Here is a 72089-nt window from a genome sequence, read left to right on the forward strand (position 1 = left end):
AGGGGAGAGGACTACATAAAAGACTTGTTATGGGAATGCAGAGTTCATTGGAGGCCATCTTGGAAGACCAGCTACCAAGAAACAAATTCCTTTTTTTTTTTTTTTTTTGGTGGTACTAGGGGTAGAACCCAGAGGCTTTCTACTTCTGGGCTGTACTCCCAGACCAATTTTTAATATTTTATTTGGAAACAGGGTCTCACTAAGTTGCTGAGAGCCTCACTAAGTAGCTGAGGCTGGCTTCGAACCTGCGCGATCCTCCTGTCTCAGCCTCCCAAGCGCTGGGATTACAAGCATACACCACCATGCCCGGCACAAATTCCTTTTATACTTTAATATTTTAAATTTCTTCCCAATGTATTCTGCACCCCTGATACAGAAAAATCTCTTGAGAGATTTGTGGTGACAGTAGGTAATAGGGATACTATGCTTTGTGCATGCTTTCCCCATTGTGTGAAATATATCTGATCTTCTTATAGAGATGCAAACCTTCTCATTATACTTTCTGACAATTAAAATACTTACCTCATTTTCAGGCCTTCCTTAACTCCCATTGAGAATAACTCTTTTTACCATACCATTGTGATATATTTGCTATTACCATATAGCACTTACCAGTATGTTGGGACCATCTCTCATACTGGATTTGAGGCTCCCAAGAATACACCGGGAAAAAATTCACTCTGTATTTTCACTGTCTGACATCTAGATTTTAGCTTTGGTTTTCCTAACATCAGACCCTGAGACAAGGCTTTGAATGCAAGTAGGTTATTTGGAATGTGATTCCAATAAGCTCTGTGAGGGAATTGGAGGCCAGTCAGAGAAGGACAGGAAGACAATATACAGTGTAGTAATGAGCATGTTACTGTCATATGCAACTGGGACTCCCATCACCTGTAGAATTCTGGGAAAGTATATAGAACCATTATCAAACCTGTCCCACTCCAGAGTGAGAAAGCTGAGGTGTTTATCCATAGACTACCATCCTTCACCAATTGAGGGCTGTTCCTTGGGATATTAGCTCCTATCATTTGTGACTACCTGGCCTTCTATCTTACCCCAAGAACATCCTTATGTGAAAAATCAGGTGGCTGTGGAAGAAAGCCAGTGCCTTTTAATGAAGAATATGACCAGAGTAAAGGTTAGGGAAGGCAGGAATACCTAGAGCATCTGCTTTAGCCAGTGCCTAGAAAATAATAATCAATAAATTCTGATTTAATAACATCAGCTAATGAATGATGCTTGTAGGTTTCATTGTTTTTTGTTTTGGAAAATGTCCAAATTATGAAAAAAGGTCTTTTTTAAAGCATCTTGGGCCCTTGATAAATATTAGTTCATCCCAGTGAATCCTCATGCCCTTTATCAAAACTGTTCCATTGAACTCTTATCATGATTAACTACAAAGATTGTGTTATAAAGCATGTCCACTTAGGAGAGAATATTTGTGGTACCTATGAACATATTTAGTATTGCTCTATTATTTTATTTTCCTGAATACTTCCAGCTTTCCTGATTAAAATATCCCATACAACATTACAAAAATGTAATGCAAGGTCTGATAATGCAATGCTTTTGTACACACTTTACATGAAATGACATTCTATCATTCTCAAGGAAGAGGTCTTAGGAATTTGGCAGGTTGCATTTGATGAAAAAACATGTTAAAATGTTGACACAGGTTGAATTAATGCATTTACTGATTCTTCATTTTTGTATAATTTATAAATTATTATTATTTTTTATTTTTTATTGGTGCATTGAAGTCATATATCTTAATGGGATAAAAGATGGTGAAGACATACATGCACACATGACCCAATTAGCCCTTACCCAATTCTTTCTCCCATTCCCTCACCATCCCTCCTTCTCATGCTTGGCGTAGTAAATGACTTTGATATATTTGTTTAAGTACATCATGTGCTTTAGAGAGTTTCCCTCTTAAATTATTATTTCCTTTATAAATTTACTTCTGCCATTGAGAAACATCTGCAGAGTTTCTACTAGATTTTTTATCTTATTTATAATAATTTGTTTAAGGTCCCTTTTCTTTATAACCTGCAGAGTTACTTTAAAAATCAACAGAACAAAAATTCAGAATGTTAATTATATAGAGTGAAATAGCTTGAAAACAGTGATGTTGAGAAATGAACATATTTATCAATGTTTAGACAAGTACATTTCCCAGAATTTTTTAGCATAGTTGTGATGTGAGTTGACTTACAAATTAATCTGTGTAGTAAGGAGGTGTCTTTTAATAAAGTGTGGCTCCCAAACCTGGGTGAATATCAGAATTACTTAGAAACTTGTCACAAACATAGGTTTCTGGGATCCATGCTTCTGAAATACATATTTGGTTTGCAAAGCAGACCACTCTGAAGATCTTCTATATTCAAGAATTGCTATTACAAAGGTATGAAAATGACTTTGTAGCTGCCTGAATAAAATTTGTCCCACCTAGATTACTAACTCTTTGTGGTCTGGGGCCATGTTTTGTTTTCATTTGGCTTCCTTGACAGCACTCACACTCATACATAACAAATCATCACTAAATAATTTGTGATGACAACCGTCATTGGGCCAGTCTATTTACACTCTTCTTGACTAGTGGGGGAAAGGGAGTCCAGAAAAAAAAGAGAGCTTGGGTAAGTATAGAAAGTTTCTAGTTCTGTCTTGTTGGGTTTGCAATCTGGCATCTCAATGTAGTGTTGAATTGTTTACCTTGCTACTTAATATAACTCTTTGATTCATGCAGTCAAAGGTATTTGAAGGGAGATACCATATATCAAGTGTGTCCCATTGACAAATACTTTCTATAGGTTATCTAATTTAATTCTTAAAACAATTTTACAAGAAATCACTTGTTCTCATTCTGTAAATGAAGAGACAGTTTTAGAGTTTCAGTTGCCTAAAGTCATACAGCAAGTAAGTGACAGAGGTGAGGTTAGAGTTCAAGTCCACCCAATCCCAGTGTTAGTTTTCCTTTAAAGACACAAATATTCTTTTAAAGGTACCTTTCAAGCAACAAGCAAAGTCCAATTATAAAACAATGCTACATGGGGGAATGGAAAAGTGAGGAGGTAAAAGTTCTTTTGCCACATTTAATTTTGAGTTATGAGAAGCAATACATCTTGAATTTTTTGAAAACTAGAGATTAAAAAATGATTAGGATGACTAGCTGAGATGAGTGGGAGCTTGGGGTGGCTATGATAAATAAAATTCTTATGTTCAAAAGGGATTTAGGAAGGCTTTAGGAGGAGTATTCCAAGAGTTGACACAAGAAGAGGTCAAGGAATATATGGGGATTTCAGTTCTATTGGGGTTCAAGGTGAGAATATTTTCAAGTAGCATGAAAGGGAACGTGTAAAGTAGTCTTAGAGATAGGAGAAAGGTGCGAATTACTAGGCATGGATCATTCTAAGACTGCTAGATGGAGTGCCTTTGGGGAATAGGAGGAATTAGGACTGGTTACACTTAAATTCCATTCTGAAAATTGTCCTGAAACAGAGTAGGCTGTCAAAGTCAGGCAGGTCATCCGATAAGAGACCAAAGTATGTGCCAAAGAGTGTGCTTGAGTCATATGTTATCACAGCTAGAGCCACATCCTTAGTGACTGTTCATAGTGAGAAATCTAAGTGTAAAGTTAGCAAAGAAGCAAGTGAATTCTTGCTCAAAAGGGTGAGCAGAATGTCCAGAAACGAAACGTCAAAGGAATATTCCACTTCATATTACTGTGACTACTAGAATAGACATCACTTGCATTTAATGGCACAATCGGTCTCTTTTTACTTCTTTCTTTTTTCATACTCAGGATTTTTTTCTTTTTCTCTCACATAGGAGAAAAGCCATGTCTAATGACAAAGTTGCCTCCCAAAGGCTCATAATAGAATGTAACCTCAGAGAACCCAGGTAACATAGTTTCAGTATTTCTGCTTGGTGTTTATTAGCATAACGGATCATTAGACTTCTCTCATTGAGTCCACCCCTTCAATATAATGAAAATGTCACACTCATTCCACTCTCTGCCTAGCCCCATTTTCCATCCATGTGTCCTCTTTCGTTGGTGCCTGAGGAATTTTACATTTAAAAGGATATAGTTGTATTTTTTTCTTTTAAAAACACATCATTCTACCCCCTTCTTAGCCTCATGTAGAGAATCAATAAGGTCATTAGGTGGCAAGAGTCAATTAGGATAGATGTTTAAGGGATAAGAATTGGCTCCTGGAAACTTATATAGAAAGGGATTTGAAGGATATGCCAAAGACAGAAGAATTGTTATTCACCTGTTAATCACCCGAATAAACTATAAACTCCACGAAAGAAAAATTATTCACAGCAAAATCTTGGCACATAATAGGTGCCCAGTAATTACTTGATAAATTAATGAATGAATGAGTCAAACCTACTAGCCACCATTATAATCTTTGAGAACAATGTGGTATTCACCTCCCACTTGAAGTCTACTTCTCTACACATCACTCCCTTTCTTGGATTATTGGCTCACATACTTCTAATTTGCCCTATTTTAAGCATCTTAAAGGTCAGGGTCATAAAAAATATAATAATTAGATCTTGGTCCTTAGCATGGCAGGCTGTATGAAATAGGAAATTTAGTATATTTTATATATTAATTAGATAATTTTTATGATAACAATATGACTTTCAAGAATTTTTTTTGGTGATACTGGGGTTCCTGGAAACACTTCTACCTCTGGGCTACACTCCCAGACCGATTTTATAATTTTTATTTGGAAACAGGGTCTCCTAAGCCAGCGAGGCTGGCTTTGAACAGGCACGATCCTCCTGTCTCTGCCTCCCAAGTGCGGGGATTACAAGCATGCGCCACCACACCCGGCTCAAGAAAATTTTTAGGTAGCTGAAAGTGCAATCCTGAGTTATTTTTAGAATATAGTTTAGAAGATAAAATTGGCTTTTAATTATTAGCAGGAGCCAATAATGCTATTCTCCAGTAGGAATTAAAAATTCTAGCTGGATATTGATGACTAGTTCATTGACATCGTACTTGAACAAATGTAGGTTAAATTTGGAAAGGATATACTCTAGTAATAAAGTTGGCAAAAGATCAATTTTTGATGGTCTAAAGCTTCCACAGTTGGTAAAATATTCTTAATGGTATTGGAAATATATGGTAATTCATTTTCTTAAGAAAAGGATTTAACTCACATCTTTCTCTGCTGCAGACACAAACTGATGTTTCCAGTGGGATATATTAAGACCTACTGGGTACACAATGTTTTATGGTTATTTCTAACTTCTCTCTCTATATATATGTCTTATAAATGATTCCACAAAAGGAATGATACAAGTTAGGTTTATGTCAAACAACAGAAATAAAAATATATCACAGATCAATATACCAGTTTCCTGCTTGATTTAATGAGAAGTCAGGTATTGCAGATCACTAATAATGAATGAGACCTAGGGATTATTATGTTCATTAGTTAGCTTTGTGTTACCATAATAAAATATCTGAGGCAACCATATTATAAAGAAAAAAGGTTTGCCAGATGTGGTGTTGCATGCTTGTAATCCCAGCACTTGGAAGGCTGAGACAGGAGGATCACACAGGTTTGAAATCAGCCTCAGCTGTTCAGTGAGGCTCTCAGCAACTTAGTGAGAGCCTGTTTCCAAACAAATTATAAAATAGGTCTGGGAGTATAGCCCAGAGGTAGAAGGCCTCTGGGTTCCATCCCCAGTAGCAAAATAGCAAAATAATAATAATAATAATAATAATAATAATAATAATAATAAATGAAAAGTTTTATTTTGGTTTATGGGTCTAGAGGTTCCAGTGCAAGATCTGGTGAAGCCATTGCTTTGGATGTATGGTGAGGGCTGCACATAATCACTCACGCATATGGCAGAGCAAAATGCTTACATTATAAAAAGGAAGCAGAAGAGAGGAGAGAGAGAGAGAAAGAGAGAGAGAGAGAGAGAGAGAGAGAGAGAGAGAGAGAGAGAGGACTGGGGTCCCACAATCCCCTTCATGGGCATGCCAACAATGACTTAAGGACCTCCTACCCACCTCTTAAAGTGTCTACCACCTTCTGGTAGCACAACTCTGAAGACCAAGCCTTTTAACACGTGGGCCTTTGGAGGATACTATCTATTATCAAACCACAGCATTGTGTTAAGAGAAAGCTTGATGGTTAAAAGTGTTGATTTTGTAGTCAGACTTCTTAGATTTCTATCTCAAATCCACCATTTAATACCCATATGATATGTAACTTGAATCATTCAAGTTACATAAACACTTTCTGTCTCATTTTTCTTTTCTAAAAAAATAAATAATAATGGTCAATAGTCTTCATCTTATCAATATCATGAAGGACGTGTGAATTGGAGTATGCTTGTAATCCCAGCATTTGGGAGGCTGAGACAGGAGGATCTGGGTTCACGGACAGCCTCAGCTACTACTTAGTGAGGCCCTCTGCAACCCAGTGAGACCCTATTTCAAAATAAAGACTAAAAATAGGACTGGAGGTGTAGCTCAGAGGTAGAATGCTTCTGGTTCTATCTCCAGTACCAGAAAAAATATTTGTAAAACACTCAACTGGTTTCTGGCATCCAATATGGCCATATATGTGTTTTCTATTGTCATTAGCTTAATCCTGGACTTGGAAGAAATGGAAGAAACTGAGTTCAAAAGACATGGGTCATTGTATATATGGCCAACTGCAGGGTCTGAGCCAGAATCCACTTCTGCTCATTCCAAATCCAGGGTTGTTGTTATTCTGACATGATGTCTTGCCATGGAAATGAAATGATTTCAGAAACCTCAAGGAACTGGAAAATTTGAATGCAGTAGATAACAACCCAAACCAACCAGTGATAATTATGACTGGTATCAACAAGTATATATTAACCCTCCAACCTTAGATACTGTTGTAAATATGTTGGAGCCCTGTCCATATTCTTCTGCTCCCTGGAGCACATTGTATCTACATTCTTCTGGGAGTACTTGTGACTCTCTTCTTGTGGATATTTTTGGTCTTTGAGTGACAAAGCAGAACTATTCAGGACTTAATGTCCTGATAGAAACAGTTTCCTGAACAATGGTGGAAGGAATTTGAAGGATAAACACTCAAGCTTTTGGCCACTCAGATGGGATAACATTTAAGGTTATTCTACACTCCCTCTCAGAAGTCTCCAGCAGGATTAAGTAAGAGCCCAGGCTAGACACTTGCTCCCTGACATCACAATTGGCTACTGTATCTTCCCATCTCACTTTCCTGCTACTCTTGTTTCCTGCAATCACTTCTCAAACTTCTTGCACTCAGATCCTTGTCTCAGGTTTTGCTTGACATCAATGAATGAAAAAGAGAGATAGGCAAGACATCTAGGTAGTCTCTGGTTTGAGAACAGATACACTCAAATGCTTGGTATTCTAGAAGACTAAGAAAAAGCTGACTGTGAAGGTCCTCAGAAAAAAAATTGACGTTTATAGAGTATCTTCCTTTCCATATGTAACAAGCTGGGCCTACTTAGAAATATAAAGTTCTCTGAAACTTTTCAGCACTGAAGAAAACTGGAAATGTTTGAACAAATAAAAATACTTACATAGCTTATATAATTTTTAACACCCTTCACAGATCTAAAGTCACTTTGTTAATTTAGGAACATAAAAATGCATTATGTATAACTTGGTTGGCTCCTAAAAGTATCATGATATCTTGAGAGATGTGAAGGCCTGAAAATTTGAGGGCAAAAAGAATAATGTGAAAAGGAATCTTGATATGCCTTGACTAAATAAAATTCCAGGATTAGTCTATAAATTGTTCAAATAGAGGCTGCTTTTCCAGGTAGAGTCATCTTCCCCAACCTGAAATTGCTAGAAGTATGTGTTTGGTTTTTAGAATAATATTTGTGGCTGAATCTGTGCAACTGAGACACTGGATTTGTACAATGTGCTTACTTGCAGTTTTATTTGGGATATTTAGGGAGAGCACTGAGTTTTTCCATTGTGGAGCATTAACAAACCCAACAGATGGGTCCTTGGCACTTTCTATGAACTTTGGTATACCTCCAGGCACCCCCAGATTGATAAATCCATCTTTAATATAAGCACAGTATTGAGGGAAGAAAAGACACTATGTTGAAATGCAGATTTGGGGATTTCTGTAAGACCCATCCACTTGCTTAAAGACTCGGGTCCTCATACCAATATCAAAGAGGTATAGAAATATGACTACATTCTTTGGCAAAATTGTAGGATGGAATCAGTCAGAAAATGGTACTTTGCTAGCTACAGTGATTAGTTTGAATGAGATCTTTTTAGCTTACTGGTCCAGGCTTTTGTTGATTGGTTGAAGGAGGCTTTCTCTTAGATGTGAAGAAAGAAACATGTGGTTTGAGTTGCTACTTGAAATTATTATTTGAAGTCTTCCTGAAAAAGAGGACGAGCATGGCTAAGAAAATTGCCTGGGATTTAGAAGCAGAACTGGAGGCATGATTAAACTGTACCTAAAACTGGTGCTATCTATGTACTGTTCAGTGAACTAAGACAGCAAACCCTCTTTGGTGATTTAGTCTGTTGGGATGAGGACTTTTATTTCTCCTATTAGAAGATTTACTTCTGGGTCCACTTAGACATTATAAAAATTTGACTACTAGAACATTTTCTTTGAAAATAATTTAATAAAAATGTTGCCTTTACTACAATCACAATATGCTGTGTGCTCAGCCATTTTAACTTTTCCAAAGTCAATGTTAAGTATTCCTTATAAATCTGAGAACATTAAAAATTTAACAAAGGACAAAGTCCAGGGGTCTTTTCTAAAATTATTGTGCATATTTAAAATATACCACATAACATTATGAGATAAATATAGATAGTACTATGGTTACTAGAGTAGAGCAAACTAACGTAGTCATCATCTAACACATGACTATCCACTTTTATGGCAAGAGAAGCTCTAATGTTCTCATGTAGAAAAAATTCCCAATACCATAGGATGTTATGAACTATCCTTCTCATGTTGTATGGGTCTCCTCTGAAATAATAGTTTCGGTTTAAGTAGTAGGATTTTGTCTTACAATCAATGATAGTTTATTGTTTTGCAAGCACATTCCACAAAACTAACGGGCCACATGCCAATATGAAGAAGCAAATTATAATAAACAATTCCACCTGGCTTGAATACCTATTTTATTTGGGCAATTGGCTGTTCTCTTGGCATGTAGTAGTGAGCATTCAACAGCTGGTACCCTCCTACCCATGGGGCCTTTCTTTTCAGAAGATAATTACTTCAGAGATTGACAAAGAGCTAAGATCTGAGCTGGGATCATTCAGGACCAAGGAAGTACCAAAATCTTAGGTGAAAATAATGATGGGAACTGATCATATATGTCTTTTCTCTTTAGGGTACATTGTATTTCCCCTAAGCATAAGGAACATCATTTTAAAAGACCTTTTCCTTTTAAATATAAATTTAAGAGTTATTGAGTGTGACCTTGTGCCCATGATATAGAATTTTCTCTTGGCAATATGTCAGTAATTCATAGAAATACAAAACAAAATGAAACATGGTTTGGCTATATGCATTACTTCATTTTAACTTATTGACTGTTTTTCATTATATCTGGCTCTCTGTCTGGAACACTCACCATGCAATACACGCACGGCTAGCTTCTACTCATCCTCTGTCTTCCTCCAGGAAGTCTTCAAGCACTATTACTACCCACTCACCCATTAGAGCCTGTAGCATTCTGTACTTAACCATTATAGCATTTTCCATTTTACAAGTACCTCTTGCATTTATCTCCAACTCTAGCAGACAGTGACCTGTTATGTATGTATCAGCTTTCCCATCACTGTGATCCAAATACCTGATAAGAACAACTTAGGGGGAAAAAAGTTCACTGGGGACACAGTTCCAGAGGTTTAAGTCTATAAAGCTGGCTCTGAAGCATAAATGGTGATGGTGGTGGCAGGGTATATGGAAGGGTGCTGTTCTCACATCAAAGGGGCTGAAAGCAGAAAGAGAGAGGAGAGAGAGACAGAGAGGTGGGTTCCTGTGGATATGTATAGTCCCTATGATCCCAACCATAAATGGCCTGTCTCCTTCAGCTATGTCCTGCCTGTCTATATTATCACCCAATAAATCCACTCAAATGATTTATCCATCAATGGCTTTATCCACTGCTGAGATTAGAACTCTCCTCATGATACAATTTATTCATTTCTGAACATTTTTTTGCATTGCCAGTACATGAGTTTTCCAGGCAACATTCTACATCCAAACTGTAACATGTTCTAAACAATAGAATATGGTAAACACGATGGGCTGTTCTTCCATGATAAGTTATGTTATATAAAACTGTCCTGCTGCCAAGTTCACTCTAGAGACTCTTCCTAGTAGCTTTGAAGAAACCATTTTCCAGGAGTCCCATAGATACAAGGAAATGAATTCTGCCAGTGAGCTGAATGATATTGGAACTTTACCTTTTATCAGGTGAACATTTAACCCAGAATCCAGCCCTGGCTGATACCTTGACTATTGCCTTGTGACACCCTAAGCAAAAGATGCTTTTAAGCTGTACCTGGACTCCTGACATACAGAGACCATGAGAAAATAAATGAGTCTTGTTTTAGGCCACTGTACTAATGGTAATTTGTTATGTACCAGAGAAAAGTAATATACCAATGGATAAATAAAGTCATTGAGAATAGGGAAAATATCTGAGTTGTTTTGAGTTTTCATCTCCTAAGGCATACCACAGTGACTGAGGTGTTTTAGGTAAACATCTATTGAAAGATAAATATCTATTAAACACAAATTTCTTGTTCTAAAGCAAAATATGTCTTCTGCATTAGAGAGAAAGTCCCTTTTCTGTGTGGATTTGCCTCTTTGCTTTGGTATTAGACACTTTGGGGCTCACTTGATCCCAGTTTTTCTTCTTGTCAGGTCACACAGTTTCTAGAACTTCTAGGTATGATATGTGTTTAAATTAATTGATTAACTTATCTTCTTATCTAGTACAAGTTTATTTTTAATTAAATTTTTAGTTTCTTTTAAAAAGTATTAGGAATTGAACCTAATACCACAGGTATTAGAGGTCTTAGGGCAGTCTATCTTTAAGCTATACCCTGAGCCCTTTTTGAAACAGGGTTTTTCTGAGTTGCTGAGGGTCATGCTAAGTTATTGAGGCTGGCCTCAAACTTGCAATTCTCCATACTCAGGCTCCCAAGTACTGGGATTACAGGCATTTACCACTATGCTTGGCTTGGATATTTGACTTCTCTCATTTTTCTTCACTATCCCTTATATCTCAAATGCCAAAGGAGAGCTTAGTATAGGATAGTATAGGCTAAAGTAAAGAATTGCTTCTTTATGGGGAGAAAAGACATGAAGAAATATTTGGAGCAAAGGATGCTAGTGAACTCAATTGATTTGGAGAGGGGAAGTCTGTGATTGAGATCATAAATGTATTTGATGCTTCCCCAAAGGTTAGATGGGGGATATAGAAGTCTAGGGCAAGATGATAAAATATATGTTGAAAACCAAAATAACTTTTCCATTACCACATTCTGTCTTCAGATTTCCTGGCCTTTTATTGGTCCCAATTTCCTCTGGACATCTCTCAATCCCTGAATTTTCACAACATCACACATATTATTTATATGCCCTTCAACTAAACTGTGAACTCTGAGAGAGAAGTGTCTTGTGTTTAAAAAAATAATAATGTGAACATTCCATGAGCATTGTTTTTACTATAGGAACTGTACTAGATGTTTTATTTGTGTCATTTCACTTTACCTTTATCACAACCCCATGAGGTAGGTCCTATTATTGTTCCGAACACTTTATTTATAGTTGGGATTTTGAAGTCAGATAAGTTAAGTTTCTTACTTAAGTCCCACTATCAGCAATTGGAATCAGGACCTGTGGGGCATGTAATGCAGTGACTAACACAAAACAGGTATTAACAAGATGCTCCCTTTTTATACTTTTATATGGTGCAGTGTAGTTATATACCATAGTGAGAGATTCAAAGTGATACAAATATATATATACATTCACATAGCACTTGATGTGTTTTCCCTCTCCCACACATATTACTGATATTGGTAATGATACCTTCACATATGGATATAGCATTATTTGAACTGTTTCCTTCCTCAAGTCTCATTTTTGCTTTCCTCACCTCCCTCCCCAAATCCCCTTCCACTATTTTACTGGTTTCTCTCCTCATTTATCTAATTTCTTTTGTTTCCTATTTTCTCCTTAGCTTCTACATATGAGAGAAAACATACAACCCTTAAATCAGTGTGAGGCACTGCCACCTAAAGGGAGTGTCTCAACTTGAACACTGTTTTCTATACAAGTATATTAGATATGTACAGGCTCACAATAGAAAATGAGCCTAACTCTGGGTGTGTAGCATGGAGCTCCTTGCTTTGAGGTCCAGGGCTTTTATATTAGTACTTAACAATTGGAAATTATGAAAGAGAATGGCTTTAAAGTTCTCACCTGTAGGAAATATTTCTTTACTCAGTCTCAAGTTAAACATTCTCCTATTAATGCTCATTTTTCTCTAGGAGATAATCAGCTTATCTGGGTAGAAAGATTGTGCACTGTTCTCTGGTCCAGTGACCACATGGAGCTCTTCATAGTTAGCGTGGCAGTGTGATTGGAAATGAGAGGGACGGAAAGACAAGTGGGTGGTACACTTTGCAATTAGGCCTCGAGAGCTGTTACAGTGAATATTTATTCAGCCTTCATACTCTTTCCCAATTGTCTCTGTTCTTTAAAATCTAAGTATCTTTTTAAGTTACTGGATTCTGTGGAGTAATTTCACCCTTTAGAACTGTCTATTGATATGCTGCTTGAAAAAATTTTATGACTATTTTAAATGGAGTACTTAAAATGTTAAATTCCTTCTTCTGTTTCTTCTTTTTTCTTCCTTCTCTTTTTCTATTTTCCCCACTCCCTTCCTCTTCCCTTTCTCCTCTCTTCTTTTCATTCCTCCCTTCCTAAACATTTATTGAGTACCTAACAGGTACTGAGTTTAAATATCTCATATCTGATGTAGCATATTATAAAACATGTCTGGAGGAGGGTTTATATAAATGAACAGGAAAATAATAAACCAAATTATCTAGCTTTAAATATTATGATGAAGAGCAAAGATCATCATATGATAGAGAGGTATTTGTGGGTAAGTTCCTTAGATTGGATGAAAGAAAAAGACTTCTTTATGAGATTTTAAGTTACTATAAGAAAGAGCCAACCATACAAAGATCAGGTGAAAATGAAATATAGTCAGAGAGAACAGTCAATGTGAAGCTTGTGAAGTGGGAGTGATCTTGGTATGTTTGAAGGACAGCAACAAGGTCACTATGATTATGGTGGTTCAGGGCAAGAAGGGTGAGAGACACAGTTATAGACACAGGCAGGACTAGATCATGTAGAGTCTTGTCAACCATGGCAAAACTTGGTAATTTATTCTAAATGCATAGATAGTAATGGATGATTGTAAGTAGAAAGACAAGAAGGATCTGATTTATTATTATGAGTAAAGGGTTACTGGGCAGTAGGATCATATGTAATTATGTTATTTTTGTTTGTAGGTCTAAAATATTTCATATTTTAAAATTATCATGTGCAGACACACACTATAGAAATGATCCCTGAAAGTATAGTCCTATCAATAACCTAAAGAGGAAGCCTACAGAATGGGAAAGAATCTTTACCATCCGCCATTCTGATAGGGGGCTAATATCCAGAATATACAAAGAGCTCAAAAGACTCTACACTAGCAAAACAAACAACCCAATCAAGAAATGGGCAAATGAACTAAATAGACACTTCACAAAAGAAGAGATACAAAGGACCAATAGATACATGAAAAGATGTTCTTCATCACTGGCCATCAGGGAGATGCAAATCAAAACTACACTGAGATTCCATCTAACCCCAGTCAGAGTGGCAAGCATAAAGAAATCAAACAACAACAAATGCTGGCGAGGATGTGGGGAAAGAGGAACTCTTTTACACTGTTGGTGGGAATGCAAACTAGTTCAACCACTATGGAGATCTGTGTGGAGATTCCTAAGAAAGGTGGGAATAGATCCACCATATGATCCAGCTATACCACTCCTGGGTATCTTTCCAAAGGGGTTGAATTCAGAGAAATACAGCAACATATGCATACCTATGTTCATAGCAGCACAATTTGTAATAGCAAAAATATGGAACCAGCCCAGATCACCATCAACAGATGAATGGATAGCAAAACTGTGGGAAATACACACAATGAAATTCTATTCAGCCATAAAGAAGAACAAAATTATATCATTTGCAAGCAGATGGAAAGCCCTGGAGAACATTATGTTAAGTGAGATCAGCCAAGCACAGAAGGAGAAGATACATATGTTTCCTCTAATATGCCCAAACTAGGAAACACAAAGGATACCAGTGGGACTCCAGACATTAGAGGGGAAATACTAGCCAAGTTTGAATGGAAAGATAGGAGAGGAGGAAGGCCGATCTTGATTAATGAAGGTCTACATCTGAACATGTGTAAAATTATGAATAAGACATGCTTAACCTGGACAACCATTGGTGGGAGGGGGAAGGGAAAACGGGGACGGGGGGGAGAGGGCACCAAACATAGTTTAAATGTATACTATTTATGTTCAATAAAAAAATTGTTAAAAAATAAATTAAAAAAAAGAAAAGAAAATAATCAACAGTATGAAAGGAAACTTACAGAATGGGGGAAAAATTAAAAAAAAACAATAACATGATTGCTTTATATCTGTATAGCATTTAAAAGCTTATAAAGAATTTTTTTTTTTTTGGTACTGGGGTTCCTGGAAGCCCTTCTACCTCGGGGCTACACTCCCAGACCTATTTTTACATTTTCATTTTGGAAACAGGGTCTCCTAAGCCAGCGCACGGCTGGCTTCGAACCTGCGCGATCCTCCTGTCTCCGCCTCCCAAGCGCGGGGATTACAAGCATGCGCCACCATGCCCGGCAAGAATTTTTATAAAATGAAAAAAAATAAAAAAAATAAATAAATGTACTTTCATACAAAAAATAAAAAAATAAAATAAAATTATCATGTGCAAAATTAATTGTTATAAAGGCAAGAATGGAGGTAGAGTGATGATATAGGAAGGAGGCCATTGCATTTCAGGTGACAGAAAAGTTTGGTCACAAGTAGGGTGGCAAAAGATGGAAGGGAGGGAAGTAATCAGATTCAGTATCTGCTTTTAAAATTGAGTTAATAATACCCATTGACGGTTAATTAAGGAGCACATGAGTAAAACAGGAAGCAAAGATATGTTTTGCTTAACATTTGGTTAAAATATAGTGTCATTTCCTGAGCTGGAGAAAACTAGAGGGACCATAGATTTTGGTAGGTGGGGTGATAAAAATTCCCTTTTGACCACGTTAAGCACAAGATATCTATCAGATTTTTGAGTGGAGAAGTCAGGGTTAAACAAATAAGCTAGAGATGGAGCTTTGGAGTCATAAATTTATAGATGATATTTAAGACCATGGATGGAGTGAGTTTACCTAACTAGAATATAAAAGGAGAAGATAAAAACAGTCCCAGGAGTGAGTCATAGAAGACTCCAATATGGAAGTCAATGAGAAGAAGAGAGACAAGCCCAGGAGACTGATCAGTGAGACAGACAATAAAGAGTATAAGACTGATAACCAAGAGAAAAAATATTTCAAATAAGATGAAATAGTTAAATTTATATAGAGTATTATTTTTAAACTTTTTTTGCTTTGATATCTTTCAAACCTATGGGCCACTGTTCAGAAAAATGTTCTTAAATGCACAATGTAAAACACAATGATTACATCTGGATGCAATGGCACAGGCCTACAATACCAGTACTTGAGAGGCTGAGACAGGAGGAATAACAAGATTGAGGAAAGCCTCAGCAATGGAGCAAGACTCTCAACAACCAACAAGACCCTGTTTCAAAATCAATAAATGAAAAAGGGTTGGGAGTGTGGCTTGAAGGTAGAATGCCCCTGGGCTCAACCCCAGTAAGTTGCCCTACTCCCCACAATGTTTGCACAAGATGGCAATTAGATTAATGTAGAAATATCAAAATATTAAAACAAATTTGGCAGTATATATGCGTTTTATTAATCCATTCTATAACTGGATCTAGTAGCAGGTTAAATAACTACTAAAATCTCTGAGAAGTTATGAGAAGAAATGTTATTTTGAGATATAGTCAACATCATCAACATAATATATATGATGTAATATGAGAAAGTAATAATATATACATGATATAAAAATACCTGTGATATCTCATTGTGACAAAGTCATGGGTACTGCTAATACTACTGTGGTTTGATGATTATATTCAAAGCTCAAGGAAATGCCAAGTTTCAGTTACTTATTCATGAAAACACACATTTTTTTACCCAAGTTCACAGACTCCCTGGCTTCAAAGCCACTGGTTTAATGTTAAAGGATAAATCTTCAGAAATGGCATTCAGTGATGTGAATTATCCTAAATGGTGACTTATTTTGCTACACTTGCTTAATCTTGAGCAATAACCTTAGACTTGTCAATGTTCTTTTCACTGTTAGAAAATGACATTAAAAGGGCATAGGAGCAATGACAGAGTAGGTGGAGTGGGGAAGAGAAAGCTGAATATTCTTTAGTTACTTATGTTGAAGAACATTAATATTCATAAACATGTCTAATATTAAACTGATTTGGAAGTGAATTCATTAAGGCAGAAAATGTTTAAATCTTCCTCTACTCCCATTATTTGATACTCAAAATACTTTATAGGAAGAAGGATAGACATTTCCATAAAGGCTCTCCCTTTGTTCTTTTGTTCTTTCTATTGCTTCTTTGAAAGTTATAGAATATCTATTATGTTCCTTCTAATTATACCCCCATATACAAAATATAGGTAATTTGGGGTCTTTAAAACTCAATGCTAAACTTATGGGTATGTTATTTGAGCACACAGGTGCTCAGAAAACATTTGTTGACTGCTGGGTAGAAATAGTTTCTTTAACTCTCCACTTACATCAGAAATCTCCTCACTAGAGTAGTGTTCTAAAAGTCTAAACTTTTATACCTGTATTGAACATACATACCACTGATCACTGATTCCATGATGAACAACCCTTCATATTCATTTCACATGCATTATACTTTTGTGCAGAAGTTGTATATTGTTGCTAATCCACATAGTGGCTTTTGGGTGCATGCGTATGCACACACACATGCACACACACACACAGACACACCATCTAGGAAATATTCTCAGCCTCCTTCTATCGTTTTTTTTTTTTTCTCTTTGCAGTACTGGGATGGAATCCAGGGGCATTTTACCTCTGAGCTACACACCGAGCCCTATTTTCTTTCTTTCTCTCTCTCTCTCTCTCTCTCTCTCTCTCTCTCTCTCTCTCTCTCTCTCTCTCTCTCTCTCTCTCTCCCCTCTTTCTCTTCTTTCTTTCTTTCTCTTCTTTCTTTCTTTCTTTCTTTCTTTCTTTCTTTCTTTCTTTCTTTCTTTCTTTCTTTCTTTCTTTCTTTCTGATACTGGGGTGCCTGGAAACCCTTCTACCTCCAGGCTACACTCCCAGACCTATTTTTATGCTTCTTTTAATTTGGAAACAGGTCTCTTAAGCCAGCGCGGCTGGCTTCAAACCTGCGCGATCCTCCTGTCTCTGCCTCCCAAGAGCGGGGATTACAAGCGTGCACCACCACACCAGGCTTAGCCTTTATTTTTGAAACAGGATATTACTGAGTTGCAAAAGGCCTCACTAAATAGTAGCTGAGGCTGACCGTGAATCGCGATCCTCCTTTCTCACCTTCCCCAATGCTGGGATTACAAGCGTATACCACCAAGCCTGGCTAGCCCCCTTCTTTAAATAATAGATATTGTCCCTTTGACAACTGTGATGAATGAGTGACTAGATCTGGACAATCTTAGTGTACCATTTTCCTAACAACTGCTGCTTACATTTGCGCAGGTTTGTAAAAAGAAAAGAAAGAAAATGAATAATGAGCAATTAAGACCTTCTGTGGCTTAGAAAACCAATTTATATTCTATCTGGCTTTACAGAATTTTTTTTTTTGCTAATCTGTGTTTAATCTCACTTTACATTAAAAGTTTTCTGATCCCTGTATAGTGACTTTTGGTTATGTGCATGTGCATATGTATGTTCACACACACACACACACACACACACACACACACACACACACACATTGTCTAGGAAGCTTTCTCAGCTTCTTCTTAAATAATGTATTTTGTCTCCCTAACCACTGTGATGAGCAGATGACTAGACACAACCAATCCTAGTGTATCATTCCCCTAACACCTTTGTTTGGTAAAAGATGTGAGAATATGAAACTAGTAGGGATCATCAGTGTCCTTCCCACAGAATTGATAGGCAGATGTTGGGGTCTTCTCTTTTCACTGGTGTTTGTAAGCTGAGATGAGTAAAGCCTGGACATGCCTGTGGACATCATGGCAGAGAATCTGCAGTAAAAGGAATGGGATCAACACCCAGAGAAAAGTGGACCTGATGAAAAGTAAAGAGGCATAGATCAAAGTATTTGAATTTTGACGAAGCCAGATCTATTTTTCTTTCTGTGTTATTGGTCAGTGATCCCCTTTGTTGTTTAAGCTTGAGTTACAACTAAATAGCTGGTAAGCAAAATACCTTTTCATAATTCAAATATCCCATAGTCTTTCCAACAGTTCAATAGGAAAGTCAACTTTGTCTTTCTTGCTTAATTATAAAGTTGCAATGATAATGTAAATTCCTACCAAATATTGAACCTCCTCACCATTCTTTTTTTTTGGTGGTGGTACTGGGGTTCCTGGAAGCCCTTCTATCTCCGGGCTACACTCCCAGACCCATTTTTACATTTTTATTTGGAAACAGGGTCTCCTAAGCCAACTCGCGTGGCTGGCTTCGGACCTGCACGATCCTCCTGTCTCTGCCTCCCAAGCGCAGGGATTACAAGCGTGCGCCACCACGCCGGCATACCTCCTCACCATTCTAAACATGGGGCTATTTTTACAACATTATGAAGTACAGATTATTATGCTACATTATAGATGGGGGAACAAAACTTGGAGAATTCAAATAATTTGATTAAGATCTCATAGCTAAATTGGTGGCAGAGTCCAGATACCTACCATTCACATAAATTTAATTGTGCTCATGGGGTCTAAGTGTTATGACAAAATAGGACCTTATCATGCTCCTCTCTCTTAGCATAGCATAACAGTAAGTCAGTACCTATTTTCTCAGTGATCTTTTAGGATATAAGTGCAGTGTTATTGTTTTCTCATTGCCTGTAAATATAAAAATGAAAATACCTGGTAACAACTTGGCTGTTATTACTTTGGGGACACAAACCATCACAAACCTGGGTACAATGAACCGTGTCCCATTATGCTGAGAAATAGACATTTAGAATATAAGAATAGTTTTGCCGGGCGTGGTGGCGCATGCTTGTAATTCCCGCAGAAAGAGGAGGATCGCGCTGGTTCAGAGCCAGCCTTGCTGGCTTAAGAGAACCTGTTTCCAAATAAAAAAATATAAAATAGGTCTAGGAGTGTATCCCGGAGGTAGAAGGGCTTCCAGGAACCCCAGTACCACCAAACACACACAAAAAAGAATATAGGAATGGTTTCTAACAAGATGTCTTAGCTCAGGTTCCCTAGAGCCTGGGGTTGAAGATTAACTGCTAGTATTTTATTGAGGAGGTGCAAACCCAAGGCAGTAAAAATTAGGACACAGGGGCTAAGCTAGGAAAGGGAGAGGAGGGATAGGAATGTAGAGGGTGATGGTGAATTTCCGTGAGTACAAAGATACAAAGAGATTGCTTGGCAGGTGGCAGGTGTGTCCTTTTATTCAGATGTCTATGGATGTCTCTACATAAACTATGTGGATAACCTGTACCTACAAATGGTCCATGGGTATAAAGATGGGGAATTTATGTTCAAGGTTCCCTCCATCTCTCACTTCCTATTACTTAGAGCTTCTCTCAGAGGGATTAAACTACCCCCTATGTCTCAGATGTATCACCCTGACCCAAAAGATATCCAAGAGGATGCTCTGCACCATGCTCTGTGGAGTGGTGTCCTAATTCAATGTAGGAGGAGTTGAAACACCAGGCAAGTGTTGGTCATCAAAGCACCCAACACTCCTTGGGCAAGTAACTGATCGATCCAAGGTAGTGGGACCACACATGCCTGTGGGGAATTGGTGGGCCATGGGAGTGACCACCACAGAGCAAGCAGCTTTGAATCCAGGTAGCAGTGGTATGAAGAGAAATTCCAAGTATATGCATACATGTGATGTCCTATAACCATTGAATAGCCAGTACAAATAATACATTTTCAAGTTCTAGTATATTCCTCTAAAGATCATGCACTCCTTAAAGAAATGAGTGCTCACTCACTGTGCATATACAGTAAGATAAGCACTCAAATTCAGTCTCAATCAGATATTAAAGATTTTTTCTTCAGCTCCAACAGAGATGATTCATCTAAGTCTGAACATTTACTAAAGCTTAATTTAGGTTGATGCACTAGACTGGTATTTTTCATTTTTAATATGGTGAGCTGTTATTATGAATTAGATCTTCTATCATGGAAATAGCAGTTTCCATTTCTGAAGACAGCCAGTGGTGAGTGGTTATATAAGCAGTGGCTCATCTGCCAGTATGAACTGGATCCAAGGTATATATATTATATACATATGCATATGTGTATATCTATCTATCTATCTATCTAAATCATCTGTCTCTCTATATATCTGTATGGATATATATCTCTCCACTGTAAACATGTTTGCAAATTATGGACTTTCCATTTTCCACCTCCAACTTCTCATAAGGATACCCATAAAACACCCACAGTGTTACACTGGCTTGGCTCTTTGTACCTGGAAAGTTGAAGAAGTCATTGGCTGCTTCAAACAACAAAAGCATATTCTCCTTCATAGTCTCAGAGGTGAAATCTGAAAAGTGAAACATTTACAAAGGCACAATTTGATCTTTCACATGAAGGAGTTTAAAGTCAATAATATAGCCAGGAATGCACTCCTATTGTTTTTATTTTCCCCTTCCTGAGCATTCTTCCGGCTCAGCTGTTGTGGGCACCCCTGATGCTCCCTGAGCAGGGATTTCAAATGACTCCACAACAGATTGTTTTCAGACTGAATTGTGTGCAACAAGTCGGGAATCTTAGTTCATGGGAAATAAAGGGCACTCATTTGGGGTCAAGAAAGCAATCCCATATTCACTTTTGAGAATATTAGAATATTATTAGAATACTTTCTTTTATCTTATAAATCAAATCGGAACAAAACCATTTTGGATTACTTTCTGAGGAAATATATTTCCATGGACTTTTGGTATGTTATCTTAATGAGCTTTGTAGGATCTGATATTTTTAGCAGTATTTTGCCTACCAAAAAATGCAGCCAGTGTTTATTGCCTTGATGATTGAAAATTTACAGTCAATTGTGTCTCTTCTTAAACAAAGAAAGCTACAGTGGGGTGTAGTGGATTAAAGATAATGAGAAATAGTATGTGTCTTTATCCAAGATCACTCTAAGCTAGGCATGCCTATAATTCCAGTATTTGGATGGCTGAGCCAGGAGGATTCCAAGTTCAAAGCCAGCCTCTTCAACAATTTAGGGAAGCCCTGTTTCAAATTTTAAATGGAGGGCTGGGAGTATATCTTGGAGGTAAATTGCCTGTAAGTTCAATCTCCAGCATCAAAATGAATAAATAAGTTAACCATTCTGTGTCTTCATTTAAAAATCTCTTTCAGGGTTGTGGGGAGTAATTTAGTGGCACAACACTTGGCTAGAATGTGTGAAGCCTTGGGTTTGATCCTAGCATCACAGAAAGTAAATAAAATGAGCAGAATAAAGACTAAACAGAGAAAAACCTCATGAAAATAATTTTTAAAAATTTCAAGGTTTGTGTTCTAAAGTAATATTAATAGCCTTAACAAAGTAGCATCATTGCTTCCTCCTACTGTAAACTCTGGCTTAGTGAACCCAAATGCTGGGAATTGCTTTGGCCTAGACTCATGAGACACAGAGGCCAGTGGTCAAGAAACCAATTGACATCAGGGATTTAGCTAATGAAACAACTTCTAGGGAATGGTCCTGGGTCAGATCCATTAAAGCTGATTGTTCACATGTTTTAATGCCTCTCCATCTCCATCTGAAGTATAGTCACCTTTGCAGTGAGGATATGAGAGCATTCCACAACCTTCAGTTGATAAAGAGTAACATACACTTATTAACATTTTAAAAGGGTAGAAATCGGTTTTCAAAGTTTGCACTGCAAATGATGAAATAAAATGGGTTTTTAGGTAAATTCCTAATTGTTTTCTGAAAATAGTCTATTATCAGAGCATTTTAGGTAATCAGAATCTTGTTATTAGTATTCATAACAATAGTTTTTGTGATATTCTCTTGTTAAAGTTAACAAATGAGGTAAACCTTTTGGTTGGCAGACTATTACCAGAATGCTCTTGCAGCAGAGTGCTAATGTTCGATCTCCTAGAAGTGCTATTCAGAACATAAGATCCTGCATTTCTTCCTTAAATTATGGCCAATACTGCCCTTAATGATGGAATGATGATATTACTTATTTTCCAAAGCAAGAATATATGGAGAATGGGATGAGGCAAAAGACAAATTTTCCTTATTTGTGGAGCATAAAATAAAGGAAAGAATGAAATAGAAGCTAGTTCTTGCCTCTGCTGTGACAATTTTACCCCACCATTAGATATTAACATTCACAAAGAGATCTCTATAATTCTCTGAAGCCCAGGAGCAATATCCTTTTCCATCCAGGTAATCCATCACTCTGAAGGGTGGGCAGATAATAGGAATGTATGTTTCATTTATCGCTCCTTGCCAGTAGAGAAAATGACAGTCATATTGAAACTCTTTAATATCTTGTTTGACGTGTAGGAGTGGGCTGATTATAGGCCCAGGTTGTCATCCTGCCCAGGGTGTGGTCAGCATCCTTCCTTTCTGAAATGTAGAACACAAGAACAGGAGGGTCCTTTTGAGCTGTCTCGATTGGAATTAAATGCATCTGTCTAGATCTGTGGTTACCAAGTGATACATGTGTGTGAAGTGGAAAGGTGAGCTGATGGGGGCTCAGTTGTGCATTAGAGTCTCTGACATGGGGAATTCTCTATTTTGCAAAATCACCACTACCACCAAAGTTGAAAACTACAAAGCAAGATTGAGTAGGCATTGTAAATGGAAAACAAGGTTTTTTTTACTGATGTTCTAGCTACTGGAAAACAAGGTCTTCTTTACTGAGGTTCTAGCAGTAACAATGCATGGGACATTCACAAGTAATCCATGCCCCTATTTTCCCCAGAACCTGATATGCAATATAGTAGACTGGAGAAATTGTGCTTTCATTCAATGACATGCCCAGAGCCCAACATTTTATGCATTGTATGATCTTGAAATTTATATTATGAGTGATTAAAGAGACATGCAATTACAGGGTCTCCAAATTATTATAGCTCCAATTATGTGATTAAACTCACCTTGGTCCCTTTATAACTATTTCTTTGTATCTGCCTCTTTTCTATCTTTCAAACACCTTTGTATTCTGACTTAAGTGTCATCACACTATTGGAAATTAGCCTTAACCATGTGGTTGTAGAAGAAATCCTTACCATGTAATGAAATCAACATTCTGTAGAAGAATTCAAGGTGATTGAATGAATACGTGTCAGAGCCAGTATTCAACCTCAAGTTCTGTCTCTTTTCTAGGAACTGTGATTTTTTTTTTGTGTTCCCTATACCACGTCCAGAGGATGTTTATAGATTTGCACTTTAAGAATTTATCAGTTCTTAAAGTGCAAAAATCTGTGAATTAATTAACATCTGCTAAACACATATTGAAGAAGAGCTCTTTGTATTGTGCTGAACATTAAATATTGAATGGAGAAGACGTGGTTTTGCTGAGGTTTGGAAAACCACTTTGTACTTGAGACATTATGACCATTAACTAAAACATACATTAATATCATAAAGAACTCCGAGAGCATTGAGGTTGGAGCCTCAAACTATGCTTGTAGAATCTGGGAGGCCTCACAGAGAAGAAAATATTTAAAGCTGGCCTTGAAAAATAAGTAAGAATTTGTGATGAAATGAGTCTTTGCCATTTAACTATTTGGTGTGACCCTGGGCAAGTCAATTTATTTCTGATTCTTAGTCTTCCCTTCCCTTAAGATTATTATAAAAATGCAATGAAACTTCAAAGTACGTTGTAAACTTTAAGATGATATTCCAAGAAGCATTTTCAAAAGCTATATAAATAACACCTCCTAAGGATTGCAGGTGAGGCCTAGTTTATAAGAAGAACAGGACACACAAACTGTTTCCAGAAAAAAAGCAAACTAGACTACTACTTAGAAATTCCTTAGTCCTTGGTACAGCTAGTATGGGTAATAGCCATTTTTCTATCGCATACAAATGGATCTCTAACTAAGACTCAGATAATTTATAATAAAATACCTAGAAATCAGGGATGGACATCTATGTTAGCATGGAGTGATCAAGGATATGCTTTATGAATTGTGTTGGGTGTTGGTTTTAGGAGAAGGACTTTGGTTTTTTAATTGAATTCATAAAACAAATTTCAGGGTAAACTCAGATGTACCATTTTATTACCTAGGATACTTGATAAATAGAAAATAAGCAGAAAAATTTCCCTGGGCCACACTAATTAAATATGTCATAGTTAAGGGAATGTTTTAATACCAAAAAATGCAATGGTGCTGGGAGCTGAAGTGGGCTACATTGCTATTCCCATATAATACAGACTAATAATTTAAAACATAATCTTTTATAAATCATGGGTAGTTTTCAAACTCATCCTTTTCATGTTCTGTAAGTCAAATAAATACTAAAGCAACACTGTATCATGTTATGTGTGTGGGGGAGTACACATATGTATAGTTATTTATAGAACAAGACCATATTTCTTTCTGGGGGCATTGTTTCTTTGTGTGTAAGCTCTACATAATATAAGTGTACTCATGATAAGGGTCAATGCTGTATCAATTAGCTATTGCTGCATAACAACCTACTAAAAAACTTAATGGTTTAAAACAGCAACCATTTATCACTACTCAGAAACCTATAGATTGCTGGATTGCTTTAGTGAGCTTACCTGGGTTCTGTGGGACTTATATTTCCATGTTAGCTGTGTGTCAGCTATGACAAAATTGAGATGCTGCTGCTGCTGCTGCTGCTGGTTATATTTGTGATACTGGGGATTAAACCAAGATATACCCCCAGCCTTATTTTGTTATTTTGAAACCTGGCCTCACAAAGTTCCTGAGAGCTTCGCTAAGTTTCTGTGGCTGGCTTTGAATCCACTGATCCCCCTATCCCAGCCTTCCAAGTATTAGAATTATAAACCTGAACTACCATACCCAGCTGATTTTAATGTATAAAAGGTAGATTAGCAGAGATAGAGCTTTGGTGCATTATTGTTCTGTACTAGGGTTTTCCCCCCTTATTTGGAGTAACCAGTTGTTATTTTTACATAAATCAGATAAAATAACAATTTCCTACTAAAAGAATATGTGAATAGAGTGGTGATAATCTCAGTACTTGGGAGGCTGGGACAGGAGGACCACCGATTTGTTGTCAGCCTCAGCTACATATTGAGGCCCTTTGTAACTTAGCAAGACCCTCTTTCAAAATAAAGAATAAAAAGTAGGGCTGGGTATGTAGCTTGGAGGTAGAATAGCCCAAGTTCAATCCCCAAAGTGTCAAAGTAAATAAATAAATAATGAATAAAATAAATAATATAAATAAATATAAAGGAAATGTGAAAGCAGAGATTATCTTTGTTTAGCTCATCAGTAGAGTAGACCACAGCCCTTGTGGGTTGCTTTGAAAAGCTTCAGGAAGCTCCATTAGGTTAAGCATTATGTTTTTGTTGTTTTGTTTTTTGTTTTTCTGTTCTGGAAAAGATGAACACCCTGGAAACATTGTAGAGAAAGAGGGGAACACTTGAAAGGCTAAGGGGGTCACAAAAAAGGAAGGTAAAGATGAAACCCAATTTAATTTTACAGTTTTGCCCTAGAACAGACTATTAATAGACCCAAGTACACCCCCAATAGCCTTAGATTAGTCCTGATTGGGAGTTAAACTTAAGAGGGTATGTAGGATGTTTAATGAGATAAATTGAATGGAAAAGGTGGAGAGTGGGGGAAAAGATAGAAGGATCCTGGAGGTAGAACTAGAACACTAAGCACTGAGAACATTCACAATTCTATTTCCTTTTCTCCTCTTTTGAAAGAAAATTGTGTGTTGAATGGGATAGGCTTGAATATTATGCAGAGAAAAGGAAATAGCTGCTTCTTACAACCTCCTACCAAACTCCTCTGATTGTAATTTAGTTTCATAATTATATTAAATCAGGTTGTAATCCCTTAAAAAACTCAGCACCCTTTACCTGCTAATAGTGCAATCAGTCTAAATGCCATTTATAGTTAGTCTAGAGCTGAAAACAATATTTAAAACTAATTCAGTCTCAATTCATGAAAAAGCCCAATCACTCTATCTTATTTATAATAAACTCATTCAAGTATATCCAGGCACAATATAAACAAGTGATGGAAAATCCCTACGAGGTTTTGGCTCATACATTCTGAGCAGACATGCTCTGTAAAACAGACATTCTCAGAAAACCCCAGTTTGTTGAAAATGCCAGGAGATTTCAAGAGACTGGACTCTTCATTAGAAGTGCCTTTTAATGGTGCCTTTAATTGTTATGTATAGGGAATGGTGTCAACATTTGTTATATGATTATTTGTGTGTCCAACTATTTTTTGTGACACTGTACCAAATAGACAAGATTTGAATGCATAGGGAAATATGACTGTGTGCAACTGAGGTATTTGGATGCTGAAAAGTCATCCCTAACTCTGACAACTTAAAAGGGCACCACTGGTGGTTTGAAAGAGGCAGGCCAGGCACTTTCTATAAGGCAGCAGGTGAATGGCTTCTCAGTGTGATAGTGTAGGGCAGTGGAAAGGGCAGGGACCCTGTAGTTAGACAGACCTGCTTGAATTTTGGTTCCACTATTAAAGTTGTGTGATCTTAGTTTGACTAACCATTCTGAGTTTTACTTCCTTCATCAGCACAATAGAGGAAAACACATTTATCTTCAAATGTTACCAGGATATTTAGCTTAAATAATAATACTAAGTACTTGGAACATGGTATTTCTCTCTCCCTTTTTCTTCCTTTCTTCTGTATTTTATTTCTCTATTTCTTTTACTAAACAATTACTTATTGAGTGCTATACCAGATGCCATCTTTGCTCTATCCATATTCCTTTGGATCCCTTCACTGTTTCTGTGTATATGAGACTCTTGGTATGTTGTTTCTCCCAGAAATGAGCATCCATATTGTGTTATTAAAGCTTTGTGCTTAAGCTGCCAAGACCCACTTTTAACAAAAGTACCCAGAAATGAACACCCCCCTGTGAGCATCCTTTAAAAATGAACGATCTGGCTATACCACTCCTGGGTATCTTTCCAAAAGCATTAAAGTCCAAATACGATAGTAATACATACATATCCATGTCTATAGTAACACAATTCACAATAACTAAGTTATGGAACCAACCTAAGTGTACATCTACAGATGAATGCATAAAGAAAAGATGGTATACACACAGTGGAATTCTACTCAGTCAGAAAAAAGAAAAAAATTATGTCATTTATAGAAAATTGGATGTAACTAGAGTATATTATGCTAAGTGAAATTAGTCAGGCTCAGAAGGTCAAGAGTCCTATGCTTTTTCCTCATATTGTGGAAGCTTGAATGATAATAGGAAACAAAAGGGAATTCCATTAAATAAGAGAGAAACCAGCAGAATAATGGAAGGGGATTATGGGAGGGAAATGGGGAGAAGAAAAATAAAACTTGAGAAAGGAAATAGTTCAAATAAGGTTATATCCATATATGAAGGCATCACTACCAATCTAACAGGTATGGGGAGGGAGAAAGGCAGAGTGGGGTGAGATATGAAAGGCAATACACCAAGTGCCCATGCACATGTATTTATGTATCACACTGAATTTCACTGATGTATAATTATAATGAACCAATACATGTATAAAAATCAAAATGATTAATAGGTGGGAAGAAATAAATCTTCTCATCACTGTGTCCTCTAATGGGGACAACCTTGAGCTGTGGCCTAGATTCTCTCCAGAGCGTACGTGAGGAATTGACCCAAAGGTACCATCTTTGGGAATTCCTGTCATATCCTGGCTTTTTCTCTTTCTCTTCCTAGTCCATTTCCCTAGTCCCCTACTGTTTTCCTGGGAATATCTTCTCATAATCCATTCCCACATGAATCCTTATCTCAGGATTTGCTTCTGGGAAACCCAACCTGCCATTCGTGTACTTTTCATATATTTCACATTTCCTTAGGCTCTAGGAATGCATGAGCATTCAGGCACAGAATTCAGACACAGCCTTACTCTCATGGTTTAACTGGAAACACCACATTATGAACCGATGTTAAATAGGTTCCCACAATAAAGACTATAACTGAGCTATTCTACAGAATTCTGTTTCCTTTATTGTGAAAAGAGCATAGATTTCAGAGTAAAACTTCTGAATTTGTTTCCCCACTCATTCGTGTCTTAGGTGAAACATCTTTGAGAGTTGCATCAGACTTAATGGAGCTTCACTTTTTCTATTTAAAATGAACTTACTACTGCCTCCTTTGCCAAACTCATGGGATTACTGTAGGGATAACTAAAGCAGAATATGTAAAAGGCTTTTGGAATTTATGGCACATCATCCCAAATTTAGCTATCACTTGGAGGTATTACGTCAACAGACAAGGGCTTTGAAAAATGAAAGTACACAGTGTCATTTTGGAGAATGTGTTGCATATTTTAAAAGGCATCGCTTTAAAAATTAACTTTAATGTTTTTACCCTTGCCGAATTAAACAAGAGTGATTTGATAGGATCAGTATAACGTCAGAAGCTTGGTATGGTTAAAATGAAGCTCAGGCTGATGCATAAAACAGGCAATGCTACTGGTGACAGCAAAATGTAAACATGCTTTCTGGAGTTCTGCTAAGTATAAAATGTTGACAAAGAACAGTAATAAGCTAGTCCTTTGAAGAATCCCTACCCTTGAATGCTTCCCCCATCCAGTGCCAAGGAACTAGCAGCTGCTTCATGTAACTCATCTTCTGCCGAAGAGCTGCCAATCCCTTTGTCTCCTCTAATCCTTCAATTCCCTTTGATGTACTCTAGCTTTATTTCATTCCTTTCTTTCTTCCTTCATTTCTTTTTTCTTTCTTCTTTCTTTTTTGGTACAGGAGATTGAACTCAGGGATATTTTACCTTTCAGTAACATGCTCAGTGCTTTAATTTTTTTGAAACAGAGTCTTACAAAATTGCTGAAGCTGGCTTCGAACCTGCTTCAGTCTCAGTCTCCCAAGTACTGGGATGGCAAGTATGCACCACCACATCCTATTTTGATATTAGAGAACTAGGCTCAATAATATTGTGGGAATCTCTGTGCTTCCATGCTATTGCATCTGGAAGCTATAGCCCTTAGATCCTTGATTTTGGTTTTCCAGAGTTAATAATGCCCCAAAATAATTTTGGTGGTGAAATCCAAAATGTCTTAAACAAAGGCAATATTTTCTGAGTGGAATTTCCAAGGGGTTAGGGTAAGATATGCATTTGGGCTTTACTAGGAACTAGATAGAGGATTAGAGGAGTCAATATAAATCAAAATAGATCTCCCTTTTCTATACCTGTCTCTTTCTTTGGGATCCCAAACTTTTCTATTTCTTCTATTCTCTGTAATTGGCTTCATATTTCTCTGTTTCTTTTCTTTTGGTTTTGAATGCTGATTCTTCTGCCATGTTGACATATGGTATGTCATAGCTGCCTTTCAATGGTGGGCTTCTGGAAAGTTCACATCACTTAATCTTGACTGTTCTGTATCCCAATATGAAATGGTGAAAGACATTTTTCTGCTGCCAATCTAGACTCTGAATTGGTTCTCCTGAGTCAAGTGTTCATTTTGGTTCAGTCAACTGGAGTTGATGAGTTGTAAGAACCTAGCACTGACTGGCATGGCTTCAGGGTATAACCTCTCAGTGCGAGGAGGACTGTTGAAGTGTAACCCAGGGTGCACATGTATTCTAAAACATACATACAGCCAGGCGTGGTGGCGCACACTTGTAATCCCCGCACTTGGGAGGCGGAGGCAGGAGGATCGCGGTGGTTCAGAGCCAGCCTCGCTGGCTTAAGAGACCCTGTTTCCAAAATATATGTAGCCCGGAGGTAGAAGGGCTTCTAGGAACCCCAGTACCACCAAAAAAATAAATAAAAAATAAAACAAACATACATATATATGATTCAGATATATTGGTGGAGTTACTAGCTATATTTCTTATCACCGATGTCTATTTAGCTCTCCAGGAAAAAACAATCACCATAATGCAAGTAGCTGAAGACATGTCTGATAAAACCATTTGGACTCCATGAAATCTAACACAATTCTGTCTTATCTTAAACCCATCTTTGAAACCTATGATCTTTTGACAGTTTGTTACCAAGCATGGAGGACTATATTTATATAGAAACAGTAGTACTGATTTCTTTTAATAATAGAGAATCTGTGGTTATTCTGGTGTATTTTCAAAAAATAATTTAAAAAATTTATTCTATTAGTTTCTTGAAAAGTGTTATTTTTCAATGGATTTTGGTAGTGCATTTATTTCAGTGAAAAGTAAACAAGCCCACATGGCTGTCATTCGTTTCATCAGTGCTAAAACTGAACTTCATTAAAGCTGAGATGTGACTTTAATTTCTACATTCTGATTCATATTTTATGGTTAAAATAAGATAAAAGGGAGAAAGAGAATTTGCTTTTGTGGCTCAAATAGATCTTTCTAGTTTATCCTGTAAAACTCCCTGGGGGAGGGAAATACTATCACTTTCAAGCAAGTTGCATTTGCAAGATGCTATAGGAAGGTATTGTTCTCTAACATAGCATTGAATCCAATCTTTGAAGACAACCAAGTTCTTTTTGTTCCCAGAAAGGAGCTTTATAAACCTAAAAGACAGCAGATACTGTCATTTTAAAGGGCTTAGGAACTTTCAGGTAGAGATGTGACCAGGCTGTGTGCAGGACCCACAGTACCTGTACTGGAGATACTCTAAACATCTATCAAAGCTTTAAAATATAGCATATCACACCTCCAGCAAAGCTTTACCATGATATAGGTACATTTTTATTTTTAAAAATTTTTTGTGGTACTGGGGATGGAACCCAGGGGCATTCTACCTCTGAGCGACACCCCCAGCCCTTATCTTTTATTCTTTATTTTGAGACAGGGTCTCATTGAGTTGCAAATGACCTCACTAAATAGCTGAGGCAGTTCGTGAACTGCAATCCTCCTGTCTCAGCCTCCTAAATGCTGGAATTACAAGCCTGCAATATCACACCTGGCTTAGATATATAGGTACTTTTTAAAAATCTTTTTTATTTTTGTATTTTTAAAATATTTTATTGATACATTGTAGTCATACATCTTAATGGAGTACAAGATGGTGGAGGCATACATGCATGTATCACCCAATTAGCCCTTACCCAATTTCTGCCTCATTCCCTCCCCCTCTCTCCTTCTCATGTTTGGCTTAGTGATTGACTTTTATATGTATGTTAATGTACATCATGTGCCTTAGAGAATTTCTCTCTTCCCCCCTCCCATCCCCTCAGTTAGGTTGCCTTATTTGCTTATCTATAGTATCTCCTTCTTCATCTAGTGTTCCTCCTATGACCCATTTTCTCCCCAGCATCTGCCTATTAAGGCAAACATCTGATTTCTTATTTTTTGTGACTGACAAATGTCACTTAGCATAATGTCCTCCAGTTCTCTCAATTTTCCTGTAATTGACATAATTTTATTCTCCTTGATGGCTGAGTAGAATTCCATTGTGTACATATCCCATAGATTTATAATCCATTCATCTGTTGGTAGACATTTTAACTGGTTCCATAGTTTGGCAATAGTGAATTGTGCAGCTAGAACATAGATACTCATGCATTAGTTTGGTAGTTTGGTTTCCATTCTTTTGGGTAGATACCCAGAAGTGGTATTGCTGGATCATATGGTAAGTTCATTCCCATTCTTCTGAGGATATAGGTACTTTTCTGTAGTTTTAAAATGAGCATTAAAATCTGGTGATTTGGCCCAGTGTGGAAACTCTCACTTTTATTTTTATGGGCACAAATATGTGGAGACCAGAGATGAACATAAGATTTTGTGAACCTCAGGTCATAATCAGACTTTTCCTGCCATTGTTTGCATAGAAACTTTCATGCTTGCTAGCGAGCTGTTCGATATGGGCTGGATCTTTTCCATTCACCACTACAGGTTCCCTTTTTGCTCTTTTTCCATCCTCTCTGTTCCAGCAGGTTGTCTTTTTATAAACTACTTTATGGCCTCCCTTGCCTTTGGTTTTAGTTGATTTGAGTCAATATGATCCCCAGGAAGAGGTAGGAGAATGGAAGAAGAATAAGAACAATATTTCTGCTGACCCCCCTCCACTACAACTCTAGTCAGATGGCCTATGCCCTTCCTTGATTTTATGGGCTTAAGAATGGTAATGGCTACTTTATGTACTGGCTCTAGAGCACTGGATTATCCATTGTTTGGTTCTTATAAATAGTCCTTTGTTGGACTCATCACACTCGAGTGTACCTTTCTCTTTCTTGTCAGCATCCCAATTTATATAAATAGGAATAACCCTAACATCTTCTCATGGATCTCTACTTCAATCCCTCTAATCTGTATCATGTTTAGATTTCTTAAACCAACAACCAATTTTCCATTGATACTTGAATGCTTGAATAATGCACTGCAACAACATCCTTTATTTACTATCTCCATTGTAATTTCTTTATTAGGAGAAGATATCTTTACTTCCATATAGAGATAAGATTTTAATTCAAAAATGCCTAGAAGAGACATCACATTCAGTAGTTTAAGAAAAATTGAGAGGAATTCAGACCAGGTTCTAGACTGAGAACATAATGCTTGTCCCTGATCTCAAGGAGTTTACAGTGCAAACCAACAATGGACAATAAATTCTTTCATGGTAGTATGTTTTGTTACAGAACTGGGAAGTTTCTGGGTGACAACAGAGAAAAGCTTAGGGAAAATAGAAATAGATAAAGGGATGCAGTTGTCTAAAGACAGATAAGCTAATTATGCTCTCCCTTTCTCCTGTTTTTCTGCATCCTTAGATTCTTTTCAGAACTCATAGAAACCTTGTTGATAATTTACTGCATATCCTTCCTTAACAGACTGGAAATTGAGGGATTCAGAGTATGTGTCTCACCCATGTGGTATAACTAAATCCCTGAATCCCAATCTTTTTCAGAAGGCCTTGATGAAATATCACTGCACAGACTACTGAAGGCTTAGGTTGTGGCTGGGGTTGGAGATGCCTGTGCAGGCAGTATTGAGAATGTCTGGTGATGAAAAAAAGACTGGATTAGAAAGACATACATGGGCACTTCTCTGAGTGAGTCTGTGCAAAGCAGAGTTTTTAATGTGAGTCTTAATTATACTAAATTAAGAGTAAGAAAACAAAGCACTCATGTTTAGTATCTTGGACAGTTTGTAGTATGTCTTTTTAAGAATTGGAAAAAATAATGGAACTATAAAAACTTAGTTGGTACAGTTTCCCCAGAGTAGCCTTATTGACATGCAAGTGGCAGAACTGATATTTCATATCCTTCCCAGGCATCCTAGCTGGACAGATGTATACAAATTGGATTTTGGAACCTGGATCCATTTGGCCACAATGATATGGGCTTCATCAATTAAATATTGTTAGAGGAGGCTCTAGTCTTTAATTTTCACTTCACTTGCCTATCTAACCTCAATATTCATATTATTGGGGAAAGCTTTGGAGAAACAAGAATCTGGCAGCATTGAGGTAGGATTCCCAGTGAAAGCCAAAAGCACACAAAAGGAACATTCCTAGAGTGCTGCAACCACATGGTGGATGGACAGAAGTTTGGGAGGCAGGCCAGATGAGATAATGCCTTGGACTAAGTCCATGCTGATAAGGGGAGCATACTGCATGGTTTCCAGGTGGTGTGTTTATTGCTTTTAATTTTGTTTAGAGTGTCTATCCAAGAGAGGCAAGCTTTGGAAAAAGAAATCCTGTATTATGTGTGTGGTTAGCATTTTGCAGTTTGGGATCACAATAATCCAATTAATCAGTTACACAGATGCACACATGTACATGTCACTGCTATAGAGTTTTGCCATATTATCACAAGATACAGAAGTTCTGTAAAATTATTTAGGTTTTAACACTTGATAGCGACATGGAAATCAGTCTGGGCTCTCTCCCATCTGGAGATCTACTGATGGCAAAATAACAATGGCATACTTATTATACACCAGCATCTCAGGGGCTTCATTGGGATAGGGTAAACATGGAGGGGAACCTGAAGAAGGTTAAGACACCTGGGCATTGGTTTTACTGGTACATTTTTAGAAGGTCCCTACCCAGAAATTTATCAAGGGTTTATGATTCCCTGTAATGAATTATGAACCTACTTACAGGCAGGGATTTCCATGATTTATATACGAGACTAAGTACTGATACTTCCAAGCTGTAACCTACCCAAGCACTTGGCCCACCCTCTGGAATCCCAGGATGTGAGAGAGAACCACATATCCTCAGGTTCCAGTCTCTCGACTTGAGAAATTCTCCTCAAAGATCTATATACAGTAATTTTGTGCCTTTATCACCATGTACACGGTGTTCTTAGAAATGCATGATTTTCAACTTTTATGGCTACATCCTTAAATTGGCTCTTAATCTGCACAGTGCTTAAATTGTGACAAGCTTTCAAATGAAAAGATTCCCAAGCCAATGGATTGAGCACACTGGTGTTTTGAAAGGAGTGCTTAGTTGCAGCCATTAGTCCCCCAGCAAGGAATTGGCAGACAGCCACACATTCACAGCAAATACATGTTGTCAAGGAGGAGACTTGGGAGACATCTTTCACTATAGGGTCTGGGATTACTTCTGTATGTTGTCAAACTTGATAGCATCTGTGAAGCAGAGGATGGGTGGAACTGAAGCTTCAAGTCTTTAAACATTCTCAAGAAACAGATGCTAATGGAGGCTTTTACTTTTCTGAGTTGTTTCACAGTCATTGCCATGGTTTTCTTCTCTGTCATTACCATTTCATGGTTGTTCTAATTCTTTACCTTTGGTCAAGTAATTCAATGCTCCCTGATGCTTGCTGAAACTTGAAGCAAAGTTTCTTTTCCCCAACTGGCTGTAGGCATCTTTTCCACTGGGTTGGATTTTCTAGCTTTTCTACCTACCTACCTACCTACCTATTTATTTATTTGTTTATTCTAGTGCTGGGGCTTGAACCCAAGGGTATTCTTCCACTGAGATACATTCTCAGCCCATTTTATTTTTTATTTTAAAATGAGCTCTCTCTAAGTTGCTGAGGTTGACCTCAAACCGGTGATGCTCTTGTTGGAGCCTGTTGAGAAATGGGATTTCAGGTATGTACCACTACTCCCTGCCCTTAGCCTTCTAAAGTCATCTATGTCAAATTGACTCCATCGTCTAAACTGATCCTTCTGCTCCTGTGACACAGTCTGTTATCACTAACTCCTCTGTCTACACAACCTCATCTGTTTGAATTCCCTAGTAGCAATCATTGCTTAAGGAACAGAAGAAATTAAAATGACTTCTATTTTCTTCCTTTCTCCTACAAGATTATTTTCTCAAGGTGTCTTTTTTTAAAGGAAGCTCTCATCTATTGAAAGCCTACAAGTATGAATAGACATCTACAAAGTCTTCATCCTGATATTTATGCTTCAAGATTATTCTTTGCATTCTAATCTAACCAGAGATTTGGAGATTTCTCAAGCCACTTAAAAGGAAGCCAGCTCATCCCTGGGCTCTGGTGTTTTCAGATGCTCAGAGTTGCTATTCTTGTTCCATTGATTCAGTTTCTTCCATTGAGGTCTCGGCAGGAGCTGTCATTGCTTTCCTATGCCTTCTCATGACTCACTGCAACCTTGGGGAAGTAACTGCTGGAACATCCCCAAAGGCTGGAGCCCTGGATTCTGCAAAGTCACAGAGCAGCTCTCCACCTACACACTCACCTTCCATGTTTCAGAGCTATAATTTTGTTGAAAAGTCATACTGTGACATGGAACTTAACTGTTGTCATATTCTAAATGGGAAAGGCCAGAGGAAGCTTAGGGTATGCTTTCCACATTGTTGTTGAAAATCTGGGAGAGTTTAAGCAAATGGCATCTTTTTGTCTTTCAAGTCTCCTCATCTGTAAAGTGAAGTGGTTGTATGAGTGACAAATTTCTATAAAGTTTGGAATTATTCTTTTGCTTAAATACTATATGAAACTTATTTTATTCCACCGTACAACATATTACATTGCCACATTTTTGGTCCTCATATTATTTACCACTCTTCTTCTCATTATCTTATTTTTTTGTGGTGTTGGGGATGTAACACAGGGGCATTCTACCTCCAAGATACAACCCCAGGCCTATTTTTTATTCTTTTTTTTTGAAATAAGGTCTCACTGAGCTGCAAAGGGCTTCCCTAAGTAGCTGAGGCTGGCCATGAACCCAGATCCTCCTGTGTCAGCCTCCCAAGTACTGGATTTACAAATGTGTGCCATCACGCCCAGTCCATTGGTTCATTTTAAAGTATGATGTCGTTCCATTTAAACTTAGAGAAATATTATATTCAGATTTTACTAATGGCTGGGCATGGTGGCGCACACTTGTAATCCCAGTGTTTGGGAGGCTGAGACTGGAGAATTGCGGTTCACGGACAGCCTCAGCTACTTAGTGAGGCCCTCTGCAACTCAGTGAGACCCTGTTTCAAAATAAAGAATAAAAAATTGGGTAGGGGGTGTAGCTCGGAGATCAAATGCCTCTGGGTTCCATCCCCAGACCCGCAAAAAAAAAGAATTTATTAATATATTTTTTGAATTTCATATCATCCAAATATTTTTCATATTGGTGGAGATTTTTCAGATTTCCTGCCTTTAGTTTTGTAATGCTAGTGACACTGTATTACAGGGGAGCATGCATACATAAAAGTACAAAAATAAGCATAGAGATGAATGAACTGTCACTTAGTAAACTTCATATAATCAGGACCCAGAAGTACATAGTGTTAGAAGTAAATGAATTGGATAGAGAGGGAGCTTCTGTGTTTCACCTCTATTTGAGCTTGAAATAAATGGAATCATACTGCTTGGGAGCAGGCTTCTCTTTAACTTTTAAAAACAATTTTATTAGTGCATTGTATTTATACATTATAATGGGGTAAAAAAAAAAAAACTTGTGTAGGCATTAATGCACACATCGCCCAGCCAGCCCTCACCCCACTCGCACTCTCCCCCCCTCCTTTCCATGCTTGGCTTAGTGGTTGGCTTCAATATGAATAAGTACATCATGTACTTTAAAGAGGTTCCCTCTCCCCACCTCCCATCCCCTCAGTTAGGTTGTCTTATTTGCTCCTCTCTAGGGTCTCCTTTTTCACCTGGTGTTCCTCCTATGACCCCTTTCACCCTAGCTTTCACATATTAGGGAAAGTATTCAATTCCTTACTTTTTGCGACTGACTAATCTTGCTTAGCATAATGTCCTCAAGATTTATGCATTTCCCTGAACATACCGCAATTGTGTTTTTTATGGCTGAGTAAAATTCCATTGTGTACATATCCCACAGTTTTATAATTCATTCATCTGTTGATGGACATCTTGGCTGGTTCCATAGTTTGGCTATGGTGAATTGCGCAGTTATGAACATAGATATGCATGCATTAGTTTGGTAGTTTGGTTTACTTTCTTTTGGATAGATACCCAGAAGTGGTATTGCTGGATCAAATGGTAGATTTGTTCCCATTCTTCTGAGGATTCTCCATAATGTTTTCCAAAGTGGTTGCACTAATTTGCAATCCCACCAACAATGTTTTAGAGTTCCCACTTCTCTACATCCTCGCCAGCGTCTGTTGTTGTTTTGTTTTGTATGACTGCCATTCTAGTTGGAGTTAGGTGAAGTCTCAGGGTAGTTTTGATTTGCATCTGTCTGATTGCCAGTGATGTTGAGCATTTTTTCATCCATTTATTGGCCATTTGAATTTCTTCTTTCATGAAGTGTCTATTTAGTTCACTTGCCCATTTTGTTATCGGATGCTTTGTTTTCTTAGTGTTGAGTTTCTTGAGTTCTCTGTATATTCTAGATATTAGTCCTCTATCACAGGTGTAGGTAACAAAAATCTTCTCCCATTCTGTTGGCTCTTGACTGAGGTTCTTGACAGTTTCCTTTGCTGAACAGAAGCTCTTCAGTTTCATGCAGTCCCACGTATTGATTTGCCTTTTAATTTGTTGTGGCTTTGGGGTCATGTTGAGAAAGTGTTTATCTGTGCCTATGTGTTGCAGTGTTGGACCTATGCCCTCCTCAAGGAGCTTCAAGGTCTCTGGTTTGATTTCCAAGTCTTTGATCCATCTTGAATTAACTCTTGTGCAGGGTGAGAAAGTGGGATTAATTTCCAGTTTTCTGCATATGGCTAACCAGTTTTGCCAACACCATTTGTTGAACAGGCCATCTTTTTTCCAGTGTATGTTGTTGGCCCCTTTGTCAAAAATCAATTGGCTGAAAGTGTGTGGACTTGTTTTTGGGTCTTCTATTCGCTCCATTGGTCTATGTATCTGGGTTTTTTTTTTGCCAATACCATGCTGTTTTTATTACAATGGCTTTGTAGTATAGTTTAAAGTCAGGTATTGTGATTCTTCCTGCATGATTTTTGTTGCTGAGAACTACCTTGGCTATTCTGGTTTTTTGGTCATTCCAGATAAATTTAAGGACTGATTTTTCTGTCTGTGAGGAATAATCTTGGTAGTTTAATGGGCATTGCATTGAATCTGTAGATCATTCATTAACTTTTAAGATTAATATATGTTGTTCTGGTGGTTCTATAATTTGTTTATTCTCATTGCTGAGTAGCAGTTTAGTTTTTCAAATAATTTTCTTAAACTAGCATAGGCATTCCAGAAACCAGTTTTTGACTCGTTTTGAGTACTCAGCAGGAGACTTCAATGAAAAAGAATCAAATGAACAAGAGTAACAACTTAGCACAGTTCTTAGGCTGTGTTTTTAGATCACATGAAGGCTCATAATGTGCCTCAAAGGGGCGAGAATGTACATGGTAGAAAGTATGACACTGAGAGAGTACAAGATTTTTTCTTCTTTCTACTCAGGGCCATGATAACAAAGGAAATACCAGAGACTTTGATGCTCCAAAGGGATGACTACAACATTTTCTGGATATTTCAAAGGATTCCAGAGCCTTCTCATACATTAAGAAAAAGTAGAGCCCAATAGGCTTTACTTCATTTCTCTGAACAAATTACATTCAATACGCAAGCTCTACTGGATATTACAGTGTCAGTGTTGTTATAAGAGTTATATAGAAAAGGACATAATCAATAGACCATGGCCAATAGATAAAATAATTCCTAGGGCTCAGGGTAGAGACAGGAATGCAATGAGGAGAATGTGACTAAGTACTGTGTGGTTCCACTGGAAAACAAAGGTCCAACAAGCAAAGAGAAAGCTCAGGCTTAGCTCATGCACTCAGTGTGTTCTGAGTTCAAGGTTGAACTTGTCTAGAATTGGCCATGTCTCTGAGAAGCTAATTCACTGATAATTCTACAGAAAGAGACTTAATGCAAATATTTGCTATATGTCAAGTTTACATATTCTAGTGAGGTATTAAATATCCTTCTGATGTGAACATTCAAAATTATACATTTAGAATCAGGAGTGGCACTACAAACCTCTAATCCTAGTACTTGGGAGGCTGTGACAGGAAGATCACAGGTTAAGGCCAGCCTCAGCAACAAAAATGGCTGGTGTGCAGCTTGGAAGTCGGAAGCCTCTGGGTTCAATCCTCCATACCCCCCATAATACTGTTTGGGGAATTATTCATGTGAAAAAGTTAAGCCCCAAGTAGTAGAATAATCTCCATTTATTTTTACTGTGTGCCTAATTTATCCTTTTTCTGTTGAAAATAGGATTACCTAAATTTCTTTTTTTTGTGTGTTGATTGCTTCAGTTTTTTTTTTCCCTCTGAGGAACAATTAGTTGTAACTTTCTTTAGTATCTTTAGCAATCTCCAAAGTGAAACAAAAAGTCAAGTTTATGCTCTTTAGATAAAAGAGCCTAGATATTTTCTTCTTCTTTCTTGGTGGGGGAAATGATTTTTTCTGTATCTTCATTTCCTACTAGCCATTCAGATTTAGGAATGGAGTGTTTGTTGTGGAATAACTGTGTAACTTGAAGTCGTTTTAAATTATTGTCTGCTTAAAAGAAATATCAGCAGCCTCATGTCCTTTAGCGTTCCTCTGTCTGGTACTTGAGAGTGACAGTAAATGAACTGTTGTGGTTGATGTGAGTAGGGGCAGTTTGTGCTATAGATAATTGAATGCTGTGGGCTTAGAAAAAGGTTTCAACAGACTAGTCTTTATTTTGTCTTTTTTACAAGTGGACACTGAAACACGACTGTGAGTTGGATACTCTACAGTGGAGTACTACTGGGAGCTGTGAAGTAGGATATGGCAAGAATTATTTGAAAAAAGAGTGGATTCAAGAAGATACTAGAATTTTTAAAATGCAGTTTAGGGGTTATGTTGCAATCAAATCCTGGGTTTGTGATTGTTAGAATTACTATCCCTACCATGTTATCCTTTTACCTTTATCATTCATTTCCTCAATTTTCTTTAACATTTTGAGACTTAAAGAAGATAATATTTACTACTACTCTTATTATTAACACCAAATATGTATTTAATGTATTACATGTTATCTATATGATGTCATGAATAATCTGATGAGATGGATATTACTATTATGTCCAAATTATTGATGAAACCATTGTGTTTGGAAATGTTGAACAACTTGCTTAATACTTCACATTTTATAAGCAGTAGAGGAAGTATTTGATTCTAAGAAGTCCTACAAGGGAACTAGTAGTATTGACTACTAAACTCTTCAATTTCATGAGCACAAAAAATATTTTAAGTAGATGCATATTTAAACTAATTTCAATTTATAATTTTTATTCTTAATTTTCAGTCTGAATTATACTTTTTCACTTTTAAGTGTTTTGGAGGGGTTGATATTTTAAATATCATTATTATGTCTGTGAGGAATGATCTTGGTAGTTTAATGAGAATTGCGTTGAATCTGTAGATCACTTTTGGAAGGATGGCAATTTTAATGATATTTATTCTGCCTATCCATGAACATCTAAGATCTTCTTTGAATTTTTTCAATGTTTTATAATTTTCTTTGTAGAGATCTTACATTTCTTTATGTTTAAAGCATTCAAAATTCTTTCTTGTATCTTTTTGAAATGTATAGTATGTAATTGTTATCTACAGTTACTCTCCTGTGCAATAGCACACCAGAATGTCTTGCTTCTATCTAACTGTAACTTAATACTCATTGATCACCTGTTCTTCTTTCCTGCCCCCATGTTATCTTCCCAGCCTCTGATAACAACCATTCTCACCTTATATAGGGAATCAACTATTTTTTATTCCAAATAGGAGTGAGATATGCTGGGTATGGTAACACATATCTGTAATCCCAGTACTTGGGAGGCTGAAACGAGAAGATCACAGGTTTGAAGCCAGCCTCAGTAACTTAGCAAGATTCTAAGCAACTTAACAACTTAACTAAGCAGCTTTTATTTTGTTTCAAAATAAAAAATAAAATAGGGATGAGGGTATATCTTGAAGGCAAAATGCCCCTGGGTTCAATCCCTAGCACGATAAAAAAAGAAACAAAATAAAACAATAACAATAAACTAAATTTGAGTGAGATCATGTGTTACTTGTCTTTCTTTTTTGTTTATTTATTATTTTAATTTTTTTGGTGCATACTGTAGTCATACATCTTAATGGGAGATAAGATGGTAAAGGCACACATGCACACATCACTCATTTATCCCTTCCCCAATTCCCACCCCATTCCATCCCCCATCCCTCCTTCTCATGTTCAGATTAGTGATTAGGGAATTTCCCTCTTCCCCCCTCCTATCACCTTCAGATAGGTTGCCTTATTTGCTCATATGTGGTTTCTCCTTTTTCATCTAGAGTTCCTCCTATGACCCTTTTTCTCCCTAGCTTCACCAAATTAAGGAGATCATCTGATTTTTTACTTTTTGTGACTGACTAATCTCACAGCATAATTTTCTCCAGTTCCATCCATTTCCCCACAAATGATGTAATTTTGTTCTTCTTTAAGGCTGAGAAAAATTCCACTGTGGACATATTCCATAGTTTTGTAATCCATTCATCTGTTGATGGACATCTTAGCTGGTTCCATAGTTTGGCAATGGTGAATTGTGCAGCTATGAACATAGATACACATGCATTAGTTTGGTAGTTTGGTTTCCATTCTTTTGTGCAGATACCTAGAAGTGGTATTGCTGGATTATATGGTAGGTTTGTTCCCATTCTTCTGAGAATCTTCCATACTCTTTTCCAAAGTAGTTCCACTAATTTGCAATCCCACCAACAATGTATTAGAGTTTCCACTTCTCCACATCCTTGCCAGCATTTGTTGTGTTTTGAATGATTGCCTTCTAATTGGAGTTAGGTAAAATTTCAGGGTAGTTTTGATTTCCATCTCTCTAATTGCTAATGATGTTGAACATTTCTTTATACATTTATTGGCCATTTGAATTTCTTCTTTTGTAAAGTGTCTATTTAGTTCACTTACTCATTTTTGATTGGGTTATTTGTTTTCTTAGTGTTGAATTCCTTGAGTTCTCTGTATTTTCTAGGTATTAGTCCTCTATCAGAGGGACAGTTGGTGAAAATCTTCTCCCATTCTCTCAGCTCTCTGTTGAGGTTGTTGATAGTTTCCTTTGCTGTACAGAAGCTGTTCAGTTTAATGCCATACCACGTGCTGATCTACCATTTAGTTTCTTTGGGGTCTTGTTAAGAAAAATTTCACCTGTCTCTATGTGTTGAATTGTTGTATCTATGCCCTCTTCAAGGAGCTGCAAGGTTTCTCATCTGATGTCCAAGTCTTTGATCCATCTTGAATTAACTCTTGCACAGGGTGAGAAAGTGGTGTCTATTTCCATTTTTCTGCATGTGGTTAACCAGTTTTGCCAACATCATTTGCTGTTGAGGCTATCTTTTTTCTAGTGTATATTTTTGGCCCCTTTGTCAAAAATCAATTGGCTGTAGGTGTGTGGACTTGTTGAGTCTTCTATTTTGCTCCATTTGTCTATGTGTCTGTTTTGGAGCCAATACTATATTGCTTTTATTACTATGGTTTTCTACTATACTTAAAAATCAGATATTGTGATGCCTCCTGCATGGTTCTTGTTGCTGAGAACTACTTTGAATATTCTGGTTTTTTTTTGTTGTTGTTTCAAATTAAAGGTCTGATTTTTATGTTTGTGAGGAATGATCTTGGTAATATAATTGGTATTGCATTGAATTTGCAGATCACTTTTGGATGAATGGCCATTTTGATGATATTGATTCTGCCTGTTCAAGAACATGAAATATCTTTCCATCTCCTAAGGTCTTTTTTGATTTATTTTTTCAATATTTTATAATTTTTCTTGTTGAGGTATTTAACCTCATTGGTTAGGTTTATTTCATAGTATTTTTTGTGAAATATTTGTGGAAGTGTTTTCTGGATTTCTTTAGGTGTCAGGTTTATTTAATTTAATATTATGATCTTCAGTTTTGTGTTGTGACAAATGACAGGATTTCATTCTACTTTATGATTCGATGGTATTCCATTGTGGATTTGTACTAAACGTTTTTCAACCATTTATCTGTTGATGGACATTTAGGTTATTTCCATTTCTTAGCTATTGTGAATAGTGCTACATTGAATTTGGGAGTTCAAATATCACTTGAACATACTTATTTTATTTCTTTGGATATACATCTAGTAGCAGGATTACTGAATATTATGGCAGATTCATTATTAAATTTTGAGGAACCTCCATACTTTTTTACATATGGCTGAACCAATTTTCATTCCCACTAGCAAGAGTTCCTTTTTCTACACATAGTTTCAGTCCTTTTTGTTGTGTGTAATCTTTTTGATATTTGGCCAAGATGATATTTCATTGTGGTTTTTATTTGCATTTTCCTGATGACTAGTGTTGAACATTGTTTCTTGTATCTGTTAGCTATCTGAAGACCTTCATTTGAGAATTATCTATTTAGAACCACTTCCCATTTCTATAAAGCTTTTTATTTTAGCTATCAAGTTTTTTGAATTTATATATATATATTGGGTATCATCCTCTGATCAAATGTATAGCTTGCAGACATTTTCTCCCATTCTGTATGTTGTTTCTTTACTCTATTGATTATGTCATTTGCTGTGTATAAGCTTTTTATTTTGATGTAATCTTACTTATCAGTTTTTGCTTTTGTTTCCTATGATATTGGTGTTTTAAAAAAATCATTGCCTATTCCATTGTCCTGAAGCATTATCCCTGTTTTCTTCCATTTTTCATAGTTTCTCATCTTACATTTAAGTATTTTGTTCATTTTGAATTGTTTCTGTAACTGGTGAGAGATAAATATGTAGTTTCATCTTTCTGTATGTGAGTATCCAGTTTTCTAGTATTATTTATTGAAAAGATAACTTTGTGGAGGGCCCTCAGAAGAATGAGAATGAATCTACCATATGATCCAGCAATACCACTTCTGGGTATCTACTCAAAAGAATGGAAACCAAATTACCAAATTAATGCACACTTATCTATATTGATAGCTGCACAACTCATACTTGCCAAACTATGGAAACAGCCAAGATCTCCATCAACAGATGAATGAATTACAAAAATATGGGATAAGTACACAATAAAATTCTACTCAGTCATCAAGAATAACAAAATTATATAATTTATGGGAAAATGGAACTGGAGAACATTATACTAAGTGAGATTAATTAGTCACAAAAAGTATTGTTTTCCTTCATATATGGAAGCTAGGGAGAAATTGGGACACAGGCGTTACCCCAGGAAAAAGAGGAAAGAACTTAGTAGAGTGAGGGAGGGGACATAACTGAGGGAGGCTGAAGCAGGGAGAAAGACCTGAAGAGGAAAAAAATGGACACGGTGTATACACACAAATTTACCAATGCCAATCACAGTACCATGCACAGGAAGGAGGGAGAGAGAAAGTGGAGTGGGAACTAGGGAAGGTCTTAATGTGTACTATATGCATGTATGTCTCTATCACCTTGCACTTTATCATGATGTGTGTTTATAATGCATCAATAAGAAAGACTATGCTTTCGGCCGGGCATGGTAGCGCACGCTTGTAATCCCTGTGCTTGGGAGGCAGAGACAGGAAGATCACACAAGTTCGAAGCCAGCCTCACTGGCTTAAGAGACCCTGTTTCCAAATAAAAAAATATAAAAATAGGTCTGGGAGTGTAGCTTGGAGGTAGAAGGGTTCCGTCCCCAGTACCACCAGCAAAAAAAAAAAAAAAAAAAAAAAAAAAAGACTATGCTTTCTCCAATGTATGTTCTCATCACTTATGTAAAAAATCAGCTTGTCACAGATGTGTACATTTACTCTGGGCTCACTATTCTGTTCTATTGGTCTATGTATCTATTTTTATGCCAGTAGCATGCCATTATGATTATTATAACTGTGTGATATTTGGAAGTCAGGTAGTGAATGTAATGTCTCCTGCTTTGTTCTTTTTGCTCAAGATTGATTTGGCTAGTGGGTTGTTGTTGTTGTTGTTGTTGTGTGTGTGTGTGTGTGTTTCCATGTAAATTTTAGAATTGTTTTTTCTAGTTCTATGAAAAATGTCTTTGACATTTTTATAGGGATTTCTCTGAATCTGAAAATTATTTTGGGTAGCACTGATATAATAATATTGATTCTTCTAATCCATAAACACAGGTTATATTTCCACTTTTTGTTTCCTCTTCATTTTCTTTCATTAGTGTTTTATTGCTTCCATTGTTGAGATCTTGCTCCCCTTTTGTTAAATTTATTCCTAGCTATTTTATAGCTATTATAATGGGATTGCTTGCTTGATTTATACTTTAGATAATTTGCTATTTGCATATAGCACCACTAGTCAGTTTTGTATGTTGATTTTGTATCCCCAAAATTTACAGAATTCATCAATTAGTTCTAACAGATTGTTGGTGGAATGTTTGGGGTTTTCTATGTATAAGATTATGTCAAATGCAAACCGTGATGTTGTGATCTCTTTTCCAATTTGGATGCCATCTAGTTCTTCCTCTGTCTTGATGTCTATACTTAGGACTTCCAGACTATATTGAATAAAAGTGAGGAAAGTGAGCATACTTGTCGTATTTCATATCTTGGAGGAAAAGCTTTCAGCTTTTCTCTATTCCATAATGTTAGTTGTTGACTTATATGTGTCTTTATTATGTTGATGGACTTATATACTTAATTTGTTCAGTTTTTATCATGAAGAAATGTTGAATTTTATCAAATGTCTTTTCTGCATGTATTGAGATGACCATATGGTTTTTGTCCTTATTTTGTTGATGTAGTATATCAATTTTATGTGTTTTTTGCATGTATTGAATCATCTTCCATCTATTTGATGAATTCCACTTGATAGGGGGTGTGGACAGTGATCGACTCTTAATGTGTTGTGAGATATTGAGAATATTGGTTTATAGTTTATATTCTCCTCTCTCTCTCTCTCTCTCTCTCTCTCTCTCTCTCTCTCTCTCTCACACACACACACACACACACACACACACACCTGATTTTGGCCTCATAGTAATGCTGGCTTTTTGTACAATTTGTTTGGAAGAATTCTTTCCTATTCTATTTTTTGGAATAACTTACGAAGAATTGGTATTAGTTATTTACATGTTTAATAGAATTCAGCAGTTAAGCAATCATTTTCTGGGCTTTTCTCTGATGGGAGACATTTTATTAGTGATTCAAACTCTTACTTGTTATTGTTCTGTTCAAGGTTTCTATTTTCTTGTGAATAAGTCTTGGCAAGGTGTATGTGTCTAAGAACTGTGCTATTTCTTCTACATTATCATTTTTGACATGTGATTTTTTTGATAATCCATAATGAGTTTTTGTATTTCTTTGTCATCAGTTTTTGTTTGGTATCTATCTATCTATCTATCTATCTATCTATCTATCTACTTATTTATTTAGGTGGTACTGAGGTTCCTGGAAGCCCTTCTACCTCCGGGCTACACTCCCAGACCTATTTTTTATATTTTTATTTGGCAACAGGGTCTCTTAAGCCAGCAAGGCTGGCTTCGAACCTGCACAATCCTCCTGTCTCTGCCTCCCAAGCACAGGGATTACAAACGTGCTCCACAATGTCCGGCTTTGTCATCAGTTTTAATATCTACTTTTCCATCTCTTATTTTACTTGAGTCTTCTCTTCTCTTAATCTAGCTAATGTGTTATTTTGTTTTTCTTTTTGAAGACCCAGCACTGTTTTGTTCAGTGTTTGTATTGTTTTAGTAGTCATTTCATTTATTTATGCTCTGGTTTTTGATGTTTTTCTACTAATTTTGGGTTTGGTTTATCCCTACCTTTCTATTTCTTTGAAATATAGTGATAGGTAGTTTATTTGAGATATATGGTATATATTTTCCTCTTAGTACTGCTTTTGCTATATATCGTAACCTTTGAAATGTTGTATCTCCATTTTTATTTGTTTTAAAAATTGTTAGTTTCTTCCTTGGCTTTATTTTACCTTGACCTATTGCTTGTTCAAAATAAGTTAATGTCCTTGTGTTTGTATAGCTTCTGAATTTTTTCTTGATAGATTTCTAGTTTATTGCTTTGTGGTCAGAAAAGATATTTCATATAAATTCAGTTTTGAAAAGTTTATTTAGATTTGTTTTGTGGCCTATCATATGATCGATCCTGAAGGATATTCTATATGCTGATGAGAAAAATGGGCATTCATTAGCTGTTGGATGAACTGTTCTGTAGATATCTGTTAGGTCCATTTGGTCTAGAGTACAATTTAACTCTGCAGTTTTATTGTTGATTTTCTGCTTGAATGTTGCTGAAAGTCAGATATTAATGCTCACAACTATTATTGTATTGGAGTGTGTCCCTCCTCTCTTTTGTGTGTGTATATGTATGTGTGTGTATATATATGTGTGTGTATATATATATATATATATATATATATATATATATATATATATTCATTGCCTTATGTATCCCTGTAAAACAACATCTGAGTTATCCCCATTCCCCTAACCAATAATTTAACAAATATCATTATCATTATATATAAATCCCTCAAGGCTCTTAAAATATAAAAAGTCTTTTTTTGTTGATTAGGGAATTGTGACATATGAAATAACACTAAAATCAATGTGTTAAGGTCCAAAGTATACAAGCAAGAAGTTATCAAGAACAATAAAAAAAGTAGCATTTGAACTCAAACCTGAGTTGGTGGGATTTTTAAATTAAAAGATTTGTAACTCACACATATGGAGGCACAATTATAAGGAATGAAGAAGATATTCACAGGACTATAATAAATTATGTGATTGGAGAATGGGGTATGTAGGTGGTATGCTTCAGTTTGATTAACTCCATCAGGCTTAGCAAAGCCTAGATGTTAAGTATTCATCTTTTTTTTTTTTTTTGCAAGACAGTTTTGAACTCTTTTCATCTTGTTTTTTTTTTTTTTCCCTGAAGGTTAGGGATGGAACCCAGAGGCATTTGACCTCTGAGCTACACCTCCTGCCCTATTTTTATTCTTTATTTTGAAACAGGGTCTCACTGAGTTGCAGAGGGCCTCACTAAGTAGCTGAGGCTGGCCACGAACTATAATCCTCTGGTCTCAGCCTCCCAAATGCTGGGATTACAAGCATGCACCATCATGCCCGGCTTGAACTCTTTTTATCTTGAAATTGCTATTGTAGCAGTATTATACCATGTAAATAGGCAAATATTTCAAATCAGAGATTTGGTTTTAAAATCTCGAAGGCAATTTTTCATAGCCCTGGTTGTATTTAAGAGAGAACAGATTAAAGATGTTGGAAGTATTGAAAGGAGTGTTTGAATGGCCCTGAAGTCTACCCCAAGATGCAGAGGTATTATTCAGGTTACTAGAAGACAATTAGCATGACATAAAAGCAACTAGTGAGGAGAATAGTAACATATAGATGTTGATTCACTGACTCTTAGAATCTGAGTATGAAAGAAACTTTATGAAAGACTAGATACTCATCTGCTTTCACCTAAATCTTCTAAATATGCCATTTTTAAATTTAAGTCTCAGTACCTGAATGTGTGAGCATTTTCTTTGCATACAGGTATTATGTTAGGCCAGATGATAAAAACAACATTTAAGCACCAATTTTAAACTAATTTTAAGCAGCGATGTATGACTGTCTTGCCAATACTGGTGAAATTTGGCTGATTCTAGATGATTCTAGATTATAAAACATTTTATTCAACTGAAAGAATGGAATTTGCCATGGTGAAACTTTTCTGAAAATCTTGATGCAAGAAGATCTCAACTTTAAAAATGGATAATTATATATTAACATTTAAAAATAATCTCTTCATGTTAAAGGTTTCTCTTGTATAATTGAAATATGATTTAAAATTGTACTTGTAATGTACATAAAGGTTATTGGAACACATGTTTTGATGTTTGGAGTTGTACCTGTACTGAAACTCACCAATCTTTCTATATATCATAGTTCTTTGCAATTAATATCCTTGCTAAAATTAATCCAATATATAACAAAAGCCAGCTGGGCTCTTCTTATGATGATCAAATCAGGCTTTTTATATCTATATTATAAAAAGATTTACATATGGTTGGCATATCTTACTTCTTCAACCAAGTGTACAAATTTGCTTTAGAACATTTTTTTTCTTTTTTTAAGTGGTACTGGGGATTGAACCTATGGGTGTTCTACCTCCAACCTATATCTCGAGCCCTATATTTTATTCCTTATTTCAAAACAGAGTCTCCCTAAGTTGCAGAGGGCCTCGCTAAAGTAGCTGAAGCTGGTCATAAAACCTCAATCCTCCTGTTTCAGCCTCCCAAGTACTGGGATCATAAGCATGTGCCACAATGCCCTGCTTAGAACAATTTTTGTGTGTATGGTACTGGGGGTGAAACCCAGGATCTTTTCTACCTCTAGGCTATACTCCCAGACCCATTTTATACTTTATTTGGAAATAGCATCTCACTAAGTTGCTGAGAGCCTCACTCAGTAGCTGAGGCTGGCTTCGAACCTGTGTGACCCTTCTGTCAGCCTCCCAAGCGCTGGGATTACAAGCGTGCTCCACCATGCCTGGTAGAACAATTTTTTTAAAACAAAGTTTTTAAAAAAAAAGTTTGAATATATTTTTGGTCCACCAGACATTATGTGTTACATAGGAAAGATGGTAAAATTTTTTTAGAAGGTCTAAGTCATAAAAATTGATGAACCAGGTATGGTGGCACATGCTTGTAATCCCTGTGCTTGGGAGGCTGAGACAGGAGGATCGCACAGGTTTTAAGCCAACCGCACTGGCTTAAGAGGCCCTGTTTCCAAATAAACTAGTATAAAAATAGGTCTGGGAGTGTAGCCCAGAGGTATAATGGTTTCCAGGAACCCCAGTACCACCAAAAATAAAAAAGAACTGATGAAAAGTTCTTGGGTATGCAGTCTTAGACAAATAACTGAGACTCTGAAGTTCTTTATTTTGTTACTTGTGAAAGTAGCATAATAATGACACTTGCCTTCCTAGGTGTTTGGGAGGATAAAAAAAACACACATGAACTCTAAGAAACTCCACAAATTCTAATCAATAATTAACCACATAAGTAAATTATTTGGTAGATTTGATTCCCAAAGCATTCTAGTTTATCGATTAAAAAAAACAATGAATTGGCTCTTCCTCCTCCTCTTCTTCTTCTTCTTCTTCTTCTTCTTCTTCTTCTTCTTCTTCTTCTTCTTCTTCTTCTTCTTCTTCTTCTTCTCTCTGTCTGTCTCTGTCTGTCTCTCTCTGTCTCTCGCTCTCTCTCTGTCTGTCTCTGTTACTGGGGATGCAACCCAGGGGCTTTCTACCTCCAGGCTACACTCTAAGACCTATTTTATATTTTGTTTGGAAACAGGGTCTCACTAAGTTGCTGAGAGCCTCACTAAGTAGCTGAGGCTGGCTTCGAACCTGTGCGATCCTCCTGTCTCAGTCTCCCAAGCACAGGGATTACAAGTGGGTGCTACTACGCCCGGTTCTGGTTTTTTTTTTTTTTTTTAAGATCTTCCGTTGCTACCATATCTTTGAGCAAACTTAGCCATTAGCTTTGTAATCATATCTAATTTCTTATCCATACAGAATTTCTGTTTCCATATATGTTCTTCTTACCTCAATGTTTCTTGTGGTTGTAGTCAGAGTTAGTTCTTTCATACAGGGAATTGAGAGAACAAATGAGGGGGAGAAACCTCCTTAAGAGATAAAGAAACAAAACAGTAGATGAATGTTCCTAAGTATTTCTTTGTGGAAGTTAATAAATATATTCACTATACCTGTAGATGTTAGGCAATAGAATAGCCACGAGTAAGATAAAAAATGGCTCAGGCTTACCATGCAAGGCAACTAGCCTATTCTATACGATTTTTAAGATTACTTCTATTTTTAATATAATTTTATTGGTGCATTGTAATTATATATCATACTGAGGTATAGAGTGATAGGAATATACATGTTCACAACATTTGCTGCATTTCCCTCCAGATTCTACTCCCTTCCTCCCCTTCTCCATACATGTCACTGAAATTGATATTGGTAATTTCATATTGATAATTAACCTTTACATGTCATTGAAACTGATATCAATAGTTTCATATGCACACATAGCATTATTTAAACTGTTAAATTAATTATGTCTTGATCCCTCATACTCCTTCCTCTAAACCCCCTCCATTTCTCCACTAGAGTTTCTGCTCCTTTATTTGAGGTCTCCTTCTATTTGGATCTTGGCTCAAGAGGATGGAATCATCTTAAAGGCAATCTTGCAGTTGATTTATTTAAGCTATTGATTGAGATTGTTCAAGGTCTGTGAGTTGTTAAAAACAATTTAGTAGTTAGCTGGGCATGATGGTACACGCTTGTAATCCTCATGCTTGGGAGGCAGAGGCAGGAGGATCTTGCAGGTTCGAAGCCAGCCTTGCTGGCTTAAGAGACCCTCTTTCCAAATTATATATATGTATGTCTGGGAGTGTAGCCTGTTGGTAGAAGGGTTTCCAGGAACCCCAGTACCACCAAAAAAAAAAAAAAAAATCAGGATTTGCCAGGCATGGTGGTGCACACATTTGGGAGTCTGACACCCAGAGGATCATGGTTCATAGACAGCCTCAGCTACTTAGGCCCTCTGCAACTCAGTAAGACCCGGTTTCAAAATAAAGAATAAAAAATAAGGCAGGGGGTGTAACTCAGACGTCGAATGCCCCTGGGTTCCATCCCAAGACCCGCAAAAAAAAAAAAATTAGTAAATGAGGCCAATCATGAGGATTCAAATCTTCTGGTGTTTTATTCTAAATATCATTCAGACCAAGGTCTAGGAAGCTTCTTTGCAAGTATATTTCATTCATATGGAAAAGAGGCTAAGCTAGGGGAAAAGGACAGAAACAAAAAAATGTGCAGCTAACTCCAAGTTTACCTTCAGACACAATAAGGATGGCTTAGGAGAGTCTTTTATTTTCCGTATGTGAAGTGATATCTCAAATAGAACATGGAGGTGATCTTTATTTATTTTTAATTTTTTAACATTTTTATTGGTGCATTGTAGTCATATATCTTAATGTGGTACAAGATGGCAGAGGCATACATGCACACATCACTCATTTAGCCCTTCCCCAATTCCCACTCCATCCCTTCTTCTCATGGTTGGCTTAATGATTGTCTTTGATATGTGTATGAATGTGCATCATGTACATTAGGGAATTTTCCTCTTCTCCCCTTCCATCCCCCTCAGTTAGATCCAACACTTCAACACATAGGCACAGGTGAAAACTTTCTCAGCAAGACCTCAGAGGCACAAGAAATTAAAAGGAAGATCAATATGTGGGATTACACTAAACTGAAGAGCTTCTATGCAGCAAAGGAAACAATTAAGAACCTCAACAGAGAGCCAACAAAAAGGGAGAAGATTTTTGCCAACTATTTCTCCAATAGAGGATTAGTATTTAGAAAATACAGAAAACCCGAGGAACTCAACACTGAGAAAACAAATAACCCAATCAAAAAAATGGGCACGTGAACTAAATAGACACTTGACAAAAGAAGAATTTCAAATGGACAATAAATGTATAAAAATTGTTCAACATCATTAGCCATCAGAGAGATGCAAATCAAAACTACCCTGAGATTTTACCTAACTCCAACTAGATTGGCAATCATTCAGAACACAAACAACAACAGATGCTGGCGAGGATGTGGAAAAGTGGGAACTCTAAAACATTGTTCATGGGATTGCAAATTAGTGGAACTACTTTGGAAAACAGTATGGAGGATTCTCAGAAAAATGGGAACAAACCGACCATTTGATCCAGCAATACCACTTCTAGGTATTTACACAAAAGAATGAAAACCAAACTACCAAACTAATGAATGTGTATCTATGTTCATAGCCACACAATTCACCATTGCCAAAGTATGGAACCAGGCAAGATGTCCATCAACAGATGTATGGATTACAAAACTGTGGGACATGTACACAATGGAATTTTACTCAGCCTTAAAAAATATAACTACATCATTTGTGGGGAAAAGGATGGAACTGGAGAAAATTATGCTAAATGAGATTAGTCAGTCACTAAAATTAAAAAATGGAATGCTCTCTCTAATATGCAGAAGCTAGAAAGAAAAAGGATCATAGAAGAAACTGTAGATGAGGAAGGAGAAACCATAGATGAAGGTGATCTTTGAAAGAGCCAGTCTTGAAGTTTGAGTCTAGGAGAGGAAAGTGACACAGAAAACCACTTCATTTGTCTCAAATAAAATTTGATCCCTAGAGAAGGCTGCAAAATTTAGAGGAGGAAACTCAGAAAAAATTACAGCATTTTAAACATAAAATGTCCTCATTTTTCAAGTGAGGAAAGTAAGAAGGTTTAAATGCTTACCAAATGAATCAAATGCTCTTGATAATAATGCAGATGGAGACCCTGGGTGGTATTTCTTCAATTTCAAGTGATTATTTTCCCATAGAATGTTAGACTTTTTTTTTTCTATGATTCTTACTCAAAACTTTATGTCAGTGCAGCCCTAATTACCTTCATCTTGGTGTCTTTGGGACAACTTTCTTTTTAATTTTTAATCAAAGGCAACCAGATTTTATTTCGTAAGTATTTATTGAAGGCCTTTTTATGTTACATCATATGCTAGCCATAAGTAATAAAATGGGGAGCAAGATATTATAATTCTTTGGATTATCACAGCTGAACAATCTTTCTCTGAGAGTTTATTCAATTTATATAAATTTATAAAAATTATATAAATTTATATAAATTCAGTAGAATCCCACATTTTGGGATTACTAAGTGAATCAATCATATACAATATACTATTTCTTAAATTCAAATAATCCAAAGTGAAAAAAAAAACTATTATATTGCTTAGTCATGGTGAAAGTCCATTTTTCCCTTTTCTCATTTTTTACTGAGGTTGTTGTCTAGGGTTTAAAGACACTATTCACTTTTCTATTTTGTGAATTTATATCCTTGAGGTTTGGATGCAAAATAAATTAATTTTTCTGTAGGACTTCCCTGCAGATTTGCTTGGTTCAAGCTTCTGTTACAAATAGATTTGTTTAAGAATCTCAAAACATAATGGAACTTTCTTATTCATGGTCATGTCACCTGACTCTTCCATTCATGTCTTTCTAGGCCAAGAATAATATAAAAATACAAATGTATTTTCCAACTCTAAGTAGCATATTGATGTCCACTGCCAAGAGTCTTAATATCTAAACAAAACTATAATTTGAATATTCAGCAAAAGATAACTTTGAAATCCTTTTGTAAGAATGTTGTAAATGTGAAGCAGCTTGAAATTTGAAACCTTTTAAAAATAAGGATGAGTAGTTAGAAAATTCTATTACCTTGAGAGAAGCAAAGAAAATAATGAAGATTTAGGTTTTCAAAAAACATCTTTTAACTTTACTAGTCTTCAAGTTGAAAGACTATAGCTTGAAATATTTTGAAAATCTTTCTTAGCCATAACTTGTGATTTAATAATTATCAGCATGATATATAGTCCCAGGTTTCTCATAAGGGGCTCATGGCATCCAAGAATATTAACACATCACTTCTGTGCATACTTGGTAATGTGGGGGTGAGAGGCTTTTATAGAGATGTTATTCTAACTCAGGATTAACAGGGCTCTGTTTGAATTACACTTTTTTTTAGAAATAAAATAATAGTGACATTAGGAAATGCTCTGTAAATAACACTAAGATTTTAGAACAGCATGATTTATCTTTCGCATCATACCAATAAAATACATTCATTAGTAAGGCAACATTCATACTTTTGTTCAGAGGCTTTTAAATTAAGATAGTTGATGAGACCCCATTGTTCCACCCAAATGAGGATAGTCGCCTGAAGAATGAAGTACTGTGGAAGAGCTTCTAACCAGTCAGCCTCAAGATGATAAGCTTCTTTAAACTATCCATATGTCACAACTATTCGGCATTAATAGGAGTCATAATCCAGGTTAGAGCAAAATGAAATGTTTCACAGTCCCATAATTTATGAGAGTGGTAAATGCGTGGTTGCCATTGCCTTCAAAATGGTTTCATGGATATTTTCTGATTATAAAAAAGAATTTCTATAAAAGGGAGTAACTATGAAAAATATGATTACAAAAAGAAAAAATATCCCAAATCCTACCATTCAAAGGCAAACATTACCATTGTTGGCAGTGTGTTACATTTCCATCCACACTATTTTCTAAGCATATTTTACATAATTGAGATCATCTCATGTATCTAATTTTATTGTCTGCATTTTTGCATAAAAATAGTAAAAGCAAATTGTCTCATTCTATATATATGTATATATACATATATACATACATATATATATATATATGATTTTAATGGCTGCATTATCTTTCATTTTACCAGTGTACTGTAATTTAAGTAAGAAATCTATTTTATTATTGACATCTATGGTATTGTTTTGGTTAACTTTTTATAGAGGTGTACAACTATCTTTGGCTATAGGTTAGCTTTGGACAGCAACTCTTACCAGCAATAGACAGTGAGATGATAGAGTGATGGGACTTAAGTACCAAAACTTAAATGTCTAATGTTGATGATCACATTATCAATGCTATCCCCATCTTTATTCAACTGATAATTTCACTAAATCAGTACACGAGAATCCAATAGGTAAAGCTGCAAGTTATACTTTAGAATAAAAATGGAATATTGGATCAAATACTGAATTTCCTTTTGTCTACTGAATAACTTTATGGCATTGTCTCTTATCTTTGAAGGTAATTTTGGCTCAAATGCTAAGAATTGCCAACATTGGTGAATGCCTAGTAATGTCTATATTATGACTCTCCTTGACTGACATCCTCTGCATTTTTATTTTCTTGTTTAAGATGTTTATTTTTCTAAGGTGACATTTTTAAAAGAATAATTCTAAAAATTTTCTGCCCAGTTTGACAGACTAGAATTTTTTGGTTATCATGGGGCTCTCAAAGAAAAATTATATTTTCTACTTGAATTCTTTTGTTTTTACCACTTCTAAGCCTTGTTATGAATTTTTATGAGTATGATCAAAAGCTGAGTTGTTCAGTAAGGAGCTAAAGCCAACTTCTTAAGGAATTGCCAAATGAGACTCTGTTAAGCTCAATTTCCCTTTTTTGATTGGTCAGTTTGCCCTAAGATGGATGAGACTTGTCTTGGAGGCTTTGCTGTTCTTTAGGTACAGAATGTCCTTATTTTCCCTAAGGTTATTTTTCTCTGTTTCTGTTTGAAAGCCAACTGGGAAGGAATATTTAAAGAAGTAGGGCTTCTATGTAGCTTTGACTTGGAAACCTTAATATGTTTTTACTCCAATTTTTTTCTTATCATAATCAAAGCTATGTGTTAAAAACCTACCTTGTCTTTTCTACTTAAAATATATACACATCCAAAGAACCAAAAAGAGTTCATCTCAGATAATTCCACAGGAAAACACTATATTTAGTGAATTCAGTAGACCCTTTATCAAGTAGGCAATAGGTCACAAATAGGATGTATTATGGTAGACAACGGTAAGATTTGTGTATGCATTCTAAAAAACTGCTGTTGGGAAAAACCAGGAAATAAAAGTAACAGAAAATCTATCTATCATATTTATTATATTTATGTTTATAATCTAATAGTTACATTTAATAATACTTTAGGCTATTTTGAATTATGCTGCAGTAAACATGAGTGGGCATGTATCATTATAGTAATATGACTTTAATTCTTTTGGAAAGATATCAAGGAGTGGTATAACTAGGTCATATGGTGGTTCTACTTAGACTAGACAATCTCAGAAATTCATGGGTCATATACCTTCATTCCTATGTGGAAGATGGAGATAAAATAGGAAACAAAAGAGACTTAAGATAAATTAAGAGAGAGAGCAGTGGAATCGTGGAAGGGGTTTGGAGAAGAGAAATGTGGTTGTGAAAAAGGAAGATGGATGAAAATAAGAGTTGGAATAATGCTATGCCCATACATGAAGGTATCACTACCAATCTCACTAACATGTACATAGGACAGGGTCAATGCAAAGGAAACCACACCAAGTGATAGTGCATGCATGTCTGCATCACTTTGAACCTCACTATGATGTATAATTACAAGGCAGTGATAAAATGTTATAATGGTATAAAAAGGATGGTTTAGGCAACTTTTTATCATTCTAGATAATTTTAAAACTCGTCTTGCTACAAAGCACCTAAATTTTTTCTATTGTAAGAGGAGGAGGTAATATCAATCTAAATGGATATTTAGAATATAATAAATCAAGGGAAATCTTGTAGGGACAAACTGTAAAAGAAAACTGACAGTCTATGTGTCTCATAGAAGGCTGAAGATGATTTGGGTGAAGATAGAATAAATGCTGGCCATGATAATTTAGGAACTTGGATTTCAGTGCCTTCTTGGGGATAGGAGACAAGATTGAGGACCTATATGATGTGGCATTTGGAATTGAAACATACACACACACACACACACACACACACACACACACACACATTTTAGAACACTCAAAGGCCTATATCCTTAGTTAAAGGACGGGAAATAAGGTGAAAAGGATCCTGCCTTCCTAGCCTGAATTTTCTGTGGGGAAAAAATCTCTTGTGGGACTTCATAACTACTGCTATTATATGTTACCATTAAATTATAACTGTTCGCCTGATCTAGGTTCCCTCCAGCTGAGAAATTTACATAAAATAGTTTCTAGGATGGTAACAGTATTGGACTCCCTAGCATATGCCATATGTGAAGTTCTTTCAAAGATGAAATCACAAATAGAAAATTATAAAACCTGAGGAAAATTTCCAAAAGTCTCAATAGTCAGATTAGACCCCCAAAACTTCAAGTAATAAATCGAATACACAGATACTGGAATATAAATTTGTTTTTAAATATTAAAGATATGAAGGCAAACTTTCATTTAAGGTAGTATGCATTTACATTATATTGATAGTTTCTGCCTCAAAAATTTGTCTCTGATAAAGTATGAAAAAAACAACCAAAATGACCCAGCCAGACTCACATATTCAATAGACAAGAAATCAAACATAAAATGGTAAGTTTCATATGCATATTGGACTACATGAAAGACAAGAAACTGGAACATATTCTCTATTTGAATTCAAGGGCTGGGATGGTTCTCACCCTCCCAACATTGCTTGGAACTAAAGGCTGGAAAAAACATTCTTGCTAGATTCTGCTTGAAGATGTGGCCCAGATGAGCATCAATCATAGGGATAGAAGGGGACATAAATGGATTCTATCTTCAAGGAGCTAAAGCAAGTCTTAATTAGCTCCATGACTAGAATTTTTTTATATTTTTTATTGGTGCACTGTATTCATACATCATAATGGTATAAAGAAAATACTTTTGTAGACATACATGTACACATCGCCCAGTTAGCCCCTACCCAATCCCCACCCCGTTCCCTCCCCATCCCTCCTTCCCATGCTTGGCTTAGTGGTTGACATCTAGTTTTATAGCAATTTATCCAATATTAACGATGATAATCTCACAAAACAGTTTCATTTGTCTGATAACAAGCTTTTGATGACTAAAAGATAACAGTTCAATATTTCTTTTTGCTTTCTTTCTTACCAGAGAATATTTTTTTCTTTTCTTTTTTTTAGGTGAAGCTATCATACATTTATTTATTTATTTTTCAGAAAAAAATCTATCCTGATATGGAATATGGACTCTAGATACCTAAAACAATCTCAAAGAAGAACAAAGCTAGAAGATGTATACTTTCTGATTTCAAACCATATAAAGCTACAATAATTGAAACAGTGTAGTACTGTTCTAAAGGCAGATATATAAACCACTGGAGTTAAATAAAAGCTTAGAGATAAATTCTTCCATATAATGTCAAGTTATTTTTGACAAGGTTTCCACGAACATTTGGTTGAGGAAATAATAATCTTTTAACCAAATATTGTTGAAAAATAATAATTACATGAAAAAGAATAAAATTGGACCCTTACCTAACATATATACAAATATTAACTCAAAATAGATAAAAGACCTAAACATAAATCTTAAGACTATAAACTTTTAGAAGAAAATCTGGGTCATAAAACCTCACAACATTGAAATTGGCAGTGATTTCTTGGATATGATTTCAATGGCACAGGCAACAGAAGAGTATACAAACTCCCTAAAAAATAAAAAAATATTGTATATCCAAAGACAATGTAAACAGAGTTAACAGTTACTAATAGAATGGGATAAAATATTTCCAAATGCTATATCTGGAGGTATATTAATATTCCAATTAGAATCCTAAAAATTAGCAACAATAAAAGCAAACAATACAATGTAGAGATAGGTAAAAGACTAACATAAATAATGAATTTCCACAGATAACCAATCTTAGTTGTCTGTTGGATGGAAAATCTTGTTTCTCTGGTTCTGGTGTGTGTTACCTATTTCTTCTTTGTAGTTAATCTCTTTGAGTATTTTCTCTAGCGCTAGTTTTGAAGACATAAATTCCTTAAGTTTCTGTTTGACCTGAAAGCTTCTTATTTCTCCATCTAATTTGATAGAAAGTTTTGCTGGGTAGGAAATTTTTTGCTGGAAGTTGTTTTCTTTCAGAGTTTGGAATATGTTACTCCAAGCCCTTCTGGCTCTCATAACTTGGTTTGGGAAGTCTGGAGTGATTCTAATTGGTTTGCCTCTGAATGTCACTTGGCCCTTTGTTTTTGTTGCCTTTAAGATTCTCTGCTTGGCTTCCACATTGGTCATTTTGACAATTATGTGGCGTGGGGATCCTCTTCTCTGATCCTCTCTAACGGGGGTTCTATAAGTTTCCTGGACCTGTGTATCAACCTCTTGCTCTATGTTTGGAAAATTTTCTGCTATTATTTCCTTGAAAATACTGTTAATCCCTTTGGTTTCATCTTCTTTTCTCTCCTCTATTCCAATTATTCTTAGGTTATCTCTCTTAAAATGGTCCCATATTTCTTCAATGTCAGATTCCTGCTGTCGGATTTTTTTTTTCTAGATTAGAAACTATGCGTTCATTTTTTGAATGATCATCTTCTAGGAGCGAGATTCTATTCTCCATGTGGTCTAATCGGTTGTTTGTACTTTGAATTGAGGCTTTTACTTCATAATTGCATCCTTTATCTCTCTTTGGCTCTCTCTGAATTCTTTTCGAAACACCTCTATTATTTCTACAGTTATTTTCCTGATTTGATCTTCTATAAATCTCTGAATTTCTGTTTTATCAGGTTCTGATGTTGTGGGGTTGTGGGCATTCATTGCTCCATTGTTATTCCTCTTTCCCATGATTTCGGAAGTTTGTGCCTTCTCTGGGTTCTTCCCTAGGTCACTACGACTTCACTTAATGTGCTGTGGATCTCGAGTCTGTGGTATCTCAGTCCCCACTACTCCTTTACTGGGTTGTATCGCAGAGTCTCAGACCCAGGGAGTCAATCGAGGCTGCTTTAGACCATGGGGGGTGCCAGGTTGGGCGTTCTCCTATGGTGTAATATCTCTGCCACCACCACTCCCCCACTGGGTCAAGTCCCTGGGAGTACAGTACTGGGATTTCTCCTCTAGGGGCCGCAATTTGACTCACTGTTGAGTGCACAGATGGAGCTGTCGTGGACTCGGTAAATTCGCTGCTGCTGCCGCCAGTAGCAATATGGCGCCACTGCTAAGCCCTCGGCCGTGAGCCTGGCGTATTTCTTTTCTGTTTTTGAACTCCACTCTGAGTCCCTGCAGGGTGCACTGAGCCCAGCCCCTGGGAGCTTTAGCTGCACCCTGCGCTGAGAAATCTGCCGAATTCCTCCTGGCTGTTCCACAGCGGCTCACCTCGGCTCGCTGTCCGTCGCTCCTCTCTGGAGCTTGGTGGGCTGTGGAGTAAGTTGGTCTGGTGCCATCCAGTGAACTCATCGCTGCCGCCAGCAGTAAGGCGCTGCTGCCGCGTTCTCAGGCATGAGGCCGGCGTATCTCCTCTCTGGTTTCTGAGCTCTGTTATGAATTACCTTCCTCTCTGGAGCCTGGTGCTGCAAGGCAAAATGGCGCCCGCCACTTCACGCTGTGGCTCCGGCTGCAGCACTGCAGTCTGGTTTCTGGTGTCTCGTTTTTCCAGCCCTCTTTATCTCTGTCCCTTAAAATTACATTTTTTGTTTCTCTGCTGATGGTGTTTTCTGGCTATGAAAGGCGCTGATTTTGTGGTAATAGAGATTGGTTGTTAGCGGGGCTCGTAAGCCCCATTTTGCTCCGTCGCCATCTTCCCGGAAGTCTCTAGAATTTTTATATTATTAACGTATGGTGAGGTCCTGCCTTCATAAAAATGGATGTTTTAATATAGAAATTTTTTAAGCTTTATAGAAGTAATTGCAAAAATATTTGATGGCGAGCGGTGAGAGCATTACAGATAAAAATCACCATTAGGAATGAAGAGAGAAACAGTAACAAAAGAAGTTGAAGTTTTCACTTCTCCTGTTCTAATAACCAGGTACATAAAATTATACCACTATTTTAAAACAAGACATGAATAACTTCGAATTTCTTCACAGAGATACAAATACTTTCTTCTATAAGACCTTAATATTTTCAGGTCTACTGTATCTAACTTCCTTTGTTCAACTTAATTTTTGTTTGTTTACTTCTTTGTTTTTAGATTCATCTGTGTCATTATGTGTTTAAGTGATTTGATCCTTTTATATTACTGAGTTAGTATTCTGTTGTAAAAATACACTCTAATTTGTTTATCTGTTCCCATGTAGATAGGCAGTTTGATTCATATTTTAATATTATAAAAAGACTATTATGAATGTTCTTGAATAAGTCATTTTGTTTATATAATTTTATCTGTATTTATGTTTGGATACCTAGAAGTAAAATTCTGAGAATATGTAACATCTGTAGCTAAATATAGAATGAATGGACAGCTCACTAATATTTTTTCTTCAATTCCTTAAACTTTTATTTTGCTAATTTACTTAGGAGTCCTATCATTTCTCTCAGCAACTGAACATATATATATATATATATATATATATATATATTAGCCATATTATTTATGATATTGTGAAATTTTATTATAAATTTATTATATTAAATTTATCTTAACTGGTACATAAACCAAATACTCTGTTAACAGGGTATTGTATTTCAGTGTATTTATACATTATGCAATTTTTAAACCAATTTAAACATATCCCCTCAAACATTTATCATTTCTTTATGGTAAGTAGCTTTTCTATACCTGAAGGTAGAGTTTTCAGATGTCTCCAAGTTTGAGGTTTTCTCTTCACTCAGTTGATTTTTTTTCTGTTTTGTTTTGTTTTGCCATGAAGCAACTCTCTAGTTTAATATAATTCCATTTATCAATATTTGCTTTTATATTGTGCTTTGGGGATCTTATCTAAAAATTCATTACCCAGAAAAATGTCTTGGAGCTTTTTTCCTGTGTATTCTTGTAGTAATTTCATATATTTGGGTCTTAAATTTAAGTCTATAGTTCAATTTCAGTTCATTTTTGTATATATTATGAGCTAAACATCTATTTTTGTTCTTTTGCCTGTTAATATTCAATTTTTTCAGTACTGGGGATGGAACCCAGGAGCATTCTACCTCTGACCAATACCTCCAGTCCTATTTTTTATTCTTTATTTTGAAACAGGGTTTCACTGAGTTGCAAAGGAGCTTACTAAGTAGCTGAGGCTGTCTGTGAACTGAGATGCTCCTGTCTCAGCCTCCCGAATGCTGGGATTACAAGTGTGCGCCACCACGCTTGGCTCAATATTCAGTTTTTTATACTTTTATCAGAGCCTTGTAATTATACATCATAATAAAGTTCAAAGTGATAAGCACACAACACTTGGTGTGTTTCCCTTTGTATCCAGCCTGCCCCCTGTACATGTTAGTGAAATTGGTAGTGATACCTTCATATATGGGCATAGCATTATTTAAACTGTTTCTTTCATCAATCCTCCTTTTTTGCCTCCACATCTCCCTCTCAATGTTCTATTAGTCTCTCTCTTCATTTATCTGATATCCCATTTGTTTCCTATTTTGTCTCAAGCTTCCACATCAGTGAAAACATAGCAACTCTTTATTTCCTAACAGCCTCTACTGGAAAGAATGAAGTTTCTTCCTTGTGTCTTCTTGGTACTTTTGTAGAAACTTAGTTGGCTATTTCTAAGTCTTAAATGCAGTTTGTCCCACAAGGCTGCATTTTCTGAGAGCTTTGGTCCTCAGTATGGTGGTCTTGGGGTGAGGGTAGAACTATTAAGGGCTAGGCCTAGCAGGAATTAATTAGTCACCGTGGGTGCTTCCCTTAGAAGAAATTCAGGTAGTTATTGGAAAACCCATGTTTGTTCACACAAGAGGCGTTGTTATATAGAAGTAAGCCTGGTCCCTCCTCCTTTCTCTGGCTTCCTATCTTCCTACTTGATCTGTCCTTCTTCTATGTACTCCCGCCATTGTGATACCACCTGCCATGACACCCTTACCAGAGCCAGGCCAATGCTGGTGCTATGTCCTTGAACCTGAAGAATGATGAGCCTCATATTTATAAGTATTTTATTTATAAGTATTTCATTATAGTGACAGAAAGTGGATTAAAATAGTTATAAATTCATGAGTTTATTTCTGGACTCTCTATCCTGTCCTGTTCCATTGATCTACATCTCTGTGTTTATGCAAGTACCATGCTATTTGGGTGACCAGCACTTTGTGGTACATTTTGAATTCAGGTAATATCATACCTTCACTTTGTCCTTTTTCTTCAAGCTTGCTTTGGCTAGAGTTTCTTTGTTCCCATTACAAATTTTTGGCTTGTCCCTAGTTTTGTGAACAATGTCATTGGTATTTTGATAAAGGTTGTATTGGATCTGAGAATCATTTTGGGTACTATGAACATTTTAACAATATTAACTCTTCAATCCATGAACATGGACAAATTTCTATTTATTTGTATCTCTTTCCAATTTTTTATCAATAATTTATAGTTGGTAGTACAGAGATCTTTCCCCTTCTTGGATAAATTTATTCCTAAGTATTTTATTTTTGTAGCTATTATAAAAATGATTATTTTGTTTCTTTTTAGATAGTTTGCCATTAGTGCACAGAAATGTTAGTGAGTTTTGTATGTTAATTTTGTATCCTGAAAATGTACTGATTTATTTATTATTTTGAACAGTTGTTTGGTGGCATCATTGAAATATATATATATATATATATATATATATATATTCATATCACCTGTAAACAGGGACCATTTAGCATCTTCCTTCCAATTTTCAATGCCCTTTATTTCTTTCTATTGTCTGGCATGCAGACTATTGATTAGTTTAAATGGAGGTAATGTGATTAGGAACCATTTTTTATTTAATTTTAATTAAGTTAAATTTAAGTTCAGATAGTTACAATTGGCTACCATATTGGACAGCATAGTTCTAGGCTATTTAGAAGCTACAGAAGAAAATATTCCCTATATTGAGGAACGTACTAGTGATTGAGCTAAACCTCAGCTAAACCTCAGCTCTATTTTTATTTTTAAATAGGGTTTAGCTAAGTTGCTGAAGATTTTGCTAAGTTGCTGAGGCTGGCCTTGAACTTGCTAACTTCCTGTCTTGTCTTCTCAAGTACTGGGATTACAACCATGCGTCACCATGCCCAGCTCTTTCATTTTAACTTAGCTGAATTGTATGACTCTCCATAAAAATAACCAAGTCCATTAGCCTTAATAAATGGAATGAGGCTAGTGGGGTGAGCAACTAACCATACCAAACATAAATACTACCTATTCCTGTACAGTGGTATAGTTCCAACCAGAAAAGATCCCTTACATCATTAAGAGGGTAAGGTAGATTGGAATAATGTCCATAATACTTAATATATATAAATTAATTATATATTAACTATATATATGGTTAACTATAATATACTTATATAACTATATAGAATTAACTATATATAATTATAAATATATATAGTTCACTATATATATTTATTTTATATATAGTTAATTATATATAATATAGTCATATATATGTATGTATGTATGCTGGCTTCAGCATGGATCAAAGATATTTTCTTAGACCTTGACTCTGAATTTGGCCACGTGGCTTGTTTTAGCCAATAAAGTTTTTTTTTCTTTTTGGTGGTACTGGGGCTCCTGGAAGCCCTTCTACCTCGGGGATACACTCCCAGACCCATTTTATACTATTTTATTTTTGGAAACAGGGTCTTTTAAGCCAGTATGGCTGGCTTCGAACCTGTGCGATCCTCCTGTCTCTGCCTCCCAAGCACGGGGATTACAAGAGTGCAACACCACGCCCGGCAGCCAATAAAGTTTTAACAACAATGTCAGAAACATAGGCTTTAAAATTACTTATATGTCTAGGTTTGGCCACTTGTGTTCCTGTGGTTGCTATGAAAACAGCTTATCACTAGGTAGATTCTGATCCTAGGTAAATGTAGAAATGTGGGACATACCTGACTCCAACCTGAATAACTAACACCTAGTGTCCAGAGTCTACCGTAGTCCAACCAAGGTATCATCAATCTTCAGACTGTTTTAAACCACTGAATGTTGGCTCAATTTGTTATTCAGCATTATTGTGGCATAGCTAACTAATACAAAGAGTGATAAAAGAAGCATTTCTCCTTTCTAGGATGACTTTTAATGTTTCTAAGAGAGATCCAATAATTCTTCTGAGATTTCTATGTTTCTTTTTATTTTTTCATTTAATATAGGGGATATGAGACAGTGATTATTTGTCTTCAAAGAAGATTCTTTTAGTAGTTGTAAGAATAGGGGGAACTTCAAAGTCTAAAAATTTGTGTAACAGGAATCACACAGCTCAGTGAACAAGGCAGCTGAGTGGAACCCTTCACTTTAACAAGATCTATTTCTGATTTAATGACACAAGTTTCTCCTTCCTGAATCCTCTATAGCTCAAGTTTTGTTACCAAGAAAAAAAAAAGAAAAATATTACTAGCCTTCTTTCCTAGGGAACTGTGATGAAAAACAAAGATTATAATGCCTTTTAAATCTCAGGGTGCTTTAAATATATGGTTTTAATTTTAGTGACTAGATTCGTGAAAAGCCATTGTAAGAATGGAATGTCTGTCAGATGGGCATTCCCTTCTAAGCAACCAAGGGAGAGCTTAGCCTCCTCACCTGTTGTTTCTCTGCATGGCCAAAGTTGAATGAGTTTTTCTCCTTGTGATTTTTGTTGCCTTCTGAGCATTAATGATGCTGGAATAGTATTGTACTCTCCCCCAGGTGCATTGATTTTCCTGCTTGAATTGATGTAGTCTTACAAAGAGAACACCTCACCGTTATTATCCTTTCGGATGCTCTATTCGTTGGTTTGGCCATTCTGCTCAGTTTAATGAAAAAATAGGCTATGTCTACAGAGGAAAAATAGCTTTTCAGATGTGAAAAGCTGTCTGAGTTTGAAGCATGAGAATAGGCATCTACTCAGACATTAAGGGAGCCTGATTTTTAAAAGGTAATAAAGCAATTGAGAAATTACCCACAGAACAGCAAAGTGTAGACTACAAGATTTCAAACTCTGTTTGCTTAGTATCTGCAGAAAAACTCGCTTCCTATATATTTGAATCTGACAATGGAGGCCCCAAAGAATCATTGTTCCCCATATATTTTATTTCTTTAAGTTAAGGATATTTATTGTCTAGAGAAGCCATTAATGGGGTCAGACATATATCCCAGTTACAAATGGGGGGGCCAGCTCTCACTTCTCTTCACTCGTTCTACTTGTTCAACTCAGTTATATTATCCCTCTTTGAGGTGTACATTTATAAACCTCTCCCCAGGCCAGTGGTCAGGCAGGCTCTTGTGGTTCTTTGGGTCTAGGACTAATGGAGTAATTGTTTAACCTGAAGCTTTAATGCAGCCAAAATCAAAAGAGGATGCAGAGCTGAGTTGAAAAGGAAGTTGATTCCAATAAGTCAGACAGGTCAAATCAAAGCAGAAGGCTAAAGCTAAAAGGTCCAAGGAGTAGCAGCAGGGATACGGTGCCGGGGATATAGGCACTGCTGTCAATAGCTATCAGAAAAAGCCAGCTACACAGTTCAAAGATGGGGTCTATCTCCCAACTCTGTCTCTCCCAAGAAGCTGTGATCTTCCTGAGAAACTCTTATCTAGTTCTTTATTCCTCTAGTGTTTACTCATAGAAGAACTAAATAAATTTTGGCAATATGGAAAAATAATTATCCAGAATAATCAGGTACACAATATACTTGTTAATGTATGTATTCGTGTAAGTTGTGTTATACAAACAGATTACTAGGTTAAGTGATTAAACTTTAATGTATATAATTGGTTACATCTTGTGTAATGGAAGAATAGAAAAGACAAACTTGAAAAGAGAAATTGCATCATTTTTGAAGGAAGAATACTAGTAATAGCTAGAGTTTTCTTGTAGCAAACTTAAGCACATGTTTTAAAAAATGGGACAGCTATTCTCTGCAGTTAGTAAAAATTATGGTTCCTGCTGTTGTGAAAAGAAGATGGACTTAAAGAACCCTTTCGGTTCTTTTTAAAGAGAACCACTTTGAAAGGAGAAAACACCATGTAAGTGCCAAATCTTACTATTATCTCCACTTCTGTGAATATCTCCTAGCCACGATAAAACATGTTCATAATAGGAACATGTTTTGGAGATGGGCTGGGAAGAGCTATTCATTTGAGATATTCCTCATGCAAGTTAATTACATTTAGTACCATCTTTCTAAAATCCCCAATTGCTATTGTCATCACTGTGTGTAGTAAAACTTTAAGGTAAATAAAGAGCACAGCAGGAAGAAAATGTTAAATGCTTTTATAGTAGTCTAATGATAACAACTCCAGAGCATTATTTAGAGGCATGGAAAATCATAGTGTGAAAATAACAATATACATTTTCGTTACTGACCACTGTCACAAATCATCATGTTACACTGGCTCTTTTTCTCTCTTCCTACAATCGAAGAAAGCCTGAATTAAATCTTCCACCTGTGAATGTCAGTTCTATTTTGGTTTCCAGGTTTTCTAGAACTGCTTGAGTTCTCATGCCTATATTGCTACATACATTCCTCATATGTTTACACACACACACACACACCACACACACACACACACACACACACACACACACCCCTAGAACAGGGTTGGAAAACTGCAGCCTGTGGGGCAAATATAGTTTACTACTTGTTTCTGTAAGTCCCATGAACTAAGAGTAGATTTTACATTTTTTTTTAGTACTGGAGATTGAGCCCAAGGCCTTGTTAGGCAAGCACTCTACCACAGAGCCACATTTCTAGTCCCGGATTTTATATTTTTGTTTTGTCTTTTTTCTAATACTGAGGATTGAATCTAGAGGCATTCTGTCTCTGAGCTATACCTCCAGGCATTTTTTATTCTTCTTTTTTTGGTCTTGAAACAGGGTCTTACTAGGTTGTTGAGGGCTGCACTAAGTTGCTGAGGCTGGCTTCAAATATGCAGTTCTTCAGTGTCAGCCTCCCATATACTGGTATTACAGATATGCACCACCACATTGAGCTGGATTTTGCATTTTTTAAAGGGGGTCTTTTTTTGTCTTTATGGACTGGGGATCAAACCCAGGGCATTGCACTTGCCAGGCAAGTGCTTTGCCACTGAGCAATATCCCAGCCCATAGATTTTACATTTTTCAATGATGAAAATAATTCAGAGATGAATAATATATCACTACAAGTAAAAATTATATGAATTTTTATGATTACAATGCACCAATAAAAATAAATTTTATGTATAGACATCAACATTTAAGTTTTATTAGAACACATCTATGATCATAAGTTTATTTATCATCTGTGGTCGCTTTTGTGCTAAAAATGATAGAGGTGAGTAGTTATGACAGAGGCCTTATGGTCTACAAAGTCCAAAATATTTACTCTCTGACTCTCTACAAGAAAATATTGCCAATTCTGATCTATAACATACTTACTGTTTCTTTTTAAAACTTTTTTGTTGAAGTACAATGCAATACTTAAATAATAGGTAAAAGGTACAAGCTATATATTTTTACCCATGAAGTCATCTGTGTGCCCCCTTCCCATAAAAATAAGAAACATTTCTATCATCCTAGAAGGCTTCAAGAGTTATCCCCTTCAAGAGTTATCCCATTTTTAAGGTCTATCACCCATAAATTTCTATGTATTTTAGAAGTTTATATCAGTGGAATAATATGGCATGTATTTTCTCTGGCTTAATTGATTAAACATTATGTTTGAAAAATTCATTCATGTTATGACATGTGGCAATAATGTGTTCTCTTATATGAATATCATATACTTGTACATTCTTTTCTTTTTGGAACTTGGTAGTTCTCAATTTTTGGCTATTATGAATACAGTGGCCATGAACATTCTTGTACATGTATTTCAGTGAAAAGGTACAATCAAATTTTTTTATAATATACCCAAAGCAGAACTCTTAGGATGCTGATCCTTTAAAAAAAATAGCACTTCAGCCAGGCGTGGTGGTGCATGCTTGTAATCCCTGCACTTGGGAGGCGGAGACAGGAGGATCGCGCAGGCCAGCCATGCTGGCTTAAGAGACCCTGATTTCAAAAATAAAAAATTATAAAATAGGTTGGGGAGTGTAGCCCAGAGGTAGAAGGGCTTCCAGGAACCCCAGTATCACCAAAAAATAGCACTTCAATTCTCTATTAGGAAAATATATAAAGTAGAACCTTTTAAAAAATGAAGCAAAGAGAGTTTTATTCTTAGAGATGCAAACTTAAGTATTTAGGGGTAAAACCCAGACTTTTATTTAAAACATTGTAGACAGGCACAAGGAAGATAAGAAGGGATCCATTTCTTAAATGATAATATATGACAAACTACATAATAAATTCCTTAGGATTGATTTTAATATACTTTATTGAAAATAAATGGTATATATTTAAACTGTGCTTGGTGCCCTCTCCCCCCACCCCCATTGTCCCTTACCCCCTCCCAACAATGAGTGTCTAGAGTAACCAAGCTATATTCATACTTTTACACATATTCGAATGTAGCTCCTACATTAATCAACTTCAGCCTTCTTCCTCTCCTATCCTTCCATTCTAGCTTTGCTGAGATTTCCCTTCCATTATCTGGAGTACCTCTGATATCCCCAATGCTCCCTAGTTTGGGCATACTAGAGAAAACATATGTCTCTTCTCTTTCTGTGCTTGGCTGATCTCACTTAACACAATGTTTTCCAGATTTTTCTATCTTCTTGTGAATGGTATAATTTTGTTTTTCTTTATAGCTGAGTAGAATTCCATTGTGTGTATTTTCCATAATTTTGCAATCCATTCATCTACTGAAGGAGGGAGACCTGGGTTGGGTCCATATTTTGGCTATTACAAATTGTGCTGCTATGAACATAGGTATGCATATGTTACTGTAGTTCTCTGATTTCAAGCCCTTTGCAAAGATACCCAGGAGTTGGTAGAGCTGGATCATATGGTGGATCTATTCCAAGTTTTCTTAGGAATCTCCACACAGATCTCCATAGTGGTTGAACTACTTTGCATTTTCACCAACAGTGTAAAAGAGTTCCTCTTTCCCCACATCCTCGCCAGCATTTGTTGTTGTTTGATTTCTTTATGCTTGCCACTCTGACTGGGGTTAGATGGAATCTCAGTGTAGTTTTGATTTGCATCTCCCTGATGGCCAATGATGTAGAACATCTTTTTATGTATCTATTGGCCCTTTGTATCTCTTCTTTTGTGAAGTGTCTCTTCAGTTCAGTTGCCCATTTCTTGATTGGGTTGTTTGTTTTGCTAATGTAGAGTCTTTTGAGCTCTTTATATATTCTGGATATTAGCCCTCTATCAGAGTGGTGACTGGAAAAGATCTTCTCCCATTCTGTAGGCTTCCTTTTTAAGTTCTTGATGGTTTCTTTTGAAAGAAGAAACTTTTTTTGATGGCTTCCCACTTGTTAATTCTTGCTTTAATTTCCTGAGCTTTGGAGGTCTTGTTGTGAAAGTTACTGCCTGTGCCTATATGCTGGAGTGTTGAGCCTATGCCCTCCTCTATGAACTTCACAGTCTCTGGTCTAATTTCTAAGTCTTTGATCTATCTCTAGTTGATTCCTGTGCATGGTATGAGGTAAGGATTTAGTTCCATCTTTCTACAAATGGATAGCCAGTTCTCCCAGCACCA

Source organism: Muscardinus avellanarius (assembly GCF_963383645.1).
Source record: "Muscardinus avellanarius genome assembly, chromosome: X".
In the NCBI taxonomy this organism is placed as follows: domain Eukaryota; kingdom Metazoa; phylum Chordata; class Mammalia; order Rodentia; family Gliridae; genus Muscardinus; species Muscardinus avellanarius.